Here is a 72,089-nt window from a genome sequence, read left to right as displayed (position 1 = left end):
TAAGAAAAATTCCGATTCCTGATCCACGATTACCAACTTGGGATCTCCGGCAAGTCAGGGTTTTTTAATGAAAGAAAATGTCCACCCAAGCCTGACCAGCCTTGGGTGTTTTCAACTCTTCTGCAGTCGGGGTGTAAGTTGCTTTCTTTGTAGCGTAAAAATCTTTTACCCCTTTTGCTTTACCTTCAACCATCTTTCAAAAATTTTCTTTACATTTCCATTAAAAGCTTTCTCAACATCAAATTCATCCTTTTCAGAATAAAACTGATTCGAGATCTCAACTTTCCCAACTTTTGATTTCAAATTCTCAGTCCGCAATGGTGGAAAATGAACATCATCCAAAAGCGGAACTGAGTTTTCACCAATTTTAACAACTTGTGGCTCCTCTGATTTTGTGGAATCAGATTCATCACCAGATTTTGCATCAGATTTCTTAACAACCCACTTTTGGTTGTCAAGCTTCACACTTCTCCTGTAAAATCTCTTCGAACATTCACCAACTTCATATGTTGAATTTTTGTACACTTTAAATTTCTCAGTTGGTGGTTCGGTTTTATCAACAACTACTTCTTTTAGTTTTTCTGAGACTCCCTGTTTTGTTTTAGTTGCTCTGGGACAGTTCCATGCAATGTGACCAACTACATTGCATCTAAAACAGGTTCTGGTCTCTTTTCTTTGAACTTCATTCTTCTTCTTCGCAGCAAGAAATTCTTGATTTGATTGTCTCTAGAATGAGCTCTTCTTTTCCTCTTCAGCAGACGGTCCTGAAACAAATTTTGTAATTTTATAAATTTTTTCATTTTTATAATTTTCAGGTGGAATAAAACCTAATCCTTTCTTTTTGTAGTTACCATTTTGATTTGATTTCTTTTGAAAACCAGAACCAGAATTGTAACCTTTTTTCTTGTTTAGACGTTGTTGAACTCTTGAAGTGTATTTTTTAGGTTTTTCAGTAAGATTTAAATCTTTTATTTCAGAAATATTAATTTCTGTCATTTTGAAAACCTTTTTGATCATGTCAAAACGAACACTTCTTATTGGAAACTCTTTATCAAAATATAATTTGTCAGAATCATTCAAAGTATAAGCAACCTCAAATGTTTCATCATTCAAATTAGATTTTGACAACAAAAATTCTTTACTATAAACCCGTTTTTCCGATGATTTTGAACTCATTTCAGACGAACTCGAACTCCCAACTGACAAACACGAACTTTCGGACTCGGACTTTGACTCTGACTCCTCATCATTATCCAACACTTGATCGACCATTCTTTTAATTAATTCGGACTCATGATCTGTGCCAGACACTGTGAATGTGATGTCAATGTTGTCTGGTAATACATCGGTTAACTCGGACTCTAACTTTATATTGACCGCCTTTTTTACTTGTTCCTCATTTGGTTTTCTAGGCGAATACCCTTCCCATATCGGAGGCGGAAACCTATTATAACAGACAATCTGTTTCTTACCAGCATCCTTCTTCTCCTTTGGCTTCTTTTCTTCATCTTTAAACACCTCAAAACCTGCAACAGTAGGATAAATTCTATCAATTAAGTAATCAGAACTTGTATAACTTCTCAGTAAACGTCTGATTCTTTCATTTTCAACTTTTTCACCATCCAACTGTTGCTTCCATTTCGCACATTCTTCAATGTAAAAATTTATCTCTTTCTGCTTTGACATCATTGTTGCATTCATCATCTTCAAAGCAGCTTCTCTTTCTGAGTTAGTTTTCTGCAAACTATTCACAGTTCTATTTAATACATAATATGATTCTTTTAAATTCTTTACATCGAACAACAATTTTTCTTTCAACTTTTCAGATTCACTAAACCTATTGTCTTTTTCTTCACATTGTTTGCAGGATTCTAAACATGTAAGACAAGGTTTTGTGACTTCAACTATCTTTTCAACTTCCATAATCTTCTCAATCACCTTTTCTACTTCAACTATCTTCTCAACAATCTTGATTTCTTTCCTTTCTTTTGCAGATTTTCTCTCTTTGAGTTTCTTCAGTTTATCTGCAAAATAAAATTCAAAACTGTCAGAAGATAAATGAGTTTTTCCAACATTTATCTGTTCAATCTCTTCATCATCACTGCTTTCTGTCGAACTATCTTCTGAAGAAACATATTTTTCATCTTCATCAGATAACACAACCATCCATTCCTTCATCAATCCTGGCTTTTGAATAATCTGAGCAATAAAAGCTTTAATGTTCGGATCAGCTGGAATGTACTTGTCCCAGTTAAAACCTTCAGCCACTTTCTCATCATCTTGATCAATGATGCCATAATAAGCTTTCTTGTTTGCATCTTCGATCATTTTTCCATGAGCAGTTTGTGAATCCTTTTGTTGATGCGGTTGATTGGTGATTTGTTGGTATATGGCTTTCCGATAGTAATCATCCTTTCCAAAAGGATTCTTTGCTCCTCTAGTCTCTTGATTCTTGCACTCTCTTTTGAAGTGACCTTTCTCCCTGCATTTAAAACAAGTAACTTTAGATTTATCAAAACCTAAAGCAGAAAGATGAGCATCCAAAAAGTCATTTCGTCTTGTAATCATTCTGAATTTTTCAGCTCTTCTTAGGACACTAGCTAAAGCCCATTTTATATCCATAAGCTCCAATTCTTCTGCCTCAATCTGGTTGTAATCTTCCTTTGTGAGCATCAGATTACCAATTTTCCCAGCAATCAACCCTTCATAAGATTCCAATGCAGTGACCAGTAATGCCATATGATTTTTTACAACCTCTTCAGAAAAATTCTGTCCATTTTGAAGATGTAATGCCACATTGCACTGAATCATATGGTCGTTACCAACATTTGCACTTTGGACACTTGGAGGATTAACACTTGAAAATCCACTAGTGTTGACTGAACTTTGACTGCCTGTTCCAGATTGATTTCCTGCACTAAACGCGGTTTGGATCTTTGGACTTGCTTCAGCTGTTTGAACATTTCCTTTATAGTACAATTTGATGTCTTGTTGATGGCTTGAACTGTTCATTCTAGCAATCTTCTGCTATTCAAGATCCTGTGCCTCCAGCTTTTCAATAAACTGTCTGATCGACAACCTGCTAAACTGTCCAGAATTCTTCAGAATCATGAGGTATGTACCCCATTCCTTTTGTGGTAACGTGTCAGCAAGCTTTTCAACCCATTCTGCTGGAGTTTTAGTAATCTTTAACTAGGACATAGTGCGCACAATATGGCAATATCTCTCAATGAGAGTCTTTGTAGTTTCACCAGGCATGCTCGTAAACAATTCAAACTCCTTTTTCAGCAATGCTGCTTTACTCTGAAGCATTTCTGTACTTCCTTCAATTTTCTTCTCAAGTGCTTTCCAAATCGAAAACGCATTTCCATCATGCTGAAGCAAAACAAATATATCCTCTTTGATAGCTTGCTGCAACAGACTTATCATCATTTTTTCTCCTTTATAACATTCTCTCTCTGAGTTTGAAAACTCCGAGATAATTTTATCAACATTCATAGCAGTCTGTGGTCTGATGTATTCTATTTCAATGCTTTCCCAAGCTCTTAGATGGTTTGCCTGAACCCAATTCTCAAAACGATTCTTCCATACATGGTACTCTTCCATTCCCATAAGTTTCGGGGGTTTTTGCATTGTTCCAGTTTCATTTTCCATGTTCAAATTCTTAGTAATGTCAGCCAGAGTAGTCGGGGATGTAGCAAACGCATTGTAGAATTCAGAATCCATGTTTCGGCAAAACGTTTTTCTAAAAACAGCACTTTCAAGTGAAATCCCAACTTCAACTTCAAGCGGAATCAAAAGCTAACAGTTTGGAGCGGAATCACTTTCAACTTTTCAAGCGGAATACTCAACTGTAACTTTTGGAGCGGAATAAGCACTAAAGTTGAAACGGAATCACAAGTTTCGAGCGAAATCTCTGATTTTGCTTGAATATTTCAAGCGGAATATCGATTTTGGAGCGAAATCAGACTGATGCTCGTTCAAGCGGAATCACAAAGACAGTCCATTTTTGTCAAATTTAGTTGAATTGTGTTCTCAAACTTTCAAGGGTTTGTTAACATTCAGTTTTACACCATATATGTGATTTTGAGCTGATTTTAACGGTGAAAACTTGTTGTTTTGAAAAGAAGGGGTAGAAAACCAGAAATATCAAGCTGAATCGGAAAGAACTCCTCCTCCTATGCTCTGATACCACTTGTAGGATTGTGTGCGGACCCGAAAGAGTCGTTCAGAGGAGTTTTTATCAAGTTCAGGTGCGGAAAACAAAAAATTGACTTCGAAACAGCAAGCAATTCACTTTAAACAGCTATTTGATTAATATAACAGCTTGTAGAGTCACAAAACACACCGGCAGCACTTCGGTATGAAAATCAGGAACAGATGCATCTGATTACGCTTGAACACATATATATAAGCTTAGGGTTCCGCTTGAAATGACATGATCCATTTCAAGCGGAATCATGTGATTGTGATTTCGCTTGAAACTGACCAAAGTCATTTCAAGCGGAATCAAGCAGTTCAAGCGGAATCAACCATTCCAACACTAAAATCTAGTATTTTCTCGTATAATGTACCCTGATCTAACATTTCCAGTCTAAGACTCGATACAAGACGAAGTCGAAAGATTCATGCACTAACAAATCTCCTATTCGGGAACTTGATAAATTGTTTTCTTTTTATTTTGGAAATTATGTTCTTCATATTCTGAACAAATATCCCGGTTAGGATACTGATATGAAGCTCAATACCTTTGTCACTTTCATTCAAAAAATGTTTAATTAGAATTTTGTCATGTATGACCTTAAAAACTTATATCATTTAGATAAGGCTTTCAATATTTGGAGAATAAAAGATCATACCAGAAACACTTAAGAAATAGATTCCAGCTTCATCCTTCGAACCATTTGCAATGTCCCCAGCATGGATGTCCCCTGTCTGTGCGGGAAACGACATATTTGAATACTTGGTGTTTAAACTTTGTATCTTTTTATCCACAAAAGAATGTGTATAAACACAATCATAGTCTGTCATATCTTTAGATTTTGTTAACAGCTTTAAATTTACGGGTGATAAACCCTCAGTATCCTGGAGATAAATCCTTAATATTCTGGTGATAAACCCTTAATATCCTGGGGATAAACCCTTAATATCCTGGAGATAACCCCTTGTTTTCGTGCGCTACAGGCGGGAGTGTATAAACTCCAAGACTTAGAAAGGTGGAAACCTTTAAACCTTAGAGAGTATGAAAATACCCTTCCGTGAGAGAGGGTGATCAATCCTCGTATATCTTAGGGATCGAGGATATAGCCAATAATAACGAAATTGTCAGCCACTTTTACATGAACTGGTCCCGCTATCTTGAACTATTCCTAGATAACTTACGCTCCAGGCGGGGTGTTTAAACCCAATTCGAGAGAAAGGTGAATACCTTTAAACCTTTGAAGGGATAAGGATCCCCTTAAACGTGAGAGAGGGGCCAATCCTCTAAACTTTCGATTCATCTTGGATATGTATCCTAGAGTAACATCCCGAAGCATATCCTGCAAAACACCTTAAACTAAGGTGGGTGTTAGCTTGGCTAACACCCCTCTGATGCTTAAGTCAGTATTGGGTTTCAAAGAATAATAAATTAAATAAACATATTTAAAAGAAATAGAATCCATACCATCCTGAGTTAGAAATTAAATTCTAAACTCACTTGAAGTAAGCTTTGAGGTGTATAGCATTGCAGGATCTTGGCAGCATATCTCCCTCCATGGTCTTGAGTCGGTATGCTCCTTTTCCGGATTCTGATTCAATTTCATAAGGTCTTCCCATTTTGGGGCTAACTTCTCATCAGCAGGGTTGGTTGTATTTTGAAAATTTTTCCTTAACACCCAATCTCCAACTTGAAATATCCTAGTCCTTAAGTTCTTGTTGTATAACTTTGATATCCTCTGCTGATATGTTTCCATCCTCAGCTTTGCTGCATCTCTAGTTTCATCAACAGTATCCAGCTCTTGACATAAGACTTCAGGATTTGATTTAGGATCCTGTAGGCTTGATCTTGCTGTAGGTATCACCATTTCTGTCGGGATCACTGCTTCTGCCCCAAACACCAAAGAAAATGGGGTTTGTCCAGTAGCATTCTTCACAGTTGTTCTATCAGCCCATAGAACAAATGGTAGTTCTTCTGCCCACTTTCCTTTTTTTGGCACCTAACCTCTTTTTTAAGTTATTAACAATTATCTTGTTCGACGATTCCGCTTGTCCATTTGCTTGAGGATGCACTGGTGTTGACGTGATCATCTTGATTCCCTAACCTTTGCAAAAATCAGTAGTTCTTTTGCTGATGAATTGGGAGCCATTATCACAAATTATCTCAGCTGGTACCCCAAACCTTTTTAGGATATTCCTCTTTATGAAGGACTTCTTGATCCCTAACCTAGACATAGGTTTCTGCTTCGACCCACTTGGAGAAATAATCTGTCATTGCCAGCATGAAAACTTTTCCTCCTGGAGCTTTTGGGAGTTTCCCCACTGATGTGTGCAAAATGCAACATATAAATTACATCAAATCTGGCATAAAACTAACCCTTTTTTAGTACTAATGTTGGAAAAAGTGTGTTTCTATCTTCCTTTTGTATTTTCTGGGTTAAAAGAGCTTAAATGGACAAAAGAAGCAAAAATGCAGCCAAATCTAACAATAATACAAGTAAAGGAATAAATGTGGCATGCCCGACCCCTCGACAGCATTTTCCCAAGCAAAAACAAGAGAACAGAAGGCTGAACACGCCTCGTGCTCACTGAGCACTGGGGTGTGCCTAAGTGTCTGCAGAAAATACAAAGTTGTAAAAGCTTCAATCACCCACCACGGGGGCGTGCCCAGCGGACACGAGGCCATGGTCAACACTAAGATTCGCAGAATCTAGGCAAATCTTGAGATACGCTTCTGCACACGGGGTCGTGCCCAGCGGACACGGGGACGTGGTCAACTAATGCAGACAAACTGCAATTAATGAAGAAAGAGAAGATGGGTGGACACGGGGCCGTGCCCAATGGACACGGGGCCGTGTCCGGGCTTATGTGCAGGCTATAAATAAGGGTACTTGGCTCACTTGCAACTCATCATTTGGCAAACCACCTCTCTCACACTACACCCACCCACCACCACCATCACAACCCACATCCACCACCATCATCCATCGTCCATCATAGAGTGTGTGTAGTAGTCTCGGGATCCAAGATTGATCGGTTCTTGACAATCAAAGTCCATGTTTGCCTAAGTCTCTTACATCACTTGGTGAAGACAAGCATTTAGTGTAATACTTTTTATTTTTAATCTTTTCGCACTTTTTATTTGGTTACGTATTAATGACTTTAATAACTAGTTTCCTATGTTGAAGGTGAATCTTCCTTATCATTTGTCCGTGGTGTCTTGGCATTATTTTACTGTCTATATAAAATAAAAGATTTTCACCATTCATATCTCCATGGTCTATATGGAGATATGTTGGCTACCTGGTCGGGGGTTAAGGGAATGGTTTGGTAAGAGCCTTGCCTTGTTCGGTGTATAGATCCTGCAAGGACCTGGGTCAAGTTTAGTAGGACCTCCTTCAATACCCACTGGTATTGGATGGCGGGGGTTCGAATTTCTTGATCCCCTTATATGTAAACTACTATTAAAACTTTAACCCGGCTATTTAGGATTGTATCCCTGCTGACTCAAACTACTTAGCCGAGGGTAATGTCACCTTAAAAAGAGGGGCCTACCACATTACGCATTAATAACTTAATTAATTATCTTTCAATAATCCAACCCTTTAGGATTCTATCCTTGCCGACTCAAACTACTGGGTTGAGGGTAACGTCACCTTCAAAAGAGTGGCCTACTACTATAACTAAGATAATCTCTTAAAAAGTGCAGAAGTGCGGAAATAATCAAAGGTTACACTAAAGGCGAGTCGGATCCAAGTGATTCATCTTGTCTATCTGTTTTATTTTTATTTTTATTTTTCAGCATTTTTAGTTTTTTATTTTCTAGTTTAAAACCTTTTTCTAAAATTTTGATTTGATTAGACGTTGAGGATAAACCGGTATTAAAAGCTCTTGTGTCCTTGGACGACCTCGGTATCTTACCAACACTATACTACGCTCACGATGGGTGCACTTGCCCATATGTGTGTTTGGTGTTGGTAAAATATCGTGTTTTATAAATTTAAAACTTGACTAAAGTGTAAAAAGGGCTAAAAATATACATAAAATATATATAACACCGCATGCACATCAAGTTTTTGGCTTCCTTGCCGGGGACACAAGGATTTTAAGAAAGTTAGGAATCAACGGCCTTATCGTTTTTTCTTATTTTTCTGGTTTTTTTAGGATTTTTTATAAATTTTCAGCTTCTGCAGAACTCAGCACGGGCCGTGCCCGCTGAACACGCCTCGTGCTGGCAATCCTGTTTTAAGTCAGACAGTAGCTGAACACAGGGCCGTGTCCACTCAACATGCCCCGTGCCTAAGTTTCAGTTACTGAAAACAGAACCGTAAGATCCCGACGGTTGGTAATTTCTAACACAAACATGAGCGATACTGATTTTTTTTTACTGTCGGCCCTCTTATGGTACATGGTGTCAAATATGTGGTGGCAATCATAAAGATTTAGAATGTTATTTTCTAAATTATAAGCCCCACTAAATAGACCCATTGTTTTCCTATAGCCTTAAGAGGGGCGAAAGTAAAAATAATCCTTATATCTCCCTCGAATGCTCTCAATCGACCCTTCTAGGAGGAATGCTTCTTGATGAATTATTTCAAATGGAAGATATAATTCTTAATTGGGTAAAAGAACTTGAGATAGACATCATTAATTCATCTCAAGACGATACCCAAGAAGAATTGTTGTTGTTCCCGATATCACCTCTAACTCTAGCGAAGACTTGAGCGATAGTCGTCCCTGTGTCGATTGTGCCGTGAAGGACTCCCCATCGATTTCGTTCAATGCATACATAGACCTGAGCGATTCGGCATACACCTTCTTTAACGAGAGCCCGGAAAAGGGTTGGACTTGTCGACCTACATTTAGCATAGGTATCACCCTTACCGACAACCTCTTGTGTTCTCGTCTAAATCTAGAACAATTAAGGTATCTCAGGCACTTCGGGGTTGTTCCGTCCAGTAAGGAACCACCCGATCCGGATAAATTCCTTAGAAATAGACGAAACTTCATAAACAGCCTCTAGACACGGGTCCGTGTCCAGGTCAGCACGCCCCCGTGTCCACCAACAGCTTCCCGTCTGACTTTTTGTCAGAATACGGACAAAATGTGTCAGGATCTTGTCCGCACACGGGGCCGTGTCCAGTCGACACGGCGCCGTGTGCAGCATGCTGTCGTTTTCTATAAATGCAACCAAGATTCCTGCACATTTGGACCACTCCAAAAGACAGAGATTTTGTGGATCTTCACACATACCATCCTAGGTATATTCTAAAGAAGGTTCCCAACAACCATCTTGTCTTTTCTACTTTTGTCTATTGCTTTCTGCTTCATTTTCACCTCAACTCCATTAAAGCTTGAAATCAACATGGTTCCAAGCTTTATTGTAATGTTTGTTGGGTTTTCATTTAAGGAATCTTGTTAAAAATAAGTTCTACAACATTGTTTTAAGTTATTTCTACTTAAAAATGTTTTAACAAACAGAAAAATAATTTAAAACTCCAAGATTCCTTGTTTCGAAAATCTGCAGACAGGTGAACATGGGGTCGTGCTCATTGAGCACGGGGCTGTGTCCGAGGTTACGGTTTCATTAAAATAAACTCTCTTCAGTTTATTTCGTAGAAAGTTGAGCCAAAACAATGGAACTTCGTCAGCACATTCCAGAAACAGTCGAAGAGAACGGAGGTCCTCAATTGAAGCAACTATCATACGCTACGTGATGGCATTACGGGAAGCTCTTGATGAGATGACATCGGTAGAGGAGATCCTAATAGACCGTATAAATTATCTTACAGTGGGGTTGGAAAACAGTTTTCAAGAAATCAACCTCTTACACCCGAGGTTGAACATTCTTGTGACACCTCCCATGGAACCAATCCTCCCCCAAGAGGATTGGAACCTAGCACTTGGAGTCAATAATCCTACCAGATGGGATGACATCCCCGCGGAACCTCCTCTTGACGATCTGCAAGAAGTCCTGGTGGAAGTTACACCCCCTCAAAAGAATGATGCCAATGAGCCCGCCTTTCTTCTCCCTAGGGAGATAGAAGAATGGCTCGCCGATGTGTGAGGGACCCATATCCGGAGGAAGAAGTTCTTCGAGCCGCATCCAACCGAGAGAATTATCTTTTCGGAAATTTTGCTAATAGAATAAACTTTAGGCTAGAACTTCTTGGTTTAGACTTCTTGTGTTTTCTGACCTATTTATCTAGGATTTTAATTTATTAGGAATATTATGTAACTTCCTCTATCAAATGAATGATGGTTTTATAATTAAATTGGTGTTTGGATGATGTTGTAATGGGTAAAACACACTTGGGATGGTGAAGGATACCAAGGGAAACTTGAACCAGCACCCCATGCACAAAAACAGAGCCTCCCGTAAATTTTCTTCATTACAGCAAGTTCGGCACGGGCCGTGTCCAGCCAACACGGCCCTGTGCTGAACCATTTGCAGAAAATCGCCAAGTTCATGTAACTGGACACGGGGCATGTTCGCTGAACACGCCCCCGTGCCCAGGCTTCTATTTCTTTTTAATGATTTCTGTTACTGGCAACCTGAACACGGGGCCGTGCCCGGACACCACGGGCCCGTGTCCAGATGCCCAGTAACATAAAAATTTGTTTTTAAACACACTTTTACACATTTAATCAACCTAAAAACTTATTTTTGGGACACATTGAGGACAATGTGTAATTTAAGTGTGGGGGGATGCTAAAACCTTGAATTTTGCAAGTCCTAATTACAAGCCTTACACAAAACTCTATTGGAACCGCTAAACACCCCAAATTTTTTTCAAAAACTTTTCAATTTTTTTACTTGTCTTGGTTTAATTTGGGAATTTCAAGTTCTAAAAAGGTTGTATTTTTACAAATTTACAACCGATAGCGTCGTGATAAAAAGAACCAACATAAGAAAATTATGAAACGGCATGACAAATCTAGTTAAAATTTGATTATATATACTTGATCACATAAAAACCCATTCACACAAAAAGTGAGTTTTGAGCCTTTATTGAGCATACAAATACACATCTTTAAACTAAATGCTCGTTTTTCGTTTCGTGTGTGAATAGCCGTTTGGTTCTTATGACTCTAGAACTTGCCATGACAATACATTCCCGGTGCTTACCAACTTAAACCCAAGTAAGTAAATGATGGAGGTGTTAGGACTAACCCTTTTTATTTCAACACCATTATTTTTTTTACCACCTACCCAAAATCCCCTTAGTTAACCCCTTTGAGCCTAAACCTTTTCATTTCTTAACCCAAAACAAACACCCTTTTTACCCACCAAAACCCTTTTTCATTTTAAACCCTTTTTTTAGTAACAAAGCTCGGTTTTCTTATGACTTCCTTATAAAAAAAAATGAATAATGAAGCCAAGAAATAAACAAACAAGTTCATTAAAAGGAACTTTGTTTAAAGAAATGCTTCATTGGAAAAAATAAAAAGTTGAAAAAAAATAATAAATAGTCTTACGAAAACCGACGCTTTTTATGCTTTTCGCCCTTTTCTACTAACCACTAACCCAACCACCTACCTTTAACCCAAGCCTAACCCTTCCCCCAAAAGTCATCTTGATATTTACAAAGGTGTATAGTTAAAAAGGAGGAGGATTGATTTCTTGGCAAGCTTATGGTAGAAGTAAGACCATGGGGTATGGTGGGGCTTGGGTTGGGGGCATGAGTTGACACGTGGAACTTTAAGATCAACAAACTCAAACCCACGCCCGTGGGGTATGGTGGGGCTTGGGTTGGGGTCATGAGTTGACACATGGGGGCATGTGAAATGGCTAGTTTGGTTTGGCCATTGAGAGCCTGCCATGTCACCTTGCTAGCCCGCCCCACGCCCGGCTTCAAACCAGAGCCCCAAGGGCCACGCCCCAACCCAAGCCCACCCGGGGTGGTGGCTTGGGCGTTTTCCCCCAACCCAAGCCCCATACCCCATAGCCTAAGTTCCATGCCGCTCTCGAGTGTTTCACAAAAATACATCTTCGGCCGAGTGTTGAGTGATCCCCCGTGAGGTATGTGAACTTGTATATAAATGGAATTTTAAAGAGGCATGTTATGCCCAAATAAGTAATTTATCTTATGTAATGTTCTAAATAAATCAAGACGAATAGGATTGTAAATAAAATAAAAATAAAACCTAATAAAGAATCTTGGAATCCCGACACTCTATGACAAGCCCAAAAACCTTCTCTTCTACCCATTCTATTTGGGAGTGTAAGCCACATTATAAAGAGTTTTGCTTGAGGACAAGCAAAGATTCAAGTATGGGTGTATTTGATGCGTGCAAAATGCAACATATAAATTACATCAAATGTGGCATAAAACTAACCCTTTTTAGTACTAATGTTGGAAAAAGTGTGTTTTTGTCTTCCTTTTGTATTTTCAGGGTTAAAAGAGCTTAAATGGACAAAAGAAGCAAAAATGCAGCCAAATCTAACAATAATACAAGAAAAGGAATAAATGTGGCATGCCCGACCACTCGACAACATCTTCCCAAGCAAAAACAAGAGAACAGAAGGCTGAACACGACCCGTGCTCACTGAGCACGGGGGCGTGCCCAAGTGTCTGCAGAAAAGACAAAGTTGTAGAAGCTTCTACCACCCACCACAGGGGCGTGCCCAGCGGACACGGGGCCGTGGTCAACGCTAAGATTCGCAGAATCTAGGCAAATCTTGATAGTACAGCTACGTTTCTGCACGCGGGGTCGTGCCCAGCGGACACGGGGGCGTGGTCAACTAATGCAGACAAACTACAATTAATGAAGAAAGAGAAGATGGGTGGACACGGGGCCGTGCCCAATGGACACGGGGTCATGTCCGGGCTTCTATACAGGCTATAAATAAGGGTGCTTGGCTCACTTGAAACTCATCCTTTGGCAAACCACCTCTCCTCACACTACACCCACCTACCACCACCACCACCATCACAACCCACATCCATCACCATCATCCATCATCCATCATCCATCATAGAGTCTGTAGTAGTCTCGGGATCCAAGATTGGTCGTAAGAGTTCTTGACAATCAAAGGCCATGTTTGCCTAAGTCTCTTACATCACTTGGTGAAGACAAGCATTTAGTGTAATACTTTTTATTTTTAATCCTTTCGCACTTTTTATTTGGTTATGTATTAATGACTTTAATAATTAGTTTCTTATATTGAAGGTGAATCTTCCTTATCATTTGTCCGTGGTGTCTTGTCATTATTTTACTGTCTATATAAAATAAAAGATTTTCACCATTCATATCTCCACGGTCTATATGGAGATATGTTGGCTACCTGGTCGGGGGTTAAGGGAATGGTTTGGTAAGAGTCTTGCCTTGTTCAATGTATAGATCCTGCAAGGACCTGGGTCAAGTTTAGTAGGACCTCCTTCAATACCCACTAGTATTGGATGGCGGGGGTTCGAACTTCTTGATCCCCTCATATATAAACTACTATTAAAACTTTAACCCAGCTATTTAGGATTGTATCCCTGCTGACTCAAACTACTTAACCGAGGGTACGTCACCTTCAAAAGAGGGGCCTACCACATTACGCATTAATAACTTAATTAATTATCTTTCAATAATCCAACCCTTTAGGATTGTATCCATGCTGACTCAAACTACTGGGTTGAGGGTAACGTCACCTTCAAAAGAGGGGCCTACTACTATAACTAAGATAATCTCTTAAAAAGTGCAAAAGTGCGGAAATAATCAAAGGTTACACTAAAGGCGAGTCGGATCCAAGTGATTCATCTTGTCTATCTGTTTTATTTTTGTTTTTATTTTTCAGCATTTTTAGTTTTTTATTTTCTAGTTTAAAACCTTTTTCTAAAATTTTGATTTGATTAGACATTAAGGATAAACCGGTATTAAAATCTCTTGTGTCCTTGGACGACCTCAGTATCTTACCAACACTATACTACGCTCACGATGGGTGCACTTGCCCATATGTGTGTTTGGTGTTAGTAAAATATCGTGTTTTATAAATTTAAAACTTGACGAAAGTGTAAAAAGGGCTAAAAATATACATAAAATATATATAACACCGCACGCACATCACCACTATATCCATACCCCATTTCATAATTGACGTGATCATCTTGATTCCCCAACCTTTGCAAAAATCAGTAGTTCTTTTGCTGATGAATTGGGAGCCATTATCACAAATTATCTCAGCTGGTACCCCAAACCTTGTTAGGATATTTCTCTTTATGAAGGATACCACTTCTTGATCCCTAACCTGGACATAGGTTTCTGCTTCAACCCACTTAGAGAAATAATCTGTCATTTCCAGCATGAAAACTTTTCCTCCTGGAGCTTTTGGGAGTTTCACCACTATATCCATGCCCCATTTCATAAATGGCCAAGGGGATACGATAGGATACAATGGTTCAGCAAGCTGATGTAGTATATTGCTGTGTCTTTGACATGCATCACACTTCTGAGCATACTCCACAACATCCTTTCTCATGGTCGGCCAATAATATCCTGTCCTTAACACCTTCGGGAACAAAGATCTGCTCCCAGTATGGTTGCCACAGTCTCCTTCGTGTATATCCTGATGTACCTCCTTGGTTTCAGGATCTTCCAAGCACCTTAGGTACGAAGATGCAAGGGATTTCTTATACAAAATATTATTTATAATAGTGAAACAGGATACCTTCATTCTGAAAGCCTTAGGATTTTCATCCTTTGGGATATCTCTTTTTTCAAGGTACTTCACAATTGGGGTCATCCAAGATTCAGGATTCTCCTCGGGATATCCATCACCAGGATCTAGGATACTTGTTACTTCTTTATCCTGAGATTTGAAGTGTTCCATCGCAGGATACAGGATATGTAGTATTAGTATCTAAGTTCCCTCCGGTATCTTGAGAGTAGATCCTAAATTTGCTAGAGCATCTGCTTCAGCATTTTCTTCCCTTGGTACCTGTTCAAGTGTAAAAACTTCGAAATATTCTACTAATTTTTTAACAATTTCAAGATATTCAGCTAACTTTTCACCTTTGACTGCATAAGATCCATTGAAATGGTTAGTAATCAACACGGAATCAACATATACTTGCAAACATTTAACATTCATATTCTTAGCCAATTCTACTCCTGCTATCAGAGCTTCATACTCAGCTTCATTATTAGTAGCAGGAAATTCACATCTAATAGCCTGGGGTATTATGTCCCCCTGTGGCGATTTTAGTAGTATCACTAATCCTACACCTCTTATGTTAGATGCACCATCAGTATACAATATCCAAGATCCTAAATTCTCATCTAGTTGTTATACTTCTAGGTCAGCTTCATTTTGAATATCACTACTAAAATCAGCCACAAAGTCTGCTAAAGCCTGAGACTTTATAGCATTTCTAGGTTCATATACCAAATCATATGCACTTAGTTTTACGGACCACTTAGCCATCCTACCAGACATTTCAGGTTTCCTAAGCACATTTTTAATAGGATAATTAGTTTTTACATGAATCCTATGTGTTTCAAAATAATGCCTAAGCTTAGTTGATGTCATGACCAAAGCTAATATCAATTTCTCTAAATGTGAGTATCTAGTTTCAGCATCTAATAAACTTTTACTGACATAATAAACATGATACTGCTGACCTTCATGATCCTTTACCAGAACAACACTTACTGCATTCCCTGATACTGCATGATATAGGGATAAGGGTTCAGCATCCCCGGGCTTCATCAGCAGAGGTGGACTTGAAAGATATCGCTTTAATTCTTGTAGAGCGGCTTCATGTCTTTCTCCTCATTCGAACTTTTTATTCTTCTTCAAGATATCGTAAAATTCCTTGCATTTTTTCGAGGATCTTGATATGAATCTGTTCAACGCCGCTACTCGTCCTGTTAATGTTTGCACATCTTTCATGTTGGATGGTGATTTAAGTTCTAGGATAGCTTTAATCTGTTCTGGGCTTGCTTCTATCCCCCTCTTAGTCACCATATATCTTAACAATTTTCCTACCCCCACTCTGAAATGGCACTTAGTAGGATTCAGCTTCATATTGTACTGGTCATAGAAGGTACATTCAAGATCCTGGAGGTGATCCTCTGATTTCTTGGATTTCACCACCATATCATCAATATATACCTCCATTGTGTCCCCCAGTTTGTCTTTTAACATCATATTCACCAGCCTCTGATAATAGCACCTTCATTTTTTAAACCGAAAGTCATGGCAGTATAACAGTATATACCTGTGGGTGTGATGAAAGTGGTATCTTCCTGATCGGATGGCTCCATTTGAATTTGTTGGAATCCTGAGGATGCATCCATAAAGGTCAGCATTTCATGACCGGCAGTTGCATCTACCATCGAATCTATTCGAGGCAAGGGGAATGGGTCTTTAGGATAAACTTTATTGAAGTCTATGTAGTCAACACAAACTCTCCATTTCCTATTCTTCTTTTGAACCACTACCACGTTTGCTAACCACTTGGGGAATTTGACTTCCCTAATCATCTTGGACTTCAATAATCTTTCAACCTCCTCTTGTATAATTGCATTCCTTTCAGGAGCAAATTTCCTTCTCTTTTGCTAAACGGGCTTGAAAGACTTATCAATTCCAATTGTTAGTTATAATATCTTTTGATATACCTGTCATGTCTTCGTGTTTCCATGCAAACGTGGACATCCTGCATTTTAAAAAGTTAGTAAGATGATTCTCAATATCCTGAGTGATATTAGCCCCTACAAGCACCGAGATATCTGGATTATCCTGATCCAGGATAATTTTCTTAACATCCTGTTCAGAAGCTTCCACGATATCCAGGGCTTGTATCTTTAATTGCTATCCTGCTGTGGATTTTGTTGAGGCTTTCATCGAAGAGGAATAACATTCCTTCGCCTCCTGTTGATCGCTTTCCATTTTGACTACCCCCCAAGGATTAGGGATCTTGATACTAATGATAGGTTGAAGGCATAGCTTTCATATCGTGAATCCATGGCCTCCCTAATATAATATTATAGCAGGATAATGAATCCATGACACAAAATCGTTGCGTTGAATCCACTCCTTCAACATATACGGGCAGTTTTATCTCTCCAACTGTGTTCTTTGCATCTCCACTGAATCTGATGTGCACAAAATGCAACATATAAATTACATCAATTGTGGCATAAAACTAACCCTTTTTTAGTACTAATGTTGGAAAAAGTGTGCTTTTGTCTTCCTTTTGTATTTTCAGGATTAAATGAGCTCAAATTAACAAAAGAAGCAAAAAGACAGCTAAATCTAACATAAATACAAGAAAAGGAACAAAAGTGGCATGCCCGACCTCCCGACAGCATCTTCCCAAGCAAAACAAAGAAGACAGAAGACTGAACACGCCCCGTGCTCAGTGAGCACGAGGCCGTGCCCAAAGGTCAGCAGAAAAGACAAACTCATAGAAGCTTCTGTTGCCCACCACGGGGCCGTGCCCAGTGGACACGGGGGCGTGGTCAACTCCCTGCAGACGCATTTATTGCAATTGCGAATAGCAATTAATGAAGAGAGAGACGCGAATGGACACGGGGCCGTGCCCGAGCTTCTATTCAGCCTATAAATAGGAGTGTTTGGAGCTCTTGCAACTCATCCCTTGGCACACCACCTCTCTCACACTTCACCCACCACCCACCACCACCATAACACCATAATCCACCACCATCATCCATTGTCCATCGCAGAGTGTGTGAGTCGTCTCGGGATCCAAGATTGATCGTAAGAGTTCTTGACAATCAAAGGCCATGTTTGCCTAAGTCTCTTACATCACTTGGTGAAGACAAGTGTTTAGTGTAATACTTTTTATTTTTAATCTTTTGCACTTTTTAATTGGTTTTGTATTAATGACTTTAATTACTAGTTTCTTATATTGAAGGTGATTCTTCCTTATCGTTTGTCCGTGGTGTCTTGGCATTATTTTACTGTCTATATAAAATAAAAGATTTTCACCATTCATATCTCCACGGTCTATATGGAGGTATGTTGGCTACCTGGTCGGGGGTTAAGGGAACGGTTTGGTAAGAGTCTTGCCATTGTTCAGTGTACAGATCCTACAAAGGACCTGGATCAACTTTAGTAGGACCTCCTTCAATACCCAAAGGTATTGGATGGCGGGGGTCCAAACTCTTTGATCCCCTCATAAGTTAAACTACTATTAAAACTTTAACCCAACTACTTAGGATTTCATCCCTACTGACTCAGACTACTTAGCTGAGGGTAACGTCGCCTTCAAAAGAGGCGCCTACCACATTATGCATTAATAACTTAATTAATTATCTTTCAATAATCCGACCCTTTAGGATTGTATCCTTGCTGACTCAAACTACTAGGTTGAGGGTAACGTCACCTTCAAAAGAGGGGCCTACTACAATAACTAAGATAATCTCTTAAATAAGTGCAATAGTGCGAAAATAATCAAAGGTTACACAACACATGAGTCGGATCCAAGTGATTCATCTTGTCTATCTGTTTTTTATTGTATTTTATTTTTCAGCATTTTAGTTAGTTTTATTTTCATAGTTTAAAAACCTTTTTCTAACTTTTTGATTTGATTAGACGTTGAGGATAAACAGTACTAAAAGCTCTTGTGTCCTTGGACGACCTCGATATCTTACCAACACTATACTACGTCCACGATGGGTGCACTTGCCCATATGTGTGTTTAGTGTTAGTAAATATCGTGTTTTATAAATTTAAAACTTGGCTAAAAAGTGTAAAAAAGGGCTTAAAATATACATCTAAAATGTATTACACCTAACACGCATCAAGTTTTTGGCGCCGTTGCCGGGGACACAAGGATTTTAAGAAAGTTAGGAATCAACGGCCTAATCATTTTTTTTATTTTCTTTTTATTTTTTTAGGATTTTCTTAAATTTTCAGCTTCTGCAGAACTCAGCACGGGTCGTGCCTGCTGAACACGCCCCATGCCCAATCATTGGAACTGGCAATCCTGTTTTAAATCAGACAGTAAGCTGAACACGGGGCCGTGCTCGCTCAACACGCCCCCGTGCCCAAGATTCAGTTACTGAAAACAGAACCGTAAGATCCCGACGGTTGGTAATTTCTGACATAAAAATGAGTGATAATGATCTTTTTTACTTTCGGCACTCTTATGGTACGTGGTGTCAATTATGTGGAGGCAATCATAAAGAATTAGAATGTTATTTTCTAAATTATAAGCCCCACTATATAGACCCATCTTTTGCCTGTAGCCTTAAGAGGGGCGAAAGTAAAAATAATCCTTATCTCTCCCTCGAAGGCGCCCAACCAGATATTTTAGGAGAAATGCTTCTTGATGAACTATTTCAACTAGAAGATCTGATTCTTAATTGGTTAGAAGAACTTAAGATGGATTTCTTTAATTCATCTTAAGACGATGACCAAGAAGAAGTGTTGGGGTCGCATTCAAACAACCTCGTTGCTCCCGATAATACCTTCAACTCTAGCAAAGACTTGGACGATAGTTGTCCCTGTGCTGATTGTGCCGTTAAGGACTCCCTATCAACTTCATTCGATGCATACATAGACCCGAGCGATTCGGCACACACCTTCTTTAAAGAGAGCCCGGAAAAGGGTTGGGGTTGTTCCATCCAGTAAGGAACCGCCCGATCCGGATAAGTTCCTTGAAAATAAGCAAAACTCCATAAGACAGCTTCCAGACACGGGGCCGTGCCCAGGTCAACACGCCCCCGTGTCCACCCAAAGATTCTCTTCTGATTTTATCAGAATACGGACAAAAATGTGTCAGGATTCTGTCTGCACACGGGGCCGTGTCCAGCCGACACGGGGCCGTGTCCAGCGTGCTGTCGTTTTCTATAAATGCAGCATGATTCCTGCTCATTTGGACCACTTCAAAAAACAGAGATTCCTGAGATCTTCACTCATACTATCCTAGGTATGTTCTAAAAGAAGGTTCTTAAGAGCCATCTTGTCTTTTCCACTTTTGTCCATTGCCTTCTTCCTCAATTTTCAATCAACACCTCCATTAAAGTTTGGGAGCTTCATGATTCCAACCTTTATTGTGGTGATTGTAAAGTTCGTATTCAAGGAATCTTGTCTAAAATAAGTTGTGCAAACTTTGTTTTGAATTTTTGTGCTTAAAATTAACCTATGAACCAAGAAAATAATTTAAAACTCCAAGATTCCTTGGTTTAAAAACTTACAGACGCCTGGACACGGTGCCGTGTTCATTGAACACGGGGCCGTGTCCGAGGGACTGTTTCGCAAAAATTGAGCTCTTTTCGGTCTGTTTTCCCAGAATGGCGAGCAGAACAAGCGGAACGTCTTCATCGCACTCAAGGAACAACCGACAGGGGAGGAGGTCATCAACGGCGGAAGACTCTCTTGTAAACTATGTTTACGCCCTAAGAGAGGCTATTGATGAAATGACGGGGGTGGAAGAAGTATTGGTCGACTGTATCAACCATCTAACGGTGGGACTGGAAGGGTGTCTCCGGGAGGTCAACCTCTTGCACCAGAGGTTGAACATTCTCGCATCTCCTCCTTTGGTGCCTATAATAACCCAAAGGGCATGGAACGTGGTGCCTGAAGTCATCATCCCAGCCGAGTGGTATGCCATGCACCCGGGGCCCCCTCGAGACATATTGCAAGGAATCCCGGTTGGTGTTTCCCCTCCTCAGCAAGATGTTGAGGAAAACGAGGCCACCTTCTTCCTCCCAAGAGAAATAGAAGAATGGCTTTAATAACATCTAGGAAGAAAACCCTCGGCTAAGAGTCCTACTAGCATACCGAGAATCTATTTCCGGGATTTTGGTTCTTAATGAGAAAATAGGACTCCTTATGATGATTTTATGTATCACTAGACCTATCTAAATTAGGACTTTTAACTTTTTATTTCTTCTTTGTTTTTAATTTCCTAGGATTATGTAGTTCTCTCTATGATGGTTTTTAATGAAATGATGGTTTTAAGGTTTGGATGATGTTGTAATGAATAAAATACACTCGTGATGGTGAAGGATAACAAGGGAAATGAGAAACATCGCCCCATGCACGAAAACAGGGCCATCCGACAACAATTTCTTCATTACAGTAAGTTCAGCACGGTCCGTGTCCGCCCAACACGCCCCGTGCTGCACACTCTACAGAAAATTGCCCAGTTCAGGTAACTGGACACGGGCCGTGTTTGCTGAACACGCCCCCGTGCCCAGGGTTCTGTTTCTTTTCATTAATTTTTGTCACTGGCACCTGAACACGGGGCCGTGCCCGGTCACCACGAGGCCGTGTCCAGGATGCCAGTAACATAAAACTTTGCTTTTAACATCATTTTACACATTCAATCAACCTAAAAACTTATTTTTAGGACACATTGAGGACAATGTGTAATTTAAGTGTGGGGGGGGGGGATGCTAAAACCTTGAATCTTGCAGGTCCTAATAACAAGCCTTACACAAAACTCTATTGGAACCGCTAATCACCCCAAATTTTTCTCAAAAATTTTCAATTTTTTTTTTACTTGTCTAAGTTTAAGTTGGGAATTCAAGTTCTAACAAGGTTATATTTTTACAAGTTTACAACCGATAGCGTCGTGATAAAAAGAACCAACATAAGAAAATTATGAAACGGCATGATAAACTTAGTTAAAATTTGATTATACATACTTGATCACATAAAAAAAACCTTTCCCACAAAAGTGAGTTTTGAGCCTTTATCGAGCATACAAATACATATCTTTACAGTAAATGCTCATTTTTCGTTTCTTGTATGAATAGCCGCTTGGTTCATGCGACTCTAGAACTTGCCACGACAATACATTCCCGGTCCTTACCAACTTAAACCAGAGTAAGTAAATGAAGGAGGCATTAGGACTAACCCTTTTTCTTTCTACACCATTATTTTTCATTTTTTTACCACCTACCTAAAATACCCCTAGTTAACCCCTTTGAGTCTAAACCTTTTCATTTCTTAACCCAAAACAATCACCCTTTTTACCCACCTAAACCTTTTTATTTTTACCCCTTTCTTTTAGTAACAATGTTCGGTTTTCTAATGACTCTTCCAAAAAAAAATAAAAATAAATAAAATAAAATAAATAAATATAATTATATATATATATATTTATATTTTGATGGAACCAAATAAACAAACAAGTTTATCAAAAATAACTTTGTTTGAAACAAATGGTTCATCAAAATAAAAATGTGAAAAAAATATATAAAAAGTCTTTCAAAAACCGACGTTTGTTACGCTTTTCGCCCTTTTACTAACCACTAACCCAACCACCTACCTTTAGCCCAAGCCTAACCCTTCACCCAAAAGTCCTCTTGATATTTACAAGGGTATATAGTTAAAAAGGATGAGGATTGATTGCTTGGCAAGCTTATGGTAGGAGTAAGTTCCATGCCGCTCTCGAGTGATTCACTAAAAATAAACCTTCGGCCGAGTGTTGAGTAATTCCCCGTGAGGTATGTGAACTTGTATATAAATGGAATTTTAAAAAGGTATGTTATGCCCTAATAAGTAATTTATCTTATGAAACGTTTTTACTAAATCATGACGAATAGGATTGTAAATAAATAAAAATAAAACCTAAATAAAGAATCTTGGAAATCCCGACAATCTATGACAAGCCCAAAACTTCTCTTCTACCCATTCCATTTGGGTGTGTAAGCCACATTATAAAGAGTTTTGCTTGAGGACAAGCAAAGATTCAAGTGTGGGGGTATTTGATGTGCACAAAATGCAACATATAAATTACAACAATTGTGGCATAAAACTAACCCTTTTTTAGTACTAATGTTGGAAAAAGTGTGCTTTTGTCTTCCTTTTGTATTTTCAGGATTAAATGAGCTCAACTTAACAAAAGAAGCAAAAAGACAGCTAAATCTAACATAAATACAACAAAAGGAACAAAAGTGGCATGCCCGACCTCCCGACAGCATCTTCCCAAGCAAAACAAAGAAGACAGAAGACTGAACACGTCCCGTGCTCAGTGAGCACAGGGCCGTGCCCAAAGGTATGTTGGCTACCTGGTCGGGGGTTAAGGGAACGGTTTGGTAAGAGTCTTGCCATTATTCAGTGTATAGATCCTGCAAAGGACCTGGACCAAATTTAGTAGGACCTCCCTCAATACCCAAAGGTATTGGATGGTGGGGGTCCAAACTCTTTGATCCCCTCATAAGTTAAACTACTATTAAAACTTTAACCCAGCTGTTTTGGTCAAAAATCAAGCTAAGATAATGCAACCAAATCTTTAGATGTGAGGTGTGATGCTTGAATCAATGAACAATATTAAGGATCACTCAGAAATGTAATGAACAAGTGACACAATGATTTATACGAGAAAAAAGCCCTTGATCAAGAGTTGATCTCCGGCATAAAAAACCTTAGGTGATGGGAAACTACCGATCACCAACTCAAATTAAACAGAAAATGTATTACAACTTTGGATGATAGCGAGCTTGTTACAAGGATCACTAAAGTGTAAAGTGCAAAAAAGTGTGTAATCGCCGAGCAAACAGTTGAGAGCTAATGAGTGCAGTTACGAGTGTATGTGTTTAGCCAAAAATAGCCAAGTGTTCTAATCTAGCTCGCTATCCCCGTATAAATTTGGAAAATATCTAAGCTAACTAACTATCCGCATTTCGTGCAAGTCTTCCACGATCTCCATAACGTCCATATTAGTCAAGCACGTGCGGAATAAATAGGGAATATGCTCCAGGAATATCGCCAAGACCAAGTCCAAGCACGTACTCCTGCAAAACAACTTCATATTCAAAGCAGGCAATTGTTAGTATAAGGATCACTATGATGATCCTGGATCCTGATCCTACAATACTCTCTGAGGGTCACTAATTCAAACAGAATTGAGGATCCCTAAGCCCGACAGTAATTGAGGATCACTGATCTTTGGAGAATCCTCCCCTAACAATTGCCCCCAAAAAATAAGGAGTAAAGTGTAAATAAACGAGTTATATTTTCTCGTTCTTATCTGCAACAAACCAACAGATATATATTCGTTACATCCTGACTAGCCATTGCCATTCTGACGTCATTGAAGTGACTATCCTGCAAAATCATGATTATAAATTGAAGTTAGAGATAAGGGTTAGGAAGCATTTAAATTCGAGTGTTTCATCCTTTAAATCCTTATTCGAAGATCCGATCAGGTACTTCTCTTTCCTTTCTCTCTTCATATTCTCATTCTGTTTCTTCTTCTTCACCATCATCATGACCAAGATGATGCTAAGATCTTCACCGGCTAAGGATCACAAAAAGGACAGTCCTTTGAAGAGTCAAGGGATCATCGAAGATTCTGCGAAGGAACGATGCTCCTTTTCTGAACCACAAATAGACAGGATTCGCCATTGTTTTCCGGCGAGCACCGTTTTTAAAGCTTTTGACCCCACCGCCCTAAGTAACTTTGTTTCTGAAACTTAGGTAGCTTTTCCGGTTACTCCCTTCATGATAGGATACTCGTATCCTTTTCCTGATTTCACCCAATCTTTCTTCTCTCTCACCGGCATCTCCTACATCCAAGCAATGCCAATGATGTGGAGGGTCTTGTATACCCTTGAAAGAATCATTGAGCAAGAAGGTATTGATATGGGGATGTCGGAGTTAGCAGAAATGTATGACCTTGTGAGCCATGGATCTCATCGATATCTACTCAAACACAAACCCGGTTAAGAACACCCCATCTTTAAAACCACTAAGAATGATACGAACTGGAAAAGGCGATTCTTCTTTGTCAGAAGGGATTCCATCCCTGATGGGAAGGATCTCCCAAGGAGATGGGTTACTCATGGTAGGATACAGGATCCTTAGAAGGATCACAGGATAACCCTGTTTTCACTGAGGATCACTAGCCCCTTTGTTTTTATCTTGCAGCTATTACTGTTTCACACATTATCCCATCACCTGCCACCAAGGAGAGGCTTGCTGCTTTCCGAAAGCTTGATCCTGCAATTAGATCATTCCAAGCAAATACCCAGGATTCTCAAGAAGTATCCTCAGGATCTGTCACGATGTCAAGTAAGTATCCCGATTTATGCATAATTAAATGTTTAAATAAAAATGAAATAAGGAAGGTGCTGGAAAATCATCCAAGTCTGCTACCCGTTTCAGTGTTACCGACCTTACTGCCGTTGGTCCTAGGTCTGGGAGAAAGAAGACTGCTGCTAGCCCAAGTACTGCCCTTCCCAAGCCTGTGACCTCTAAGGGAAAGAAAAGAAAGGCCTCTGAAACTGAAGACCTTGATGGGCTATCCCTCATCCGCCATCAATTCTTGGAGTATTTCTCTGAGGTAAGGATCCTGGATCCTGACTGAGTATCCTGCCCAGTTGAGGATCACAAGTTCTGAATTTTACTTTGTCTTTTGCAGAAATTCGCCAAAATCCAAGAGCTGTTTGATGCTTATATTGAAGAAACTGAACAAAAGCACTCGGAGTTCCAGAAGATCTGTCAAGCCAAGGATCATCGCATCGCCTCTCTCGAGAAAGATCTCAATGTTGCGAAAAGGCAAGCGGTCATGGCACAAATTGATGCAGACCAAGAAAAGCGCGAGATCATAGAGGATGCTAAAGTCTCTGCTGCCATCACCATGTACAAGATCAAACTCCAGATGGCCCAAGAAGCTGAGGATCCCGATTTCGATAGGAGCACCTGGGACAAGGAGGGCTGGAAGGCGAAATTGGCGGAGCTGGAGGATGAGGAGGAGGCTGCAGAGGTTCTGGCAATCGAGGCAAGTGGTAGCCGCAAGGATCAGGCTGGTGGAGAAGCTGGTGGTGATGCTGGTGAAGATTCGGCCAAAGTGTGAGCTACAAGGATGGGCGATGATGGACATTTCTAGACACAGCCGGAGCCCATTTTTTATAGTTTGGTAGTGGTTTTTGTGGTTTTTGCGGTTGTTGATGTTTTTGTTAAACAATGGTTGGTCTGTACTTTGAACAATAGTTTTTAGGATTATGGATTAAGGATCCTTAGACAATAGGTAGGATAATGGGTGGTGGATGGATCCTCTGTTTGGGGGATGAAGCCACTTGTTATCCTGCCGTCCTTTATTTCCTGCACTCTTGAGACCCGTTAACAATGGAAACCCTTTGCCAACCCATGTGGACGGGCCACGTTTTGCTGGTAGAAACATGGGTTGGCAATTTTGACAACCTTAAAGGGTTTAACATTTTGTGAATAAATAAAACTTTAATCTTTTTGGCTTATCATGTGTTGTTTCATTTGATTTGATTAGACGTTGAGGATAAACCGGTACTAAAAGCTCCTGTGTCCTTGGACGACCTCGGTATCTTACCAACACTATACTACGTCCACGATGGGTGCACTTGCCCATATGTGTGTTTAGTGTTAGTAAATATCGTGTTTTATAAATTTAAAACTTGGCTAAAAAGTGTAAAAAAGGGCTTAAAATATACATCTAAAATATATTACACCTAACACGCATCAGAATCCTACAAGCACAGTGGACTTTGATGTGATCTCCATTTGCAGGATGTTCATTCTCTTCAGGGTTTCCAACTGGATGATGTTGACCTAGCTACCATTGTCCACCAGTATCCTGCGTACAAAATGATTAGCAATATATAAAGTGATTACCAGACCATCATAATGAGGATCCTAAATGCTATCCCGGTCATCGCTGTCGAATGTTATCACTTGGTCAGTTGTAAGTGTTGTCATCCTCGTTGGTCTGTCCCCTCTTTCTGCCTTAGCCTCCTTGGCATGTCTCTTAGAGGCAGAATAAGAGGTTCCACATATATCGGATCCTCCGGATATGAAATTGATTATCTTGGCGTTTGGAGGAGGTGATGCTGCTCATTCAGGATCCTTCTCAATCTCCTGACCCTTATTCTTCTTTCTGCCCAGAAGATCTTTCAAATAGCCCTTGCTCAACAGGTAGCTTATCTCCTTCCTCAGGTCTATGCAATCTTCCGTCACATGTCCAAAATCCTCATGGAAGGCACACCACTTGGATTTATCCTTCCAATCGGCCTTTTGTTGGTTCTTCCTTGGCCACCTCGCTTTATCTCCTAAACCCTGCATGGCATACATCAGTTCAGGTATATTAACAGAAAAACAATATTCTGACAATTCAGGATATTCTTCGCCATCTTCATCCTCAACAGCATTCTTTTTCTTGCTGTCATTTTTATCATACGGCCTAGAGCGGTATGGTTTGTACGAGGACTCCGATTTCCTGTTTGTTGATTCGTATGTCGAGGATGAATTCATCCTCTCTTGAATTTTCTTGTCGTCTTCAAGTCTGATATATCTCAAAGCCCTGTTCCGAGATTCATCTAAGTTCCTGCAAGGATTCATCACAAGATCCTGATAAAATTGGAAATCCTTTTGCAATCCCATCTTGAATGGCCTGCACATTATCCTCTTTTGATTCGTCTCTCATCGTCGGAACCAGCCGATCCATCTTCACTCACCTTCGCATCACAACTTGCCAGATCCCATCCAAGCAACCAACAATAATCCACATCAGTAACCCACATCGATACTGAAGTGTTCCTTAAATTCAAGTAAACACTGCAGTTGATTGGCTCACCGTGGTTGACAAGGACAATAATCTTTTCGTACGAGAGGTTGTCGTCGATATCCGCCGCAGTTGAGCATTGTACTAATTTACCAAAGCATTTTCCTATCTCATTAAACAATTCAAAATCCCAAAGACGAATTGGTATACCCCTGATAACGAGCCAAGCCACACGGTGATACACATAATCTTGGTCCGTCGAAACCTCCAAACTATCAGACATTTCTCTTAACTGCCTGGAGCCAACTTTGATGATAAATTCGTTTGCCTCCGCCACATTATTGAAGGACAATACACCTTCATGCCTCTGATATATTTGAGAGACATGTTCGGGAAATCCGGGTTGTGCACGTATCGAGGTAATTCATAGAGTGTGATAATATTAGTAACCTCACCAATTAGAGAGGAACCATTGCTTTGATCCAAAGTGTTACCTCGGTAAGAGTCAATGTCGATGTTGATACATCCAATATTTATGACACTCCTCCCATCTAGAACTTCGCTATACAACCTCGCTCCACCCATGGCGTTGCATCTATGGCTATCCTTCTGTCCCACGGGTTGTGCATCAACCTCATATCCAGATAAGTCTACATTCTGTTCACGAACTTGGTTAGCGCCTGGGAATCTAGTTGTATGCCCACTCCAGACATCAAATCTTCGCACATCGGTTCATCTTCAATATGTTGGGAGGACCTAGCTCTTATTTTCATTAGCCCAACCTTAACATTGAGAATTTCATTGACAAGATACTCACGTTTGCCACGTCGACGAAGCGTAGGAAGCCAAAACCGTTGCCTCGTCGACCCTTTTTCCAGGGAACGAAGGCATTGCCCAGGTTAGGAAGATGAGCGAATAGTTTCCATAGGATGGTGCTATTCACGTCATCTGGAAGATTCAAAACGTATATGTTCGTCTCATTACTGTTAGAGGTTTCCCCAACCTCGAACCTTCGTTGTCTCCGGTATGTAACACCAGCCTATCTATCGTCATTATCATAAAACCCCTGCTGAATCTTCCCCTTTTCATCTTGAAGCCTTCTCCGATTGTCGTAGTTATCGGCGCTTTGCTCTGGTCTCCTTGTCTTCTTGCCCTTTTCTCTCTCCTTTTCTCTCGCCATGTATTCAACTAGAGTTTTTGAGTAATTAAACTACACAAATAATAGATAGTCGTCATGTTTTAAAACGTACTCTTTGAATGGAAAACACAAAAGTTAAAAATATTAAACCACAACCCCCTTCTTTATGTCGTTATTCTCCCCCCGGTGACACTCTTAACCCACAATGACCACGTTGGTGAGCTCTGGTTATACTAAGATATCGATTTCTCTAAACCACACTCTCAAAAGGGCGTCAAGCGCTACACGATCTAATCAATTTTTATTAAACATGTTATAACTGCGTGGTGAAATTCTAACTTGACTCATAAAGACACAATTTTCAATTAAATGCATATATTCAAGATCATACGAACTTATGCGTGTAGGTATAGGTTTGGTTATGAATGCACCCGTGATTGGATTTATTCCAAAGCATTGGACTGGACCCTATTTGATGTCTCCCAACAGCCTCTCAGCCACAAGGAAATAAACTAAACAACAACAAAGTGTCACGAGGAACACTTTATAAAACACAAAATATATATGCGTCTCCTTTTTTCTTTTTCTTTTTTCCTTTTAACTTGTATCGAAATCTCACATGCATGCCGTCCATTATGGTTATAAAACTAGAAAAAAGGTGAAAAGGTAAGACAGCCACATATTACATAGGGTTTTTCCAAACCAACTGTGAGATGACACCTGTCAGAAACCTGTAATATAAATGACACCCTCACTAGCTAAGCCACTACCTCCCTCTTAACACAAACTTTTATGGAGTAAATGTTTTGTTTCCAATGAAGATCTTTTTGGTTATCTTGCTACTTGTGAATTGGAGCAATGTGGAAGGAAGATATCATTACCACAAGAAGCAAAAGAAAGCCCCTCCTCCTGCTCCTGCTCTTCCTCCTCCTGATCCCATAATATCACCAACACCTGATTACACACCAATAGTATCCGTCCCTTCTGACCCGGTTCAAGAAGACTGCGTGTTTGATGTCACGGATTATGGCGCCATTGGAGATGGTTCTACGGATGACACAGCGGCTTTCGTCGCTGCGTGGAAGGCAGCCTGTGCTGTGGAGTCGGGTACTCTGTTGGTACCATCTGGCTGCACCTTCATGATAACGTCCACAATTTTCTCTGGACCTTGCAAGCCAGGACTCGTGTTTCAAGTAACATTTTGCACATTATTTCATGTTTTGTATCCTTTTTGTAATTAAATAATGACTGACTAACTGTGTGAAATTAAATTAACAGGTAGATGGGATCCTAACCCCACCCGCAGGTCCGGATTGCTGGCCAAAGAAAGATAGCGCCAGGCAATGGCTCGTTTTCTATAAACTTAACAATATGACGTTAACTGGAACCGGTACTATTGAAGGCAATGGCAAAGACTGGTGGGAGCTTCCCTGCAAGCCTCATCGGGGTCCCAATGGGTCAACATTGCCTGGACCATGTGATAGTCCTACTGTAAGTACTAGAATTAATTAGTTTAATTTGGTTATTGTGATCTTTGGTTTATGTACCTAAATTTGTACTCTTGTTCAGTTAATTCGCTTCTTTATGAGCTCAAATTTGGCACTCAGTGGACTTAGGATCCAAAACAGCCCAATGTTTCACGTGAAATTTGACGGGTGTGAGGGAGTGTTCATAGATAAAGTGTCGATTTCATCGCCTAAACTCAGCCCCAACACTGACGGGATCCATATAGAGAATACAAAGTCTGTGGGCATCTACAATTCCATGATAGCCAATGGTAACTTTATTCATATACATTTGTTTTATTTTGAGTAATCTGCCAAAATGGTCCCTGAGATTTGGTCACTTTTGTCACTTTAGTTCAAAAATCAAACCTTTTGAATCTGGGTCCATGTTGTTTCAATTTTGTTGCCATTTTCATCCAAAATCAAAATCTGGTCAGATTTTGAGTTAACATCCAGTTTTTTTTTTTTTTTTTTTGTCTTTTTCCTCCTTTTTAACGAAGGGCAAAATGGTCTTTTAACGTTTTATTATAACAAGTTAAAAAAATCTGACAATTTTTCCCTTCATTAAAAAGGAGGAAAAAAAGACAAAAAAACTGCATGTTAACTGAAAAATCTAACCAGATTTTGCTTTTGGATGAAAATGACAATAAAATTGAAACCATAGGGACCCAGATCAAAAGTTTTGAGTTTTGGACAAAAGTGACCAACCTCAGGGACCTTTTGGCAGTTTACTCTTTTTCTTATTTATTTTTTAAAAAGTTAGTACTTGATGGTTATTCTTTGTTATCAGGGGATGATTGCATTTCCATTGGCCCCGGTTGCGTAGATGTTGATATAGAGGCTGTCACTTGTGGGCCTAGTCATGGGATCAGGTGTGTGTGTAATTAAATTTATGGTTATGGTGAATATTCATTCATAGATAATTAAATAAAGACCGGATGTATATGTGTGGTGCAGCATTGGGAGCCTAGGGGTGCACAACTCGGAGGCATGTGTTTCAAACATAAGCGTAAGGAACGTAATGATACACGATTCTGACAACGGGGTGAGGATAAAGACATGGCAGGGTGGGGCGGGGTCAGTAACAGCAATAGCTTTCGAGAACATCCAAATGGAGAATGTGAGGAACTGCGCAATCATAGACCAGTACTACTGCGCAAACAAGAACTGTGTAAACCAGACGTCAGCGGTGTATGTTCGGGACATAACTTATAGAAACATAAAGGGAACATACGACGTGCGTAGCCCTCCAATACATTTTGCGTGCAGCGACACAGTTGCGTGTACCAACATAACCATGTCGGAGGTTGAGTTGTTGCCATTTGAAGGGGAGTTAGTGGATGATCCGTTTTGTTGGAATGCGTATGGGGTGCAGGAGACGCTCACTATACCTCCAATTGATTGTTTACGAGATGGTATGCCAGAGTCGGTATCAGACAAATACCTATATGGGGAGTGCACCTAAGAAAAAGAAAAAGAAAAAAAGGTTTATGGGTATTTATTTATAGAGTTATATACTGTATAGCCCACCCCGAATAGCCAGCCATATGTTATATGTATCAGTGTGACACTAGGACCCATCCTTGTAAGGTTTAGTTTGATTACCTTATTGGGCGATGAAGTTAGGATTCATTCTCCATTTGTATGGCAGTCACATTATGATTTAAGTAAAGATTGTGTTTCATAGCATCTTGATGACTAGGGCGGTAAATGAACTGAACGTTCAGCGAACAGTTCGTGAACCGTTCGGCGGGAAGTTCGTTTACGTTCGTTTAATAAACGAACGAACATGAATAAGAAATTTTGTTTCATTAATTAAAAATGAACGAACATAAACAGAAGTCTCGTTCGTTCAGCTGTGTTCGTGAACGTTCGGTAAGGTGTTCATGAACATCCGTTCATTTGCGTTCGTTTATGTTCGTATGTTTGTATTTTAATTAAAAAATTTTGTACTTTCATATATTTTATCTATATTTTTTATATTATTAAACTTTTATTTATTTTATTACCCTAACACTTAATCTAGGAAACCCTATTTCACCTTGTTTATGCACAATTTCCGTTTCCTTTCTCATTATTTACATCGACGAATACGATCGACCTCTGTTTCACAATAAGGGATTCAAGTTCCAGTGCTACTCTCTGGGCCATCCACATTTATCTTTTGTCATGTTCACCAAATTTATTTGTGTGTTCCTTTGTGTTTGTGAACACGCTCATTTCCTTAATGAACGAACATGAACATAAAATCTCGTTTGGTAAGTGTTCATGAACCGTTCATGAACACATTTATTTCCTTAACGAACGAACATGAACATGGCCTTGTTCGTATTCGTTCGGTTTGTTTACAGCCCTATTCTTGATCACTTGATGTTACCCAATTTGATATTATACAAGGGTCAACCTATTTATTACCTATCTGAGTGATAACATTAAAAGCCTCATGTATATTTGAAATTCACAGTTGTTTAACAATAGGGAGACTGGATTGTAAATTTAACAGCATCGGTTCTGCAAAGAAACCCATAACTTCCAAAAAAATAGGACCAGGTGCTTAACTTACTCATCTATGCTTTGTTGAAAAGCTTAGATATGTGACAATCAAAACCTTAGACCACCAGCCCAAAATCTGCCAACGCTTCCATCAGCCCAACTCACCAAAGAAAGCCCAACGAAAATAGAAACAGAAGCAAAATCAAAGGAGAATTAAAAAGAAAATACAAAAAATAAATTAAAAGGAATTAGAAGAAAAAAAAGGAATAGATAAAAAAGTGTGTTTGGAAAACAAGAATGATGTTTACTAGATGGATACAAGATTTCAGTTCAGTAACATTTGACCCACCTCAAGTGCGAACGTCATCATTGGTCATGACCACATTGGTCATGGCTGGCCACGCCGGCACTCTGAGTTTGACTCTGATACCATTGTTACAACCTAAACAGAAGAAATCAACCCTTGTTTTACCGAGAAGGTCTACAGTTTGAGTCCGTATAGCCCTCCTTGGCAAAGAGAAATTTAACATCCGACTATATCCGTTTTTTGTTTTGGTTCTTGTCCTTGATACACAATATGTCTATAATACACATGTCTGGTGGGTGAGATAGCCTATTTGGACTATAAACCCATATTTGTTACCCATACAACTGATGTGGGATGGAGTTGGAGAAGTATGATGAGTTGCAGAGATGCAATATGACCCCACTGTATAACCGCTTATTAATTGGGCTAAAATCGTGTGGTTTAGTCAATCTATACCAAGTTAATCATTCATTCTCTGGTTGGTTGTTTAGATAGATTTCTAGGTCGAGAGAGACTATACCGATGGGAAGTTAATAATACTCTAAAATGTGCTTTTTGTGGTACTCAAAGTGATAGTCACTCTCAGATCTTTTTTGATTGTTCATATCCTAGGAAGTTTCAACTAAGTTTGGTAAAAAGGGAAGGAGACAGCGATGTTAACGTCAAGATTTATGTTAAATACTTGCATAATGACATGTAATCAACGTCTGTTGCGTTGCATTCAGTCAGGCATGTTCTACAAAGTCAGGTAGAATGCATGTTCGATTAAATCAACAACCATATGACTCAGGTCTCGAAAAAACGAAGCTCCATCATGAACTCTTGCTGCCTCGGTGAGTACCATGCAACTGCTTTTGCAGAACCAAGAACTTGTAATGCATATTCTACTGCAAACACAGGATCCTTCACCTTCAGAACCCTCTCACTCTCACCTTTTTTGAAATCCAACTCTACTCCAGAATCAACCCTCAAGCTGAAAGGTCCAACTAGCTGTACCAAGTCAAAATCATCATTCAATTGTAACCCATAATGAAAAATTCAAACTCGAGTGGTTAAACCTCTTAAAAAAAGTTACAGGAAACAATATTGGTTAGGAGTGTGCATGGGCCGGTTTTGGCTAAAAACCATAACCACGGTATCGGTAAATGGATAGTCATAACCATAACCGATCGGTTGTGGCAGTTTCGGTTAATCGGTTTTGAAGGTTACAGCGGGTCGGTTATGGCCGGTTAACTGTGAATTTACATCTAGCTAAAAATAACTCAAAATATTTTGACGGCGGTAGCGGCAATAACAACAATAATAATAATTACTAAATTTTTATAGAAAAATAAATAATTACTTATAGCAAATTAAAATAGAAAAAGTGAAAATAATTCCATGGTACTTAACTGAATACTTTAGTATTTAACTAAACACTTTTTTGTTGTTTAAAAAATATAGTAAATTGCGGTTTTGGTCCCTGTGGTTTATAGGAGGCCGTTGCAGTATTTTACAATTTTGAAACTTCTTGCAATTTAATACCAATGTTTCCATTTTATTGCAATTTTAATCCACCTTACTAACTTCATCCATATCCAAGTTAAACCAAGTCACATGCTACTCATATGCAGGAGTAAAATCGTACATAGCTAAAAAATAAAAGAAACAAAAAGAACAAAAATAACTTTCTACGAGTTACGTGGTTGTTCTCAGCGATCTTCTTCTAGGGTTTCCCATGAACGACCCAAATCTCCATTCATCTTCTTCAAAATCGGACGTGGTTCTCTAGCATAACTGGGTGTTTCGGAAGCAGAATGAACCATTCAAACTCAGTGTTGTATATGGTATGCATAAACCCTCTTAATACCCATTAAAGTGTGTTCGTTTAATGTTCAATATGTACATTTAAGTATGTTTATGATACATCTACTTCTACATTAAAGTCTTTAAAAGAAAACACCATTGAAGTCATAAAATTCTATACATTTAATGCTTGTTTCAGATGTGGAAAAACGAAAAATTGATGTATTGTATGCAATAGTTCTTTTCTCAGTAAAGACACGAGAATACATGCAATTTCAGTTTTTTTTTTTTGAACGGCAAGGAACGACGTGCCAACCACCGTGACACCGGGCGCTGTGGCCAAAGTCGACTACTTGACCGCCGCCAGCCCCTTGGCTCTCCCAGATGCGCGGAAACTCGACCTCCACCCGCCCGAAGGCACGACAGTGGAATAATCGGTAAAACTTCGCCTCCCATCCAAGACGAACCGGCACCACCCGTATTCGCCCTTCACATGGATGCCGCAGAAAATAATGGGGAGAGTGGGAGTCGAACCTGGGTCACAAGGAACACCAAGTTTTTCCCCAACCACTACCTCACTGGCACATGCAATTTCAGTTAAAGTTTTAATTTTAATTTTGTTGTTTTTGTATTTTAGGTCAAAATCACACGTATCTTTCCCTGAAATTCAACCATGATGGAGAGTTCACAAAAGATCCTGGTAGAACATACGTTAAAGGGGAGGTAATGTTTGTGGATAGGGTTCCTGGTGACACAGTTTTCTGTGCATGAAGTGGATCAGATGGTACCAGAGTTAGGATATCAAAAAGAACAAACCATTTCTTATGATTTTAGGGTTCTAGAACGTGACATAGATTCTGGTTTACAAGCTCTAGTTAATGATGATGATGTTAGAAAGTTATTGCAATATGTTGACGTCATAAATATTATTGAAATTTACATTGAGCACTATGCTACTCGGTTAAGTTCAAGTATGGTATTTGAAGATAATGCAGTAGATGATGCATATGTACCAAGTATGGTAGTTTATCAACCAGGAATACCCAATCAAGTAGAAGGTGAAGATATTACAGTAGATGAACAAGTTTTAAGAGAGTTCGAGATGGATCAGTTATGGAATTAAGATGATAATACTATGGAAAATCAAAGGATTGAGTTGGTTGAGTATGCTGAGAAAAGGGGTTTGAATGAAGATGTTGATGAAAATGAGGATGAAGAACAAGAATACATTTATGATTGATGATACTCGGGTCAGAGATGTTCCGGTTGACATGACACTATTTAGAAGAAATATAGACATGGTGCTACATGATGAATCTACAGGTAGTGTTAGTGCAGGGCCTTTGTTTAAGTTCGATCTTGATGGCTTTGATAGCCTTGATGATTCAGATGATGAACTTCCATTGGATAGGATGTTAGAGAAATGGGGATGAAGAATAAATAGATACGCGATTCTGTCTCTACTACTTTTTATGTGGGTCAAGTGTTTGCAAGTAAAAGTGATAGTAGGCATTTGGTTAAAAAACTGAGGGTTGATAGTAGAAGACAACTAAGCATAATAAGAAATGATACGAAAAGGTTTAGAGTTGTTTGTTATGGTCATGATCCAGATTCTCTAGTGGTTGGTAAAATAGATGACCAAGTTGGTCCATCAGAGAAGGTTAAAGAAGTAATTTCAGAAAGGAATAATGTATTTTAATAATCGTAACTATTGTCCGTTGGCCGGCAACGGTCCCAACTTTAAAAATTCCCACTTGCAGTCCCATCTTTTCACATATTGGCCTTCAATGGACCCTGACTAACAGAACCCTAACGCCGTTAGTCTCCGGTCGCCCGAAAAAAAAACATTTTTGGTCGGAAAAAAGTTCCTAAAGGTCCGATCTATGGGTACAAACAGGTTTGGGATGAAAACTTGAGTTTTCTGGCTAAAAAGTTGAGTTTTCCGGCCAAAAAGAAGTTTTCCGGCGACCTTAATAATTGGGGCTTTTTACTAGAAAAAGTTCCTAAAGGTGCGTAATAAGGTTACAAAGAGGTTTGAGACGAAAAGGTTGAGTAACAGGTTTGGGATGAAAACTTGAGTTTTCTGGCTAAAAAGTTGAGTTTTCCGGCCAAAAAGAGGTTTTCCGGCGAAAAAGGAGTTTTTCCGGCAAACTTAATAATTGGGGCTTTTTACTAGAAAAGGTTCCTAAAGGTGCGTAATAAGGTTACAAAGAGGTTTGAGACGAAAAGGTTGAGTTTTCCGGTCAAAATGGAGTTTTCCGGCCAAAAACATTTTTCCGGCAACCGGAGACTAACGGTGTTAGCGTTCTGTTAGTCAGGGTCCATTGAAGGCCAATTTGTAAAAAGATAGGACCGCCAGTGGGAATTTTTGAAGTTTGGACCGTTGCCGGCCAATGGCCAATAGTTGGGATTATTAAAATCCATAGTTCCTTTCAAAAAAAGGTGGTCCCCCAGATGTGGAGTGTTCAAAGGACTTCCAAAAAAAATGGGAATCCAAAGCCAACATGTCCTTGGGTATTATATGTTTCTAGGAAGGAAAATGTGAAGTCTTAGGTAGAGATGGGCATAATCACCGGTTCCAAACCCGACCCGTTAGAACCGGCCCGTAACAGGTTCCAGTCCCAACCCGGTATAAAGCATACCCGGTTTCGGGTTTAAAAAACCAGACGGTTCCTACACGGTTCCATATTTAAAAAAAAAATAAGTTCAATACCCGGTTCCAACCTGTACCCGGTTCCTACCCGTATCCGGTTTCCGCGCGTACCCGGTTCCTCCGTAATAAAACAATACCCGGTGCCACTTTATTACCGTTAGAATCGATTTGTTACCGTTGGAATCGATTCTAACGGTCAAATTCAGCATTAAATACAATTCTTACCGTTGGAACCGGTTCCGACTATAAAAACTTTGGCATTTTTTCAAGATTATCACACAATTCTCCCTATTCTTCTAGCTTATTCTTCTATAATGGCTACCAAAAATTCCAAAGTTACAAACTCCACATCCGTCAACAATGGTGATCAATCCGCTCCATTTGTCGTTGGAACATTATCACACAATCGCAATATTGAGGTGTGGTGTAATTGGGACTTGGTCGAGTTGAGTGATGGTTCGCAAAAGGCCCAATGCAAACATTGTGGCTCCTTGTTAAGCAAGGACTCTAACTCAACGTTAACCAAGCATGTTAAGAAGTATTGTAAGGCATTAAAGGAGGCGACAATCGGTCAAGTGCAACTCTCAAAAGACGGTACGATATTCCGTTATGAACACAACGTAACTCGCGATAGGATGGCCAAGTTGGTGATTAAAAAAGCGTTGCCGTTTGGACACTTCGACGACCCCGATCTTACCAATCTTATTAGAGAGACGCTTCAACCACGCTACAAACACGCAAGTCGTACTTTAAAACGCCATTGTTTGAAGTTATGGGAAAATGCTAGAAAAGATTTAATTGTTTGTTTTAAAAATTTAAAAACTAGTGTTAACTTAACTAGTGATGTGTGGTCGGCTCCACATGGTTTACCCGAATCGTACATTTGTGTCACCGCCCATTGGGTAGATCCCGATACATGGCAAATGATGAAGCGTACGATTGCTTTTGACGAGTTTCCTTCTCCTCATACGGGAGAAAATATTTATAAAATTATAAACGCCACAACTTTTTTATTAGGACAACATTTTTGTTTTTACATCACAAACAACCTAAAAATACAACATTGAACAAAACACATAAAACATCAAACATAATCATAAACCACACAAACCGGTTTTACATAAAACACCTAAACTTTAGACGAGCCGGTCCCGAAGACTTCACCCTTTTCACTTTTTTTCGCCTTTGTCAACGGACAATGGCGGTCGGTGTGCTTCTTTAGCGTCGAGTTAGCCGACGCCTTCATAAACTTGCCGCAACCTTTGCATCTAGCCATCTCGTGGCTATCGAACATTAAGCATAAATCAAAGTTCTTCCAAATCGTCGGGTTCCTTTTTGTTTCCAAAACCGTAACCACTTCATCGTTGCATGCCATGATATCTCTTAGCAAGTATGAATTAGAAAGGGTGTTGTACTTGTAGAGAGGTTTAAGAGTGTGTTTTTGGTAGAGGTTAAAGTGTTTAAATAACAAAAAAAAAACCGATTATAATATTAAAGAATCGGTTTCAAACATTAATGCAGCTTTTAACATTGATTTGACTATACCCGGAAGAACCGGTTCCAACAGTAGAGATGTCAGCCTTTTTCTTCACATGTTTTGGAAGAACCGGTTCCACACAATAGAGATGAGATGTCGGCCTTTTTCTTCACATATACGACAGAACCGGTTCCGACCCGAACCCGGTTCTGTTGAAACCCGGTTCCACAATACCCGTAACCGGATACAACAGGTTCTGGTTTTTTTGACAAATACCCGGGTATGACCCGGAACCGGTTCTATGAGGAACCGGGTACGTTCAAATTTAAGGGGAACCGGGTCCGGGTAGGAACCGGGTCCTGGTATTAAAAATACCCGATTATGCCTATCTCTAGTCTTAGGTGGTGAAAACATTCATAAATAACCACAACTACCTTCACACCCCAGAGATCAGATTGTGCACTTTAAGTTGGATTGCCAAAGATATTGAAGAAACACTCTTGATAAATCCAACCATACCTTTGTCAGTTTTCAAGATCAAGTTCAGATTCTCAGAAGAAGTATCAAATTTCTGTTTCTAGGTATAAAGTCATTAGGGCTAAGTCAATGGCTCTGAAAAAGATTCAAGGACTCTATGCATTACATTATACAATCCATAGGGATTATTGTGAAGAACTTATGAGATCTAACCCTAGCACTACAATAAAAATTAAAGTGGAGAGTTGTTGCAACCCAGCTAGCTCAACCAGGCAATTCAAGAGGATTTACATATGCCTAAGGGCTTTAAAAGAGGGTTTCAATTTGTTAGGGAAAGAGCTACTAGGTTTGGACGGTTGTTTTATGAAAGGGGCCCTTTCCTTGACAGATTCTAAATGCTATGGGAGTGGATTCAAACAAAGGGATATACCCTGTTCAAAGACATGCTTTGGAAATGTGCTAGTGTAACAACACCACAAGAGTATGAGTGTATGACGCTGCAATGAAAAAGATTCAAGAGCAGGACCAAGGTTTACATGATTGGTTGACAAAGACTACACCTAAACACTGGTCTAGAGCTCACTTTAGTGGAATGTTTTCAATATTAAACGATTATTATACTAAAGATAGTTATAATTCATTATTGACTTTTTGTGCAGGGAGGGCAAAAAGTGATGTGCTACTGAACAACTTATGTGAGGTTTTCAATAAAAACTGCTTGGGGAATAGATAAGCCTATCATTACTTGCTTCGAGATCATTAGGGAATACCTAATGACATAGTTATTAATAGCGAGCATAGCGCCCGCTATAGCGAATAGCATAGCGTAGTAGAGATGGGCATAATCGGGTATTTTTAATACCCGGACCCGGTTCCTACCCGGACCCGGTTCCTACCCGGACCCGGTTCCCCTTAAATTTGAACATACCCGGTTCCTCTTAGAACCGCTTCTGGATCATACCCGGGTATTTGTCAAAAAAACCAGAACCTGTTGTACCCGGTTACGGGTATTGTGGAACCGGGTTTCAACAGAACCGGGTTCGGGTCGGAACCGGTTATGTCGTATATGTGAAGAAAAAGGCTGACATCTCTACTGTGTGGAATCGATTCTTCAAAAACATGTGAAAAAAAAGGCTGAGATCTCTACTATTGGAATCGGTTCTTCCGGGTATAGTCAAATCAATGTTAAAAGTTGCATTAATGTTTGAAACCGATTCTTTAATATTATAATCGGGTTTTTTTTTTTTTTGTTATTAAAACACTTTAACATCTACCAAAAACACACTCTTAAACCTCTCTACAAGTACAACACCCTTTCTAATTCATACTTGCTAAGAGATATCATGGCATGCAACGATGAAGTGGTTACTTTGGAAACAAAAAGGAACCCGGCGATTTGGAAGAACTTTGATTTATGCTTAATGTTCGATAGCCACGAGATGGCTAGATGCAAAGGTTGCGGCAAGTTTATGAAGACGTCGGCTAACTCGACGCTAAAGAAGCACACCGACCGCCATTGTCCGTTGACAAAGGCGAAAAAAAGTGAAAAGAGTGAAGCCTTCGGGACCGGCTCGTCTAAAGTTTAGGTGTTTTATGTAAAACCGGTTTGTGTGGTTTATGATTATGTTTGATGTTTATGTGTTTTGTTCAATGTTGTATTTTTAGGTTGTTTGTGATGTAAAAACAAAAATGTTGTCCTAATAAAAAAGTTGTGGCGTTTATAATTTTATAAATATTTTCTCCCGGATGAGGAGAAGGAAACTCGTCAAAAGCAATCGTACGCTTCATCATTTGCCATGTATCGGGATCTACCCAATGGGCGGTGACACAAATGTAGGATTCGGGTAAACCATGTGGAGCCGACCACACATCACTAGTTAAGTTAACACTAGTTTTTAAATTTTTAAAACAAACAATTAAATCTTTTCTAGCATTTTCCCATAACTTCAAACAATGGCGTTTTAAAGTACGACTTGCGTGGTTGAAGCGTCTCTCTAATAAGATTGGTAAGATCGGGGTCGTCGAAGTGTCCAAACGGCAACGCTTTTTTAATCACCAACTTGGCCATCCTATCGCGAGTTACGTTGTGTTCCTAACAGAATATCGTACCGTCTTTTGAGAGTTGCACTTGACCGATTGTCGCCTCCTTTAATGCCTTACAATACTTCTTAACATGCTTGGTTAACGTTGAGTTAGAGTCCTTGCTTAACAAGGAGCCACAATGTTTGCATTGGGCCTTTTGCGAACCATCACTCAACTCGACCAAGTCCCAATTACACCACACCTCAATATTGCGATTGTGTGATAATGTTCCAACGACAAATGGAGCGGATTGATAACCATTGTTGACGGATGTGGAGTTTGTAACTTTGGAAGTGTTGGTAGCCATTATAGAAGAATACGATAGAAGAAGAAGATTAGGGAGAATTGTGTGATAATCTTGAAAAAATGGCAAAGTTTTATAGTCGGAAACGATTCCAACGGTAAGAAATCGGTTCCAACGGTAAGAATTGTAGTAAATGCTGAATTTGACCGTTAGAATCCATTCCAACGGTAACAAATCGATTCTAACGGTAATAAAGTGGCACCGGGTATTGTTTTATTACGGAGGAACCGGGTACGCGCGGAAACCGGGTACGGGTAGGAACCGGGTACAGGTTGGAACCGGTATGGAACTTATTTTTTTTTTTAATATGGAACCGGGTAGGAACCGTCGGGTTTTTTAAACCCGGAACCGGGTATGCTTTATACCAAGTTGGGACTGGAACCGATTACGGGTCGGTTTTAACGGGTCGAGTTTGGAACCGGTTATTATGCCCATCTCTATAGCGTAGCGCTCGTGTCGCTATATAGCTGGTAGCAACAAACAGCGGTAAATAGCGAGATTTCTGTAAAATTTTTAGCTTTTTTATTATTTTTTTTCGGTAAAATATACATACAAAATTTTTCTGAAAATTTCTTGTAGTGTATCGCTAAACATGAAATAGCGCCCACTATTTGATCGCTATCGCTACGTAGCATATAGGTAGCTTGTCGCTACCGTCCGCTATTCGCTATTGACAACTATGCCTAATTTAAAGAATTGCAAATGTTCAGCAAGATATTGAAAAATGTTCAAGTCTATTGACACCTAGAGCGACATAGAGGTTTTTGAGCAAATCAATAATGAAGCTTCAAACTACACAGTGAACAAGACAAGTATCAGGTTACTAGAGGAACTAATTTGCATGCAGTGGTAGTAATGTGAAATATGATAATCATAGTTATTAAAGGCGCTAGGCGCACTCAAGGCGCATAGGCCTTGCTTGGGACCTAAGCGCAAAGCGCAAAAAAAGCGAGGGCCCGAGGAAAAAAAAGCGCACAATGAAAAAGAATTAAAATAAATATTATGTATTAGAAAAGTAATAATATTCTTCAAATAAAACAAGCAAAAGCTATTATATAACATTTAATATCATCTATTTAGTACCAAAAGTTCTAAAATATTAGTGTATTTGTGTAGAAAAGTAGTTATCCTGAGATAAAAGTAGAAATCTGGCAGAAATCTTGCTGGAATTTAGAGAATTTGGCTAGAAACTCCCCGAAGTCTAGAATGTGCACATGAACCATCACCTCGAGAATTAAAGCGCAATTTTCCTCGAATTGAAGCGCAGTTGCCTCGCCTCGCTTGGAAAATGGGCCTAGGCGCAAGAGGCGATGGCTTTTAACAACTATGATGATAATGAATGGTATTAGTGCTGGAATTCTGGAAGCATGGGTTGATCCTGTTTATTCCCTTAAGACACTTCGAAGAGTGTGTATGCACACACTATTGCACCAATGAATGGAAAGGAAATGTGGACACCCTCTGCATGTCCAACAACATTAACACCTCCCAAGCATCACACTCAAATTGGTAGGCTGATAGAGAATCGAAGCTTAAATCTATAACAATGGTGGAAACTGAATAGTAAAAATGGAATTGATGCTGGTAATGATCCAAAGGATCTACAAGAAAAGGAAATAACCACCTAGTGGTCCCAGGGCTATCCCTTCTCAATGCATAAGCATGAGCCTAACAACTTACTAAAATCTCTCCTATATTTCTATAATGACTAATGCCTTATTTATAGAAGTAACAATTACACTAACCCCCTTACACTATTACAATATACTATTACGTATGCAATTTCTATCAATACTCCCTCCATAAGTCAAGACTTGTCCTCAAGACTTGTGAATAGAGCCCACAACTTTTTGAACACCCTCATCCAAATGCATAATCAGCTCGTCCCTTTCATCCCATTCATCATCCCCAAGTAATAAGACACGAAGACTACCCGCCGGACACTTGTGGCTAGGACTATAAACCTGTCCACACTTAAAACACAATCCCTTCTTCTTTCGATCCTCCCACTCGACACGAGATAAAGAACGAATGCCTCGATCATGGACACCCACTTGCACATTTGCAGCCCCATCATTGCCAACAATTTTAGAGCCCGTGGTATCCCATACACGATGGTTGATCCCCGAATCCATAAAAGGCAGCCCGGTATGTGACAAATACCGAAAACGAGATATCAACGAATCGGATTTTGATGGCCGAAGCATCAACTCCACATCTTTAGCCAAGTACATAGCATCCATACAAGCAGTGGGGCGATGTAAACGGACTTGTTGTTTGACATCCTCTTTCAAACCCGCAATGAAATAGCCAAGAGTTTGAGACTCCGGTAAATGAGGGACCAAGGATAACACATACTCAAAATCATCAATATAATCAAAGATGGAATCCAATTGCTTAATAGTAGCTAATTGTTCATACGGATTCTGAATTGAGAGACCAGTGAAACGTTGCAATAATTCGGACTGAAATTGGAGCCAAGTCAAGGACGGATGAACCTGATTAATGATTGTGAACCAATGTTGAGCAGCACCAATCATACTCAGTTGAGCAAGCTGTAAGCGAGAAGCATCAGGAGTCTAATTGAGATCGAAGAACAGGTTCGCCTTCTGGATCCAGCCTTGTGGATCAAAACCAGAGAATTCAGGCAAGTGCACCTTCTTCACAGCCCATGGTAAGCCAGACGGAGGGTCAGAAGAGCCAGATTTGGGACCGAGCGGCGAGAACACCGGATCTGAAGGTCCAGGTCCAGAGGAATTGTCCACATGTTTCTTCTCCTGCGACCTCATCCATGCTAACACAACCTTACGAAATTTAGTAGAGTCCAAACGATCCTCTTCCAAAACCTGCAAAGAGGCCTTAATTGCGGTAACGTCAGCTTGTAACTGCTGAATCTGTTGCTCATGAACATCCAGACATCATTATGATTCACCATAATTGAATCGGAAAGTGCAGTGATATTGGAATCGGAAATTGGATCAGAAATTGAATCAGAAATTGAATCGGAACTCGAAAAGGAACAGATATGTGAAACCAGCGATAGCGATTGATTTGAAATCGGAACTTAAATCCGAGAATGAATCTGTAAATGGATTCAGAAATCGAACGATGTTGCAGCGGGAATTGAAGCTTTTTTTTTTAAGATGAAATTGGAATAGGAATTCGATGGAAACAGAGGTGAGGCAGGTTGAGAATTGAAGATCTGAAACGAATTGGATCTTATGGAAAGCAGAAGATCTGAAACGAATTGGATCTGAGATCCAACTGTGACGCAGATCCGAAAATTGAAGAGAGATCTGGGGGAATATGTGATCGAGCAGAATTGAAGTAGAGAATTGTAGAGCAGAAGTGGCAGGTCGGACCAATGATAGAGAATCGAAGCTTAAATCTATAACAATGGTGGAAACTCAATAGTAAAAATGGAATTGATGCTGGTAATGATCCAAAGGATCTACAAGAAAAGGAAATAACCAACTAGTGGTCCCAGGGCTATGCCCTTCTCAATGCATAGGCATGAGCCTAACAACTTACTAAAATCTCTCCTATATTTCTATAATGACTAATGCCTTATTTATAGAAGTAACAATTACACTAACCCCCCTTACACTATTACAATATACTATTACGTATGCAATTTCTATCATAGGCCTAAGAAAAAAAGAAAGAGATCAGCACTTGACCGAGCAAATGAAAAAGACAGGTCACATGGCAAGGAAATGTAACACTGTAACGTGTGATGTCTGCAAAAAACCGGGACACAACAAAAGGACATGCAAAGGACAAGTTCAAGCATCAACACAAAACAAGGCTGCTTAAAGGGCTTCAAAGAAGGTTGCTTCAACTGCTTCCAAGATAGTTGCTTCCAGTGGTTCAAAGAAGGTTGCTTCAAGTACTTCCAAGAAGGCTGGTCCAAGTGGTTCAAAGAAGGCCGGTCCAAGTGGTTCAAAGAAGCCTGCTTCAAGTGCTTCAAAGAAGGCTGTTTAACTTAGGGGTGAGCATAAAACCAAATTAACTAAACCGTAACCTAAATAACCGAAAAACCAAACCGAAATAACCAAAAAGCGAAATAACCTAAGGGTCGGTTAATTATATTTTTTGATAACCGCATGTTGCGGTTCGGTTATGGTTATTCTTATTTTTATAACCGAAATTAACCGAACCGAAGTTCTAAACATGGCCGAATTCATAGGACCATAAGTTTTTAAGTTAGTGTTTGAGTGTTTAACCATGACCCAATGTATATGTTTTTTTGGTGAAGTGTTTAAGTCTTTTAACCATGGCCCAACCTCACTGAATTTAAAACACTAGCCACTTTGTGTTCGTATGTATGCTTCCACATAACACGTCTCTACATGTTACTTTTGTTTTTGGAATTCAGTATGCGTGTCGTAGTGAAATATAATTGATAATTCTACAAGCTTTAATTGTGTAATTTATTTTTTGCGCATTAATTTTCCATGACTCACATTTAAAGCCCAACTTGAGAAACAATGAAAAAAAACGACCTATAACCGAAAGCGCATTAACCGAAACCGAACGGTTATGATTTTTTGATAACCAAAGTGTGCGGTTATGGTTTCGGTTTTAGGCATAACCGAACCGCACCATGCTCACCCCTAGTTTGAGTTTAACAAAATGCTGAATGTTAAACGTTTAACTTTTGAAATGTTTTTGGCATTCTACTTTTGAAACTAGATGGTAATATTAAATATTTAACTTTATTGCTATTTTGGCATGAATCTGCTATAAACTGCATTGAATGGGTTATAAACTGTTGTGAATCTGTTCAACTGTTATGAATCTGTTATAAAATGCAGTGAATCTGTTAAACTGGTTGCTGTTAAAACAGTTAAACCGGTAAACTGTTAAACTGTTCTGTTGAAACTGAAACTGTTGAACTGTTAAAACAGTCAAAACCGGTAAACCGTTAAAAGGATGCTGATATTAGGCATTTGGTTAAAAATAGGCTGTTAAATATGCTGAAATGTTAAAGATAAAATATGCAGAAATCGGATAACAGGAGTCATAGAAACGTTTACCTGCTGGTGAAGCGAAAGGGTGGTATTTGGACAAATATCCTGAATTGCTTGTAGATTAGGTGCTCGAGAATTATATACGTCATTTGCCAAAGAAGCAGCACCCGAAAAAAAAGTTGAACCAGAGGGGAAATCGAGGACGGCCTGAAAACGAGTTAGATCAAGGAACATCTTCTGGAAAGTTCCGTGCTGTGCAGATAGTGAAACCGTCGCAAATGAATCAGCTAATAAAGCACAGTTTCCCCTCCTTACACCAAGACCAAAGCCTTTAGAACCATCGCCACGTGGCGCTCTAACTGAATTATCTCCAAAACATGCAGTCATCACACATCCTGCAGGACAATATACAAGAAAACATGAAATTTGTATTAACAAAATTGCAACTGAACACATCGAACACATCGGTGTTGCTTACCAATGATTCCTGTTGCTGAAATATGAGGATTGGAGAGGAATATATCGTACGGTTGCACCATTTTTAACTTTGGCGCTCGACTTCTCCATACGTCAATGCTATTTTTGAAAGAAAACGCAGTTGTTGCAGACAAACCAGGCTGTAAAGAGGCGACCGTCGCATCGTCGTTTTGCTGGCTCCCGATTTTCTTCGGTGGTCCGGCATTATGGTTGATGCAGATGTGGTAACTTGGGCCACTATCGGAAGAAGAAACCGATGCCAAATCAACTGCCATGGTCAACGGAACATCGTAGAAAGTCCCATCCTTGTCAACAAAAAGTCCCGGAGAAGCTGCTTCGAGAGTTAGATTATGACATGGGAACTGCAAGAAACGATGTATAATGTGACGAAGTAAAGGAGATGTTGATGATACTAATCTGTAACAGGACATGACACCTTGTGATGAAAAACTGCTTTTTTTCGAGGTGTCTTGTAGTCATCATAACCGTAAGATTCTAAGCTTAAAAGAAGAGAATCATCAGGTGTTAGGTAGAACTCGGAGCAGAGATCAACGGCGTACAAAGACTTATCGCTGAGATGCTCGGCAACGCTTTGGAACCATGGAGATTGGCGTGTAGGTTGCCTGAACCCGTTTTTCTTGATACCAGACACCAACTTTTGTAGATTAAACTGACCAAGCACTGTTCCAAACCTGTTACAACAAAACCGATTATCTTACACTTAACAATTTGAGTTGAATGAAAATGGAAATCAACTATTTACCAGCGATCAAGGGCGAAAGTAGGTAATGAGAAAACACGTTGAAGAGAAAAACCGGGAGGAGATTGAGGATGAGGAGTATGAAGGGAGTAGGAAGGGACAAAGGGCATAAACATGAAGCGCTGAAAGAAGTCCACCTGTTTGGGTCTTGAAAGGCGAATCCCTCTGGACAATCCAAGGACCGATGGGATCGGGTCACTGGGTACGGGTCGGGCAATGCCATTGAGGGTGGCCGGAGTCGAGCGGTCCAAATCCCACAACCCATCATCGTCCCTTACCCATCTCAATTTCCTCATTCTCAACTTATCAAGCACTGTTGAAACATTATTTATGATAAGTAGATATAAAACAAAACACTACATTTTAGGAAATTTCATATCATCCAAATTACACTTATTGGACATTTCTACTATATGAACAATAATCCTAAACTAAACAAGATCAAACCCTTCAACATTTCTTCACAAATATGACAAGAAAGGGATGTAATACCTTAATGATTTAGTCCAGAAGCTTCTTTCGCAATAGATGAAGGTGAATTTGTCCGGATTTCACATATTTAACCTAAAATCACCAAGAAATGCTTAAATATCCAATTTGGTTATGTAATTAGGTGAATGTCTTACCACTTAGATGAGATGTTCTAGAAATGAAATTCGATTGCGCAACTCAACAATCGGAGACGGCGGTGGAGACTCTGCTTCTCAGTTTGCGATTTACAAGGACGATATCTAACCATCCGAATTGCAAAAACTTAAAAGTTTTTTTTTTTTTTAATTTTATTTGCCAAACTTTTTAGACCGTAGGGTATGTTAGGGCGGGGGTTTGAGGCATGGGTTGACACGTAGAGTTCGAGCCCCCCCGCTAGGGGTGAGCAAGAAAACCGAAATAATCGAACCGTAACCGAATAACCGAAATAACCGAACCGAAAAAACCGAACCGAAACAAAAACCGTCGGTTTGGTTTTCGGATATTTAATAACCGAAAATTTCGGTTCGGTTTTCGGATAAACTTTTTCAATAACCGAAAAAAAACGAACCGAACCGATAAGTTACAATCCATATATTTTTATGTTTAAGTTTAAATTGTGTAAGTGTTTAACCCAATGCTAGTAGAAAATGTTAATTTTATTCTTGAATGTTAAGTGTTTATAATAAAAACATTATAACTGAAATGATTTATTATTACCCATAAGATATAACAAAATTTAATATAAAAATTAAATTTAATAAAAACTTTGAAGAAACATAAAAAAAGATTAGAAGGTTAGGTTTATATATAAACAATATTAATTAAAGAGGTTAACTATAATAATTTAAATATAAATATATAAAAAGATTGTTATAATATAAATTATACTTTTTATTGAATCTTATATAATTTTGTTCCAAAAACCGAAAAACCGAACCGACGTAAAAACCGAAAAACCGAAACCGAAAAAAACAAAACCGAAAGGTTTTTAAAACCCAAAAACCGACATTTCGGTTTCGGTTTTGATTTTACCCAAAAACCGAACCGAACCGTGCACACCCCTACCCCCCGCTGGTGAGTAACATGTCCGTTGGGTATGGCGGGGCGTGGCTAACCCGCGTGGCTGTCAGCTTTATTTAAAAAATTAACAAAATACAAAATTAAAAAATACACACAACATTTAAAAAAAGAAGCCTAAAATTTTATTAAAATTTCCTAAAAATTACAAAATTCTACAAAAAAAAAATAAGATTACAAGATAAAAAAAAACCTAAAGCATTAGGTATATTCCAAAAAGAGCGAGCTTGTCAAACGGCTTCCGCTCTTTGCCCTGGAACTCGATGTTGGCCACCGCCACCCGGTCCTCGTGACTTATCTCACCGCCGGGACGCTGTCATAGTTGGCTTTAAAACAATCGAGCTTCGGTCGTAGCTCGCGCCATTTGTGTTAGCACGCGTTTAAATTGTGCCGGTCGTTTCCCACGTTATGCCGGTAGCTAGCAAAAGCTTCCAGCCAGTAACGGGTCTCACCGGGTTGGCGACCCTTCATCGCGTCCACGACGCTCGTGACAAGGGCTAGCTACTCCTCATGCGTCCAAGAGGCCATCGATCAAGTGTTTGTGGATAACGGCTCGGGTAGTTGACTTGGGTTGGGGTAGCGATGTGGACAGCCGGTGGGGTTGGGGGTTATATAGCGATGTGGACAGCCGGTGGGGTTGGGAGTTATATAGCGAGGTGGGTGGGTGAACCGTTTGGCTTGGCCAAACGGTTATATTTTAAAATTTAAACATGGCCCGCTATGACCTAGCCAACAAGCAAATAGAAGCCGGCCACGTAGGACCGCTAGGCATGCCCAACGCCCAGTCTTAAACTCCCGCCCAAGGGGCCACGCCCAAACCCAAGCCCACCCGGGGTGGTGTCTTGGGTGTTTTCAGCCAACCCACGCCCCATACCCCATAGTCTTAGTTCAAATGTTTCATTTTTCTCCTATGGGTTCAAAAAGGTTTTCACTGTTGCCATTTTAGTCCACTAGGTTAACTTCATCCATTTTTTTTGTTAACAAGAAGGGCAATTCGATCATTTCTCAAGAAGAGCTCCCTGACCTCTTATGTTTGCGCCACGCATACCACACGCAGACCTTTGGGTCTGAAGACTGTTTGTTTTCCCGAAGATCTTTCATTAAAAGATGTCTACGCGTCTGTCACACCCCGATTTCCACGTGTATCACCGGTGGGCCCGGTGGGGGATTACCGTGACGTAGTTGGCAACAATATAGTCAAACCACAATATATAAATGCACAGCGGAAGCATAAAGATAAATATAATTCAACCATTTACTGTAATATCCAATGTATCACAAGTAGTTGAATAGTATCCACAGGAGGGATCAAAAATAAATAAAAATGTTGTTCAACAGATAAGACATCAAGCTTGCGAGACTTCTTAAGATGCTAAGGAGCTAATGCCAGCCGATTACGTGTAGTACCTGCACTTAATCTTTTTGGGAAAATACGTCAGTTTACACTGGTAAATACATTCAACCGACACTTTTGAAAAATGTTTATTAAAATTGATTTGAATGCATGAGGCACAAATTCTTTTATAACTTGGGAGAATTATTTAAAATTATAATCTTGTGAACGAATTACATGTTCCTTCTATGCGTTCAGTAGCCCGGATCCTGTCCGGGTTAAAGATCAATAGACACACCACATTGCGTAAAACCGAGGCGGGTAAACCATCGGCTACGTCTTTTAATAGTATAGACATCAACCGGGTGTACGCCTACACCCGGGTGTCGAGGTCGTGGCCATTTCGTAAAATGATGCCAAGGATATCTGGGACATGGTCATTAACCCCCCAAAGGCTTTTAAGTAACAAGACTGTTTAAATGAGCCGATCAAATTATTCAATTAACCACCTAAGCGATGGAAGATTTGATGCTCAATCAAGCGGTATTTTATATACCGTAACCCAAGCCCGTATAAGGGAAAATAAGTTAAAAGTATTTACCTTTGCAAGTATTGTCCTTAATCAGTTAAATCACAGATATCTTTTACTGGGGCTCCTTATTCTGGAACGAAGGTTTTAAAATAACCTATTAGAATCCTAACGGGTCTTTATGTTAGCCGTAGCCTAGACCAGTTAGTTTCGAGGGATAGATACGGTTTAATCGCGTGAAAGGCGAAAACCGAGAATGGAATGTGATCCTGACCCAACAAGTTCGGAGACTTGTTTTATATGGGTTTAATATTCACACTCTGGATTTTGGGGTCAAAATGATATGGTTTGACCCGTATCGGCTAATTTATGTAAACTAGTTACATAAGCCGAACCGTGCGCGCAATAGGCGCAACGGGTAACCGTAGGAGTCCTACACTGTTTTCCTAAGTCAATATACTTTAAAGAGGTTGTGGTATCAGTAGGATACCTTCCATAATGCCCGTAACGAGTTTTAGTTCATTATACGCCCCGTAGGGGTTTTCCGGTCATTTTAAAGACTTTTAAAAGGGATTTCTGAGTTCTACAGGAAACCTGAGTTTCCCGATCAGTTTAGTATGTCTAAAATATCTTATTTATTAATTAAAATCAGTAGCAACTGGAATCGGGTCAAAAGACCTTGTAGAACTCAAGTTTTGGCCGAAAAGGGCGTATTCGGTATTTACCGAACCGTAGCCATAACCGCAGGTTATGAGCAGGTTAAAATTTATTAAAAATCTTTAAAAATCCCAAAATATTATTTTACTACAGTGGGTAAAAGTTTTGGTGACGAAATCTTGGTTTAGGTAGGCGTTATGCTAATTGCGCCGTTTATTACAAAAGTTTCTTATAAATGCGCTATTTAGCATAACTCCCATTCTAGACCTCGGATTGGCGTGAAACCTTAAGGACATGCTTAGAATTTAGTAAGCAAGGTTATGGTCCCTTCATGTGTCCGAAATACTCGTTTTATTTTAAAAAGGGCGTTACGGTCAACTTTTAAGTAATTAACGGAAATGCGTAAAAGACTCGGACAAACAACGAACCGGTCACAGAGGGTGATACCATCACGTGACCTGGTCCTAAGAGAGTCCTAAGGCATATCTACATTGCACTAAAACGGGTCAGAACTGAAGTCAAAGCAAAAGTCAAACTTTTGCGACATTCGGTTCCGAACCGGGTCAATATAGCAAATGGCCGAATCAAACGAGCGTAGACAAGTTTATATACTTAATATCATGTTTTATGAGTGTCTAAACAGGTTGCATATCATTTATATTACAGATTATGCAAGAATCGCAAAAACAGCTTTCTGTTGACTTTTTAAGTACGCGTTTGACTCGACATTTGCACTAGTTAGAGTGGTGATCATGGGGAACCCTTTCAGAGGTTTATTACCCACACAAATACCAACACATAGCTATTTTTGATTCGACATAAGACTGAGCCATTAAGGATTTATCTCGAAGTCAAACCGTAGTTACGACGGTTTGATTTTTAGCTATATTACTAAGTAAAACTAAACCAGAAGGGATTTAAACGACTTACAGAAGCTTGAACACGAAATAGGATGCTAGAATAAAGCTTGGAAGCTCCAGAGATGATCAAGAGAATGTGTTTGAGGTGTGGTGAAACTTATGCATACAATGGGTCTATTTATAGTACAAGACTTGCCCTTAGATCATTACAACACACTAAACAATTGAGTATGGATGATGGGCAGGTGTCACTAGGTGCTATGGGTCGAGTAGGGGGCGCCCATACTTCTGGGAAACCCATTCCTACATGTTTTACCGCTTTAAACAGCCAACAGCCAACTTTCTGTCGCTGGGCATCGCTTACGGACCGTATGGCTTAGGCCTTGCGGTCCGTAAGCCTGGGGCGGAAACCAGCTTACCCTTTCACCCCCTTACGGTCCGTAAGGCAGACCCCTTGCGGTCCGTAAGGGTTTGTTTTTAAATCTTTTTAAATCTTTTTAAATCTTTTTGAAATGATTACTAAATCTTAGTAATTAATAACAAATCTTTGGTAATTAATAACCTGACCTTTCGGGTTTGAAGGGGTAACTTTGCGATATGGCCCTCGATTATTTACAACTAAGGGCCTCGTGTTATTTACCCGCATCGTTAAGTCCCCGGTTATCTTGTAAATTATTCGGAAAGTCTTAACTCTCATTATTGACGCTTTTAACCCCTCTCGTACGAATTTGATCATAACTTTCTCGTTTTAAAACGGAACATCGCGGAATTTATATATTATATTCTAGTGAGCGTATTTTACTGTTACAAGGCTTTGGGTACGTCAAAGGGTCACTCAGAGGTATAATTAAACATGTTGACACAGTTAACCCCCGCAGCTTGAAATCTCTCACTTTCTTCCGCGTTTCGCTTCCGTACGATCCATGATTTATTCGTTTGAAGGTACGAGTATCTTTTAGGGTTATTATACAGTACACTTACTCTTGTTTGACATTTATAACCCTCGAATTTACATGCTTTCAAGGTTCGTCAATATTAGTCCTTTATTAATTATTAAATGCCACGTGGAACTCAAGACACGTGTCAATACATTATTGGACTCAAAATTTCGAGGTGTTACATCCTCACCCCCTTAAAATAAATCTCGACCCGAGATTTACTCAAATTAATAGGGATATTTTTCCTTCATCGTGGATTCAACTTCCCACGTGAATTCAGGACCCCTTCGGGCATCCCATTTAACCTTAACTATCAGTACATGTTTTCTTCAGAGCTTTTTCACCTGTCGGTCCTCAATCGACAAGGGCTTCTCCACAAACTTCAAGCTCTCATCTATATGCACATCTGTGTGTGGGATCACCAATGATTCATCGGCGAAGCACTTCTTTAGATTGCAGATGTGGAACACGTTATGAATTCCATTGAGCTCTTCTGGTAAGCTCAACTTATAGGCAACTGACCTGACACGTTCGATAACCTCGAAAGGTCCTATGTATCACGGGCTCAGTTTACCCTTCTTACCGAAACGCATCACCCCCTTCCAGGGTGATACTTTTAGCAACACTTTTTCACCTACCTCAAAGTGAAAATCTTTACGCTTCGGATCAGCGTAACTTTTCTGCCTATCACGGGCAGCTTTGAGACGTTCCCGGATCTGGACAATCTTGTCCGTTGTCTCGAAAACTATCTCTGGTCCTGATAATTGGACCTCTCCCACTTCCGCCCAACAAACAGGCGACCTACACTTCCTACCGTATAATGCCTCGAAAGGCGCAACCTTTATGCTGGTATGGTAGCTATTGTTGTAAGAGAATTCGATTAGGGGTAAGTTCTTATCCCAACTACCACCTAAATCGATAGCACATGCTCGCAGCATGTCTTCTAACGTTTGAATAGTACGCTCACTCTGACCGTCTGTCTGAGGATGGTAAGCCGTACTAAAGTTCAAACGTGTGCCCAAAGATTGTTGAAAACTCTTCCAGAAGTGAGACGTGTATCTAGTATCTCGATCAGAGATAATAGACACAGGTATGCCATGTAAGGCGACAATCTTATCAACATATAACTGGGCCAATGTATCGGAGCTATAAGTCTCCTTGATGGGTAAGAAATGAGCTGACTTAGTCAGTCGATCGACTATAACCCATATTGTGTCGTTTCCTTTGCTCGTTTTTGGTAACTTGGTGATAAAATCCATAGTTACACACTCCCATTTCCATTCAGGAAGTTCAGGCTGTTGTAGCAAGCCAGATGGCTTTTGATGCTCAGCTTTGACTTGCGCACAAGTCAAGCATTTGGCTACATAAGCGGCTACAGACTTTTTCAAGCCTATCCACCAATAGTTTGCCTTTAAATCCTGATACATTTTATCTGCTCCGGGATGGACAGAATATTTGGAACTATGGGCTTCCTGGAGGATAACATCTCGTAGTCCTCCATAAATAGGAACCCATATTCGCCCATTCAATCTCAAAAGTCCATCCTTGTGAAGAGTTAACTGCTCCTCAGTTACTCCTAATTTTTCCTTAGGATAATTAGCTTCCAACACAGCCCCTCGCTGTGCAGCTAATATCCTTTCAATCAAGTTATTCTTTACTTCCATCCTCCTAGCATTAATTCGGATGGGTTTCATCCTTTCTTTCCGGCTCAGGGCATCGGCGACTACATTCGCCTTGCCGGGATGGTACCTGATCTCACAATCATAATCATTCAAGGTCTCCATCCAACGGCGTTGCCTCATGTTTAGCTCCTTCTGATTGAACAAATGTTGAAGGCTTTTGTGATCTGAATAGATCACAAACTTGATTCCATATAGGTAATGCCTCCACAGTTTTAGCGCGAATACAACGGCACCCAGCTCCAAGTCATGGGTGGTGTAATTCTTTTCGTGCACCTTCAACTGTCTTGAAGCATAGGCAATCACCTTGCCTTTCTGCATGAGCACACACCCCATGCCAGTGTGCGACGCGTCGCAGTAAACTACGAACTCTTTGGTACCTTCTGGTAGTGTCAACACAGGAGCGTTGCTCAGCCTTTGTTTCAAAATGTCAAAGGATTCTTGCTGCTTAGGGCCCCAAACAAACTTTTCCTTTCTTCTTGGTTAGAGAAGTTAAGGGCGCAGCAATCCTTGAGAAATTCTCAATGAATCTCCTGTAGTATCCTGCCAAACCCAGGAAACTACGGATCTCTGTGGGCGTCTTTGGCTCTTGCCAATTCATGACCGCCTCTACCTTAGCGGGGTCCACCTGGATACCACGCTCACTTACGACATGTCCAAGAAATTGGACTTCTCGTAGCCAGAATTCACATTTAGAGAATTTGGCATAAAGTTTCTCGCAATGCAGCAATTCGAGAATACATCGTAGGTGTTTCTCATGGTCGGCTTTATTCCTTGAATAGATAAGGATGTCGTCGATGAACACGATGACAAATTTGTCCAAGTACGGCTTGCAGACGCGATTCATGAGATCCATGAATGCAGCCGGTGCATTTGTGAACCCAAAAGGCATCACTAGGAACTCGTAGTGACCGTAGCGAGTCCTAAATGCTGTTTTGTGTACGTCTTCATCTCTGACCTTCAACTGATGGTAGCCCGACCTCAAGTCGATCTTTGAGAAATAGCTAGCCCCTTGCAATTGATCAAATAAATTGTCGATCCTTGGCAATGGGTACTTATTCTTTATCGTGACTTTATTGAGTTCACGATAATCGATGCACAGACGCATCGATCCGTCCTTTTTCTTCACAAACAGGACAGGTGCTCCCCAGGGAGACGAACTAGGCTTGATGAAACCTTTTGCTAACAGTTCATCCAGCTGGGTCCTCAATTCCTTCATTTCAGTTGGTGCTAGCCTGTAGGGTGCTCTAGCAATGGGAGCTGCTCCAGGGATGATATCTATTCTGAATTCCACCTGCCTATCTGGTGACAACCCAAGTAGATCTTCGGGGAAAACTTCTGGATACTCCGAAATGACAGGAATGTCTTCTATCCTTGATTTGGGCTCTTCAATAATCACTTGTGCCATGTAGATGACACAGCCTCTTTTTAAACACCTTGAAGCTTTGAGCATAGATACGTTCTCGGGCAATCCATACTGCGTATCCCCTCGAATGGTGAGCGATTCACCAGTCGGGGTCTTTAGCACAATTTGTTTTCTATTGCAGACTATCTGGGCCTGGTTGTGCGCTAACCAGTCCATGCCCAGAACGATGTCAAAACCAGCTAGATTAAAGGGGAGTAGAGATAGAGGAAAAGAATGGTTCTTAATGGATATCATACATCCCTCTAATATAGTGGAGACGGTTTCTACTGTGCCGTCTGCTAGCTCTACTTCGTATTTCACATTTAGGGTTTTGATAGGCATGTTCAATAGTTTGCAAAATTTTTGGTCTACGAAGGATTTGTCAGCGCCTGAATCGAAAAGTACTCTTGCAAATATATTATTTACGAGAAAAGTACCTGTTATTACGTTGTCGTCCTGCAACGCTTCCTTCACATCCATTTTGAAGACTCTAGCGTTATTCTTTTTGGTTTCCTCAGTCTTCTTGGCGAGCTTGGGGCAGTTGCTCCTGATGTGCCCCTTCTCACCACAGTTGTAGCAGGTCGCGTCTTTAATCTTTTTACAGTCCACAGTCTTGTGATCTTTGGACTTGCACGGTCCACAAGTATGCGTCTTTGACTGGGACTGTGAGTTTGGCCCAAACCTGCACTTCCCAAAGTGGAATTTTTGGCAGTTCTTGCATTTGGGCTTCTCTCCGGTTTGTTGCCCTTCTTTTCTCGCCTCTGTTCCTCTCTTGCCATCACCGTTCCCACGGTGCTTCTTTCCCGACCTTCGCGAGGTATCATCCTCACGCTTCCTCTTTTCGGCCTCTTTGTTCCTCTGCGATCTCAGTCGGACCGCGTCCATTGTAAGGGACAAAGAGAGGTCAGTCACAGACCTGAAGGTCGTTGGCCGAGAGGCCTTCACACTAGCCTTTATCGCGGGTTCTAACCCCCCGATAAAACGAGCAATCCTCCTTGGTTCCGGGGTGACTAGATAAGGAACCAAGCGAGACATCGTATTGAAGCTCGTCAAGTAGGCCTGGCAGTCCAGATTTGTCATCACCAATGACACAAGATCGGACTCTATCTTCTCCACCTCATGCTGAGGGCAGTAATTTTCTTTGATGAGAGAAACGAATTCCTCCCACGTCATGCTGTAAAGCACAGCTTTTCCCGAGGCCTGAACCAGCGCCCTTCACCAAGCTAGGGCCTCGCCCTTAAACGACTGCGACACAAACTTCACTACATCCCTTTCAGCGCAGCCACTGATGTCCACCACTGTGTCCATCTCATCCAACCATGTCATACATTCGACGACACCCTTCTCCCCCGTAAAGTCTCGGGGTTTACAAGATACGAAGTACTTGTATGTGCAGCCCCTGGCTCGGGAAGCATCCGTATACTCCCTTTCGCGACGAACACTATTTTCATTCGACGAGTGATTCTCGTCGTCCTTTTTGGGCTTGGACAAGTGGTTATCGTCGTCCTTCTTGGGTTTGGATAATGGTTTGCTGTGGGTTTTTGAGTGTGTCTTTGGTTTTGATGGTGGTTTGGAAACTGTTCTGCTTCGAGATTCTGTATATTGTCGATCTAGAGCTGCTTGCACAGCGTTGTCGACAAGAGCCTTGAGTTGAGCGCCCGTTAGATTTATTTAGGCATGATCATAATCATCTTCATTTGTATGACTGTTTCCTCCATTTGGATTCGCCATAATAGCTTGTATCTGCTGCAGAAGATAATGAAAATTCTATTTAGGAGTTTATTATTGAATTGTCTTTTATGGCAATTCATTAACCATGGTGACAAAGACCATATCCGGTTAATTTGTTACTCACTTTATATTTAGGATTTGAACACACTTATCCTAATCACAATTAATATTGCTAGCGGCATAAAAGCCTAGTCACGAGGACGTTATTATAATATTAGCTGAGATTACAGAGAATCAAGGTATGAAGGTTTGAACCGTAGTCCTTTTACTCCTTCTGACAGGGAGTCCTGAACCATCACTGTCTTTTGCCTTATTATGACAATATGTATGGCCTGTAGACACTACATCGCTTATGGATGTTTAACAAGTGATCATCTTTATTGATGATTTAACCCATGATTTATTATATCATTAATTTAGGCTTTGGAATCCTTTAAGGATCCTTGTATAAGAATGGCGTGTGTAATTTTAACGAATCACATCTGCCATGATTGTTAACGTGCTTACAGAGGTTATCAGGGAATTTGAATCTTTTAATCAGGTCTTACCATCTTGGCCGGATCTTAAAAGACACCTGGCTAGGTTTCACTCTGAAGATTCTTTATTTAGGCAGATCAAATTAAAAGGAATGATTTTGATTTATTTCATATATAGTAATAACAAAATGAAATTCATAATATAACATCCCATAATTTTAATACGATTAACACACCGCCCTAAACGGGACTTTTAAATAGTACATACCTACATAGAGGTTTAAAACAAGTGACAAGTCCACGCAGGGACTATGCAAGATAAGGGTCCACACAGGGACTAAACGATAAGTCCACGTAGGGACTGAAATACGGTAAACGTCCACGTAGGGACTTATTTAACCATTACATTAGAACATACATAAGGGCTAATGGTCACGTTTCTTCTTCTTGCCCTTCAGTAGGTTTGCTAAGCCCTTGAGGAATCCTCGGTGGCTCTTACGTTCTTCCTCGAATTCTCTTTCCACACGGCTCAAACGGTGGAGTATTTCTTCTTGTTCGGGAGGAGAGAAACGTGGTTGTGGCGCCTGTTGCGGAACTGGAGGTCTGGGAGGTGCTGGGTACCCATGAGCTGAGTAGTCCGGTACTCCCATGTTCCCATGAGCTCCGTCGGGATAGCGTGCATTATACCTGGCCGACACCACATATGGGTCGCGCTCATAGTTGTAGTTGTAATGTGCTTGTGATGACGGTTCGAACGGGTTGTAAGCCGTTGGACCCGTGTACGCAGGTATTGGGTGGTCATACCCAAATGGTGGCGAAGTTGGTGCAGCTGGTGCGGAGTTCGCCTCCTGTACAGGACTTGAAGGTCCTTCTTCTTGTAGTGGCGGGTAGTGGCTACTACTAGAGTGTCGAGGGGTGCTGAAGTGAAAATCCCCTCCTCCTCGTGTGGACATACGGGCATTCGTCCTCCTACGCCTTGGCGGCTCAGGAATTACTGGCTGTACCGGTGGCGGAGGTGGTGGCGTAACTGCCACGAAATGTGGATCCTCGGAGGGATCTCGCGGATGTTGCGGCTGTTGTGATGTCTGCGGCGTGTGGTACCACTCGTGTTGATTAAACAACGCCATGAAGCTATCTGGTCCCTGATAGGGCGTACCATGAAAGGATGACCCATCAGAGATTTCTATTGGATGCGTGGGCGTACCACGAGCAGGTTCTGTCGGATCAGTATCCTCGTCCATATGATCTTCGGAGAAGTGATCTTGTGGCCCTAATGGAACAAAGCCTGAAGGTTCCTGGATGTAGTCAGCTGGATTAAACTGGCCTCTGAAGTATGGAGTAGGGTCGTCAAAATTTCGGTGTGATACCGAACGCTGTAGAGGTATGAAGGAGGGTTGCGGGTTGTTGGGATCGTTTTCGGAATTTGGTCCAAATGAGTGCCGGTATGATGGCGTTGAGCTATGCGAGGTGGAATGCCTCGCAGGTTCATAAAGGTCTCTTCGCCTTTGCGGTTCTTCACTCCTTGTGGTCGAAGGAGCTCGCGTATTTGAAGGTCCGGCTTCGTGATCGTGATGAGTAACGATCTCTCCTCTGCCTCTTCTTCCCCTTCCTCTTCCTCGGAAAATCACTGGCGGCATATTTCCTGCTTTCAAAACTTTAAATAACAATAATAAAAGAAAAGATTTAACTGAAAAAAATAATATGATTCCAGTTTGTCTTATGTTCATGTCTAGACTCAAGTATGTGCAATTGTGTCACTAAGATTAAACACGTTAGGATAGTGTTTAATTCACTCAATGTTGGCTCTGATACCAACTTGTCACACCCCGATTTCCACGTGTATCATCGGTGGGCCCGGTGGGGGATTACCGTGACGTAGTTGGCAACAATATAGTCAAACCACAATATATAAATGCACAGCGGAAGCATAAAGATAAATATAATTCAACCATTTACTGTAATATCCAATGTATCACAAGTAGTTGAATAGTATCCACAGGAGGGATCAAAAATAAATAAAAATGTTGTTCAACAGATAAGACATCAAGCTTGCGAGACTTCTTAAGATGCTAAGGAGCTAATGCCAGCCGATTACGTGTAGTACCTGCACTTAATCTTTTTGGGAAAATACGTCAGTTTACACTGGTAAATACATTCAACCCACACTTTGAAAAATGTTTATTAAAATTGATTTGAATGCACGAGGCACAAATTCTTTTATAACTTGGGAGAATTATTTAAAATTATAATCTTGTGAACGAATTACATGTTCCTTCTATGCGTTCAGTAGCCCGGATCCTGTCCGGGTTAAAGATCAATAGACACACCACATTGCGTAAAACCGAGGCGGGTAAACCATCGGCTACGTCTTTTAATAGTATAGACATCAACCGGGTGTACGCCTACACCCGGGTGTCGAGGTCGTGGCCATTTCGTAAAATGATGCCAAGGATATCCGGGACATGGTCATTAACCCCCCAAAGGCTTTTAAGTAACAAGACTGTTTAAATGAGCCGATCAAATTATTCAATTAACCACCTAAGCGATGGAAGATTTGATGCTCAATCAAGCGGTATTTTATATACCGTAACCCAAGCCCGTATAAGGGAAAATAAGTTAAAAGTATTTACCTTTGCAAGTATTGTCCTTAATCAGTTAAATCACAGATATCTTTTACTGGGGCTCCTTATTCTGGAACGAAGGTTTTAAAATAACCTATTAGAATCCTAACGGGTCTTTATGTTAGCCGTAGCCTAGACCGGTTAGTTTCGAGGGATAGATACGGTTTAATCGCGTGAAAGGCGAAAACCGAGAATGGAATGTGATCCTGACCCAACAAGTTCGGAGACTTGTTTTATATGGGTTTAATATTCACACTCTGGATTTTGGGGTCAAAATGATATGGTTTGACCCGTATCGGCTAATTTATGTAAACTAGTTACATAAGCCGAACCGTGCGCGCAATAGGCGCAACGGGTAACCGTAGGAGTCCTACACTGTTTTCCTAAGTCAATATACTTTAAAGAGGTTGTGGTATCAGTAGGTTGTGGCATCGCTTACGGACCGTATGGCTTAGGCCTTGCGGTCCGTAAGCCTGGGGCGGAAACCAGCTTACCCTTTCACCCCCTTACGGTCCGTAAGGCAGACCCCTTGCGGTCCGTAAGGGTTTGTTTTTAAATCTTTTTAAATCTTTTTGAAATGATTACTAAATCTTAGTAATTAATAACAAATCTTTGGTAATTAATAACCTGACCTTTCGGGTTTGAAGGGGTAACTTTGCGATATGGCCCTCGATTATTTACAACTAAGGGCCTCGTGTTATTTACCCGCATCGTTAAGTCCCCGGTTATCTTGTAAATTATTCGGAAAGTCTTAACTCTCATTATTGACGCTTTTAACCCCTCTCGTACGAATTTGATCATAACTTTCTCGTTTTAAAACGGAACTTCGCGGAATTTATATATTATATTCTAGTGAGCGTATTTTACTGTTACAAGGCTTTGGGTACGTCAAAGGGTCACTCAGAGGTATAATTAAACATGTTGACACAGTTAACCCCCGCAGCTTGAAATCTCTCACTTTCTTCCGCGTTTCGCTTCCGTACGATCCATGATTTATTCGTTTGAAGGTACGAGTATCTTTTAGGGTTATTATGTAGTACACTTACTCTTGTTTGACATTTATAACCCTCGAATTTACATGCTTTCAAGGTTTGTCAATATTAGTCCTTTATTAATTATTAAATGCCACGTGGAACTCAAGACACGTGTCAATACATTATTGGACTCAAAATTTCGAGGTGTTACAGCGTCCTCTTCTTGGGGCAGATGTGGACTCATGTCTTCAAACCTCTTCTCATTCCTTCTTTTTGCCCAACGACAAACACAATCACCCAAAAAAAAACCCTAGCTCCGATCTTGAACACCTCCATCTTCACCGGCACCATTTAAACACCCTTGTCTGCATCTCTCCGATCTTGAACACCGGTCCACCATTCTTCACCTTCTCCGTTAACCTTTGTCATACGCCACCAACCTGCAACCGCCATTAACCAGTGGTCATCACCATCATCTTCTCTGACAACCGGTGGTCACCAACCTGCACCTCACCTCCATTCACCAGTCATTCGAACCTCGGTCATGAAAAACCTGCAACTACCATCCACAACCACCATCGATTGTTGTTACAATCATCATCTCCTCACCGTCGAACAACCTCCAGAAATTCCCAATATTCAACAAAGTGATTTTGATCAGGTTTGTTTGAAATTTTAGGGTTTAAGTGGTTTAAGAGAATCAGTTGAACTGTTGTTGTTAATAGCCTGGTGAATTGATTAAATTTAGTTAGATTAACTTGTTATTAGTGTTTAAGTGGTTTACGAAAATCGATTGAACTCTGTGTTAACAGCCTCATTTACATGATTACAGACACGAGATACGGTTGCTTTTTAATTTTTCTTTCTCTCTGCACATTTCAACCTCACTTTTTACCTCTGAAAAAAAAAACAAAGTCTTCTTCTTGCAGACTGCAGAGGTTTGGTCCACCTCTTCAGCTACAGATGTCTGCAGATGTAGTCCGCAGACTGCAGACGTTTTACCTCTGAAAAAATAAACAGCACCTAACTATGTTACTTTTTTCCAGTTAAGCCTAAAGGTAGTATAGGTCTTCTATAGCTTAGGGGTTGTTTATGTAAATTATAAAGTTTTTTTTATATTTTTATTTGTGTAATTACTTAAATTTTTATTTCTCTATTTCATGATTATTATTTAACAAAATACGTTTTAAATATACAAATAAATATGTTTAACTAATTTAACCCTTTCAGTTCAAAAAAGAATCTTTTGACATATCAGACCCTGAGATTGTATTTTACAACGGTTTTGTCCCCTAACACTAATTATGTTACTTTTTTCCAGTTAAGCCAAAGGGTGTTATGCTCCTTCTATAGCTTAGGGGTTCTTTATGTAAGCTAAAGTTCTTTTAATATTTTTATTTATGTAATTACTTAATTTTTTTATTCTTTATTTCACGATTATTGTTTAACAAAATATGTTTTAGATATAGAGTGAATTGCAAGGATTGTCCTTTATCTTTATACCCATTTGCAGGCGCTGTCCTTTATGTTTAAAATTGATGAGTTTTGTACTTTATGTTTTCAAATCATACACGTTTTGTCCTTTAGCCCTAACCCAGTTAGATTTTTCTGTTAAATCTGGTCATGTGCAATGCACATGAGGGTAAAATTGTCTTTTCACCCTATTCTTAAAAATACATATAAAGAAAAAAAATTATATATCATAACAAAACCCTCTTCTTCCCCAAATCAATCCTATTTCAAAACCCTAATTTCTCTTCAACAACATGCAACAATTCACACCCCATTTCAAACCAATCTGCAAATTGAAAATAGTTGAAAACATAAACCATGATTACTTAAGGAAACATGAAACTGTACTCTTTCGATTGCATTCAACGGATCTTGCCATCAAACTCCGAAAATCAACTAGCAGCAGCACTGCCTTGAAGAAGACCATCGCGTATCTGAGTAGCCACATCACGAACAACACCAGGTCCATGTGGAATAAACACAGCATACGATTTGGATGCAGCGCCAATCTCCTTCATGGTGTCAAAATAATGAGTCACTAGAACCATGTCCATCACGTCTTTAGTTGTGGTCCCTGGCACATTGACCGAGAAACCCAACACACTCTCTTAACCCATCCACTATGTGCATATTGTTGCAGGTTATCAAGGGGGATTGGAAAATAGTTGAAATGAGGTGTGAATTGTTGCAGGTTGTTCAAGAGAAATTATGGTTTTGAAATGGGATTGATTTGGGGAAGAAGAGAGTTTTGTTATGATATATAATTTTTTTTCTTTTATATGTATTTTTAAAGAATAGGGTGAAAAGACAATTTTACCCTCATGTGCATTGCACATGACCAGATTTGACAGAAAAATCTAACTAGGTTAGGGCTAAAGGACAAAACGTGTATGATTTGAAAACATAAAGTACAAAACTCGTCAATTTTAAACATAAAGGACAACACCTGCAAATGAGTATAAAGATAAAGGACAATCCTTGCAATTCACTCTTAGATATACAAATAAATACATATTTCTTTAACAATTTTTTAAAACCGTCTATCGTTTTTAAAAATTGTTTCTTTTTAAAATAGTTGTTTTTAAAATCATTGTTTTTAGTTTATTTATTGCCTTCATTTAAATAATATAATCCTATTTTTAAATTAATGTAATAATAATAATTTGATTACTTTGTTACTTTAGGAACTTGTTGTTGGAATGCACCAAATTTACATATTTGAGGTATGTTAACTGCATAACAAGTTGAATATTAGTGTTTTTTGGTATCATGTTTGGAACAACTTGACGTGATGTTGTGGTCTCACGCAAATTTAAACTAATTACAACTAATAGATAGCAGCAAGTGGGTATCGAACACAGGGAGTCTGTGGAATGTATGTTGATTATGTAGTTTTGTACGTAACTAAAATTAAACTAAATTGCAGAAAGTAAAATTCAGAAGTTTGATTGTTTGGTTCTAAGACTAAATTTATCTAAGTAATTGCAAATCAAAGATTGATTGTAAAATAGATTAAAGGAAAGCGACCATCTTAGGTTTCCAGTTTCGTTTGACAATTGTGCCTAAATCCAACTAGAAAGAGTCACATGGACATGACTCATGCATAAACGTTTGTTGTGATAAAAGGGAACTAAGTACTCGAATTAGAGAAATGCGAGGTTGTTACCCGATGACCAATTAACTAATATCCAACCTTAACCCCTCCCGTGATATCTCGACTGTCAACGACACCAAAAACGTACGGTTTAGATTAAGATCAAAGCATCAATCAACAATTTACAATCAAACATTCATGCATCATAATAAACTAACAAACATAGCAAGTTCATTATTCTAGAAATACGGATAAAAAACACAAAAGTCATAGAGAAAACCTTCAACCTAAGATGATCACCGAAAGTTTAGCCACACATCGCTTGGTGAATCATCATAACACAAAGTTTAGAGTTCATACGAATCGAAAACATAAACCGAATGTTTAGAATTGTTCACAAACACTTGCACAAGCCAAAATTCTCCCCAGAACTTCTGCAAAATGTTCCCAATCATGAGATATGTGAAAAGGCACTTGAAAACGGACATATAATGGGCAGTTACACTTTTTGCGTTAGAGCCTACCGTAACTTACGGTAGCTACCGTAAGTTACGGTAGCAACAAAATCCTTACGCCAGCTTGCTACTACCATACGGTGGAATCTTGGGTTTTCAGGGGCTACCGTAACTTACGGTAGCTACCGTAAGTTACGGTAGGGTCCTGGAACTTTCCTTTTGTTCTTTGTTCAACTCCTTGAGAACCCGCACCAATCCATTTCCATCCAAAGCTGCGTTTTCCCCCCTTTTAAGTCCCGAACACACCTGAAACACAAACAACTGTAGTTATCTAATTCAAGACAATTACATGATTAAACGAGGGATTAACTTGTATTTTAACACATTTAAAGGTTGTCCCGTGGACCACCCGTCACATCCCCACACTTAACCGTTGCTTACCCCAAGCAATCCATCAAAAACCATTTCCAAGTGCACAAACAATCAAACATAAACCAAGCAAATACATGTCGTCTTTTTACTAACCTTTTCCTAACACCCGTGCAACACACCCCTCACTATTTCTCTCCCCTCGGCGACAATCAACGACTAGCACATATAAGCTAGACACACACAAGGCAAATGGGTGATTGCACAACTATATGCTTGTACCTAAATCGGTCCTCCACCTAAAAAAATGCCAAAACATGAATGCGAATCAAAGGGGCTTGAAGGTTGTAACGTGGCTAGGCATATGGTAAGGAAATGGGAATATATATGAATAGTAGCGCATGATTCAACCCGATCTTTTTATTACACATTAAGCAAACAAAACATAACATAAACTTCTATATACAAGACAATACATACCTTTATTTCTTTTTTTTCTTTCTTTTCCCCTTTTTTCTGCTTTTTTTTAAACATACATAATAATAATAAACACATACCAAAACCAACTACTAACGCTTACAAGACCGGGTCAAATACGGGTAAATTTTTAGGGAACTAGGTATGGGTTAACAATTGATCGGCTCTAGGCTCAAAATGGGTAACTAAATGTCCAAACCCCCACCCCTCTCACTACCAAGCTCATATATATAACTTATGAGGTCCAAACCCCCAAATCCCACACTCGCACACACCATGACGAGGCTACCTAAACGCCCTTATCCTTTCCACATTCATGTTTAACTAAGGCCTCAAACCGTATTTAAGCACAAGTTCTAATGCACCCCCACCCATTGCCACTCTCATCAAAGATAGAAAATATTTATTCAAAGTAGTGGCTTTAACTCTCACCAAGAAAAGGGTAAATGGGGGTTGCCGGTGTGTCACTCGGGGTTAGTATGAAGTGTTCAAATTTCGACCATGTTTCGCTTGATTTAAAAATTTTTAAAACCATCAAAATTCATCAAAATTTTCCCCCATCCCCACACTTGGATACATTGACCCCAATGTATGGCTTTGGAAGGAAATGATCGCTAAAAACAACTCAACACCAACATTTGCGCACTACTCAAACCCCAAATTTTATTTTGTTCTTTTCTTGTTTTTATATTTTTTTTCTTTTCTTTTCTTTTAGTAAAAACACACTAACACCACCAAACTACCACAACCCGAAACATAAACATCAAAACCAAATACACCACCCATCCTCCCAACCATAAACATAAACAAAAGAGTATCTACAAAAATATACAAGGAAGAACACTACATGACTAGTAGTATCGCGGCTAAGGAGGCCCGAAGATAGATGTCATCATCTCCGTGAATACTCTAAAAGCAAATGAGCCGCTCCTGCTACCACTTCCTCCTTGCTGCGTGGCGTCATGCTGCTGGTCCTGTCGGGGGTCTACCCACTGTGAGTGATGTAGCGGCGGTGTTGGGTATGAAATGCTACCATCGTAAGGTGGCAATGTCGAATAATCCACCGGTGGTGGATCCACAACTATCGGCCGCCCCGCATGCCAATCATCATGCATGTGCCGATTCTGATAATCAAGATACCTATTGTTCATTTCTTGCTCGAAAGCATAGGCATGATTGCGATTCCATGATTCTTTTCGATCAAAATTATGCTTCAAAGCCCGCTCCATGCTTGCTCCCATCCAAGTTTGATGATCAAAAAATGTCCGCTCGGACCCCGACCAAGTATCAAATACCGATGATGGCGGACGCTGATTTTCAATAACCTCTTGCATTGTTCCTTGATACGCCCAATTTGGCTCATAGGAGCGCTTCGCATAATCAAAGAATCCCCCTCCATGCACATGACTCCTACTCGGACCCCCTTGGTCCACAACCATGTATTCCGTATTCGGCTCATCAGCATAATCATCATCCCCACTTCAGGGTTCATCATCACTCTCGGGCTCATCCTCCTCGCCCAACTGCAACGCCCTCACATCCACCTTCAAAGCACGCCACATTTGACCTTCAGATTTTAACTTATGATATCTCTCCGATTCATCATAAGTCCACCCACTTCCCATTCTTCGAATATCAAACGGCTTATGTCTTTTCATAGCACCCTTATCCTCCGGCGTAATAGCTTTGAACATCTTAAGTAATCCCGTGATTATTCGGCAATAAGGAATAATACTCCTTCCCATTTTGTTCCGACATATCCACACATTATTAATCACCAAGAACCGGAATGGAAAACATGGTGACCCATGAAGCAAAGAATAGAGAACGAACACCTTAGGAAATCTAACTTCTTGTTTATCCCCCCCCTCCTTGGGATCACGTTGTAAATACAAATCATAAGCAACAACTTGGCCTCAATCTTCAAGTTTTTCCTATAGAGTGTGTCATGATAAGTACCCGGTAGAAATAAAGCTTCCAACATATCGTTCTATCTTGGGTGGGCTTCCGGCTTATGAAACAAATCGTCAAGACTTGGGAACATATAATCTCTTGCGGGCAAACTGTCTGTCACACCCTGGCTTTGCGAAAGCATGGGTTTATTGGTGTGACTTCTTAATACCATAGCAACAATCATAACAATGCTATATGATAAAACATGAGATTTTCACCCATTAAAAGAGTTTAGAAAAACACCATATTATACTTGTCTTAAAACATCAATCACCAAAATAGGTTACAAACCTTGACTTGATTTAATGAGTTCACAAAAACTTAGCAAAAGACTTTAAACAATACTAGGTTTAGAGATATGTAACCCGTTCAGGAAGAGGTTACACCTTCTAAACCCTGGATGACTTCTTTATTCAAACGCAGCTTGAAAATATGTGCATACCGTGCCAGATCCATTAGTTCCCTGAAATACATGTAGTTTGAAAAGTCAACATAAAGTTGAGCGAGTTCATGTGTAAGTGAGCATGTATAAACCTTTGTAAAAATGTCCGTATGTATGAAAATCCCTGGTATGTAGCAATTAAGGAAAAAGAGATCACCATTGGGTTGCAAGGCCAATGATATGTGTGAAGTGCAGTAGGAAGACTCAAACCTAGCAGATTTTTGCGTCGGGTACAAAGTCACCACCTGGTTCATTCGACGGACTCAGGGGTTGGGCTCGCTACACCCAGATAGATCTACCGCTAATGACCCTCGGTCCTACAATGAGGATTAATGGCCTCTAGTTCCCGCCTACCCACTCACATGATCTAAGTAGTAACCCTCCTTACGCTAACCATACCATGTAAAAAGTATTCGTAATCATAGTAAGATGTATTTCACCCCCGAAGTATAAAAACTGAAAAACAGTTAAGAGAAAAGGGGGACATGAACTCACTGTATTGCGTCTTCGTACTCGTAACCCAAATCTCCACGGCAATCACGACTACCTACAATGGTCTATTGTCTATTAGACATACGGGTAGTGCCTTGTCTTAGTATTTGTGTTTTTGAGTTACGATTCTAGTATTATTCCAAGTTATAATAATTGTATTTAGTTCTGGAATAATAGTTAGACAACTATTTTAGAGTTATACTTCTCAAGTATCGTATATGCGTATTTCCTTCCCAAGGATGGGGGTATTTATACATGTGCGTTCTTATAATTCCAAAAATATATTATTAAGTCTCACTTAAATAAATATATTTTAATTCGTTTATCTAGAATATTCCATCTCCAAAATATACATATTTTTCCCAAAGATATTATATTTTATTCCATACAATTTCCAAAATAATACTTTTATCAAAATACGCATTTAAGAGTATTTTCCGAAAATACATGAGTTACATTTCAAGGTTCGTGTGGTAATAATAATACCAGTGTAACTTAAATATTTATTTGTGAGGGCGTTAGTATTATTTTGGAGTCGTATTTTCATGATATATCAAGTATTATTATTTTTACCCTAAAAATAATATATCTTTAGTTCACAAAATAAACATGTAAGCACACAAGCGTCTTATTACGAAATATATATTCTCAATATATTTAACAAGTTTTATTTTCGAAAATCCACCTTCGACACTTGGTTATTTTGTAATAAAAATCATGGCGAAATTTATATTTTGAAAACAAGTTGAAAATATACTTATAAACACTTGTCACCAAAAATATTTCTAAGTGTTATATTTTTAGAAAAATTTCGCCAGAGTTTCCTCTGTAACTGGAGGTGGCCACGCTTTCAAGCGTATCATTTTCTTTAACATATAACACGTTAGATTGCTTTCAAACTCCCAACCCGACATTTAGGCATGGAAAATACTACTTATATCCTTTCAGTTTAATATACGAAACTGGGCTGTTTTCGGCTATTTTACTAAAATAGTTATCTTATTCCAAAAATTCCCAAATTTTTACAGAATGACTTATACGATCTAAATATTATTGTGTAAAAATATCATGGTCCAAATCATCACCAATATTTTATAGAAAATCATTTTCCGAACTGCATTCAGATCTACCTTTTTCTGACTGCAGTGCACGGAATATTTTATTTAAAATTCATTGTAAGTCCGTTTGACGTAATTCCAGTTGGAGGATCACGGCGACAACAGTGACCATCTACAGTATAGATTTTATGATCTAACTCTACACAGAATTCAAGTTATGACTGAAAATATGACTCTCATTTACTGCTGTAAAAATGCAGCTTTAGCTGCTGTTACAAATCGATGCTTTAAAAATAGTAAACGAAGTCCAAAAATTATGATTCCGGTGCCATTAGAACCGTATTTCGTAGTACATAAACCCAGATTTCAGAAAACACATTTTTCATTAAATTATGACCTGTTTAGAGCCAGTTAAAGTCGGCTGAATGTGCAGATCAGCATGCTGTTTCAAGGTTAAATGTTACTAAAACGCACACATACGATCGTCATCCTTTCTAGTACGACTTCTCTCATAACATAGGTTATTTACAGCAGATTTTTGTTCATTTAATTCAGATCTATCATGTATTATCACCTTTCATCTCATGACCTTCATGTAAAGTTCTTATGTTCATAATCTTGTTTATGTTTTTAGAGTTTCTTATGTTGTTGATCTCTAAACATCTTTAACCACTTAAATAACAAGTAAAATGCAAGGATCTAAGTGCTTACCACTAGCACAAGGCTAGGAGAGTTCAAGTGAAGAAATGTGGTGGTTAAAAGAAAACAAGAGAGGTCCTTGAGCTTCCGAACACACCACGCTTCATTGTATGATCCCTTGCACCTTTGTGTATGTAGAAAATGGTTGAACAAGACTTTGATGGTGGTGATATGGTGGATGGAGGTGGTGGCCATGAGGGAGAGATGAGGGAGAG

At 39.8% G+C, this 72,089-nt stretch overlaps 2 protein-coding genes across 3 annotated transcripts; one reads left to right on the top strand and one right to left on the bottom strand.

The window, feature by feature from the left end:
• The first annotated feature begins 29,523 nt into the window (after window positions 1-29,523).
• LOC110864782 (polygalacturonase At1g48100) lies at window positions 29,524-31,973 on the top strand. The gene is made up of 5 exons (XM_022113932.2): window positions 29,524-29,972; window positions 30,058-30,270; window positions 30,349-30,556; window positions 31,075-31,156; window positions 31,242-31,973. The coding sequence occupies exons 1-5, from the start codon at window positions 29,595-29,597 to the stop codon at window positions 31,747-31,749; spliced, it is 1,389 nt and encodes a 462-aa protein (XP_021969624.1). The 5' UTR covers window positions 29,524-29,594; the 3' UTR covers window positions 31,750-31,973.
• Window positions 31,974-33,740: 1,767 nt separating this feature from the next.
• LOC110864772 (protein TRIGALACTOSYLDIACYLGLYCEROL 4, chloroplastic) lies at window positions 33,741-48,829 on the bottom strand. Of its 2 annotated transcripts, none has more exons than XM_022113911.2 (7): window positions 48,699-48,829; window positions 48,565-48,636; window positions 48,076-48,385; window positions 47,749-48,004; window positions 47,314-47,674; window positions 46,902-47,230; window positions 33,741-34,074 (listed from the first exon to the last, which is right to left on the bottom strand). In XM_022113911.2, exons 3-7 carry the CDS (start codon window positions 48,366-48,368, stop codon window positions 33,871-33,873), a joined length of 1,443 nt encoding a protein of 480 aa, XP_021969603.1. In that variant the 5' UTR covers window positions 48,369-48,385; window positions 48,565-48,636; window positions 48,699-48,829; the 3' UTR covers window positions 33,741-33,870. The 2 variants fall into 2 exon arrangements, with proteins under 2 accessions (XP_021969603.1, XP_021969611.1); XM_022113919.2 differs by lacking the exon at window positions 33,741-34,074 and adding an exon at window positions 34,671-34,860.
• Window positions 48,830-72,089: the final 23,260 nt, after the last annotated feature.

The sequence above is a fragment of the Helianthus annuus genome, chromosome 1 (genome assembly GCF_002127325.2).
Source record: "Helianthus annuus cultivar XRQ/B chromosome 1, HanXRQr2.0-SUNRISE, whole genome shotgun sequence".
NCBI lineage: Eukaryota > Viridiplantae > Streptophyta > Magnoliopsida > Asterales > Asteraceae > Helianthus > Helianthus annuus.
This window is presented reverse-complemented; position numbering and strand designations above follow the sequence as displayed.

Coding starts and splice junctions, on each gene's coding strand:
- LOC110864782 (XM_022113932.2), top strand. CDS start 29,595: ATGAAGATCTTTTTGGTTATCTTGCTACTTGTGAATTGGAGCAATGTG. Junction 30,271..30,348: donor GACCATGTGATAGTCCTACT/GTAAGTACTAGA, acceptor ACTCTTGTTCAG/TTAATTCGCTTCTTTATGAG. Junction 31,157..31,241: donor GGGCCTAGTCATGGGATCAG/GTGTGTGTGTAA, acceptor TGTGTGGTGCAG/CATTGGGAGCCTAGGGGTGC.
- LOC110864772 (XM_022113911.2), bottom strand. CDS start 48,368: ATGAGGAAATTGAGATGGGTAAGGGACGATGATGGGTTGTGGGATTTG. Junction 47,675..47,748: donor AAGCAGTTTTTCATCACAAG/GTGTCATGTCCT, acceptor CGTTTCTTGCAG/TTCCCATGTCATAATCTAAC. Junction 34,075..46,901: donor CCCTTTCGCTTCACCAGCAG/GTAAACGTTTCT, acceptor GACTTGGTACAG/CTAGTTGGACCTTTCAGCTT.